Genomic DNA, 72,089 nt, shown 5'->3' with positions numbered 1-72,089 from the left:
GATATGTTATGTGTATAGTAGGGATTAGTTTCCCTAACAATGGTCCGTAGGACCCAAGGGTAGGTCAGTACCCGGACTGATTTTGTTATCCTTTTTCTCAATTGACTATGAACTTCGTTTTGTGACCAATCTAAACGGACAATTAACATGAACTAATTCCAACAACTGATAGCATCACAAAGTCATTTGTTCATCATTTATCTTGATACTATTAGATACGTATCAGTTGAAGATTTGTTGTCTAATGACTTCCAAAATTCTATCCAACTAAATATTTGGCGATGCACTTCTCATTTCCATGTTTAAGATGATGATCTAAAGATTTTGGATCACCATGCATCATGGTTAATCTGAACGGACAATTAGCTTTAACTAATTCCAACATATACTTTGCCACTTCATGGTGTCATTGTTATCATTATTGACAAATAAGATTCACATTTATCATAAAACTTAGGGTCAATTGATTTCCAAAATCCATTCCAACTGGATATTTGATAATGCAACTCTTATTTAAAAAGATGATTCCATAATTTCATTTAATCCAATCAATGAATCTCCATTGAACTATTGTCACTATACTAGTTTCAAAGATTTAATGACTTACTTTTAAAAAGAAAACATGCGAAATGTTCTTTATTTAAATAAGCTAGAACTATCTTTTGAAACATTGTATAAACAGCTTCAATCATAAGACCATATACTTAACATTTAAGAGAATGAGTCATCTTATGATCCTAAGTACATTACCGAAACTTGAATCGATGTCCTTGATCATAATCACTTCTTTATGTTATAGTCTATTACTTCCTTTTGGTCACTGCACATTTTTGCAAATGTCAGTACTCATCCTTTAGTGAAACACTCAAGGATTTTAAGTCACATACCAATGGTGTTATGGATTCATTATTCTAATCATAGGACAAACACTTGGAAGAACGAGTTGACTCTTGATCCTTTAAAATTATCATGGGTCCTCGTCATCAATGATCAATCAACTCTTCTTTAGGTTTTAGTGTGCATCAGATTGGGCATTAATGCTTTTCTTAGTCCTTTTTTGGTAATCAATTTAACCTATCATAATATGTCTCATAATAAGCTCATATATTGTCCTTCGCATTTTGACGTTGTGGTTAGGTATACCAACTTAGAACATCCTCTTTGCCTATGGACAGTTGGCTTTGTATTCTTAACACTTCTTTCATGTTATCTAATCATATGAGCATTTGAAACTTTGAGTTATATGCTTCTCCATGTTAGTCCTAAAAGGTTCTCAACATGCTATGCAACCCTACAATTGATATTTTCAAGTTGTCCATGTTGAGTCAGAATCACCCGGCCATAGTTACTTCCAACATGTAAAATTCCTTGTTTCCTTAATCATATCAATGTACTTAGTTCTTTGAAGCTTGGAATCTCTTTTTTTTCCATATAAATTCCAAAAGTCCTTAACATGCAATGTAGTTCCACAATGGATCTTTCCAAAAGGCTCATATCTAACCAAAATCATCTAATAATATGCACTAGTTGGCTAGTTGGTTATGTTACCACAATCAACTCCTAAAACGATGGAATTCCTTGTTGCTTCAATTTGTAAACTTAACATTTGCTAAGATGGATCTTTCTAAGTTTCTCATATCAAATCATAATCATCTAACTATATGTACAGGTTAGCAAGTTGATTATGTTTCCATAGTCAACTCTTAATCTTGATGGAATTCTATATAGCATTAATGTTATCGATGTACTGAGTATTTTTGATACTCGCTCTTTTCTATAGCTAAGGTACAATCTTTCTTTCTGTTTAAGAGCACTATTCTCAACCTACAAACAAGATTGACCATCCCTTCTAGCTTATCCTTTTAGAGAATTTTACAGCAGTTAACTTTTAGTGGATACTTTTAAAACATCATTCATTTAATGATTAGACCTACTTTGTTTTATTGATCCTTAATGAATAATTACCCAAGTACCAAATTATTTCAAATAAGGCTAGGATCCATATTTCACTCCATGATGTGAAGTGGATTAGCCGAATATCACACCAAGAAGCTAGTTAGGTAGACAAACAATTGTCAATCTCAATATTTATGAGATTCCTAGATCTTTTGAGATTTATTGACACTATGTCAATATCATGTTAATCTCTTCTTATGCTCATCTAGCATTCATGACAGGATTAACCGAGGATCATGAATCCAAATGGTGAATCGACCATACAAAGCTACATGATATTCGGATCAAGTAACACTTGAGAATCGTGATTATCATACACCTTACTTTGATAATATTATTATTTGACATGCCCTTAAACCACCCACACATAATGCCAAGAAGAATATACGACAAGGTGTAGCTTCCATGGAAAGCATAAGATTCACATTATTAATATAAAATGGGATTTTGTTTTTATTACTTTATTAAGTTAATACTTTTAACTTTGCACAATGGTCTTATCAAACCATTTCGGTAACTCCACTTCAAACGCAAGAAAGCGGTGAGGGTGGCGAGCAATGAATGCCACTTAAAAGCCAACATCATTAGGAATCAAAGAGACTTACCTTAAACCTCCATTATCTTAATAAAGTGGATGAGCTAGTCAAGGTAAGACTAATAATTCATATTAAGAAACATGCGAGAACACAATGTTTATTTTAGTGTTATACATATAAATAACATTTTACTATATACACATATTTGTGGATTGCATGTCTTTTAATTCTGTTGACAAAAAAGTCAACAATTAAATTGTATGAGTTCTAATATTTGTCTTTTAATTAATCTTATAATTAAATCAAATGTAACTTTATCTTTTAGTATAAATACTATTGTGTATGTGATTAAAATTGAAAAAAGGATGATCAACCAAAAATAAAAAAACAACTTTAGAAGAATTTGGAACTTCTTATTCCACAATGTGGGAAAAGAACAGTCATGTCATGGCACACTAAAAACATGCAGTTTAATTAAATTAATATTTAGGTTCCCAACAACAGTCCACGACATGGTCAAGAGATGACCACGACGTGGCGGCAAAGACAGTCACAATCCATGTAGATACCAGGACGTGGTGGAGCACTAGACATGTCGTGGTGAAGAGGAAAAATGACTAAAACGTCATTTTTCAAGCATAAACATATTTAGAATGATTTAAAACATAAACCCTGACATACTTAAACAACAAAGTCTAAGTGCAATAGACTTGAGTAGCCTGGATCTAATACCATTGTTGGGTTTCAACCCTCAATAGAACAAACAAAAGGGCAGCAGAAACAACAAACAGTTTGATCTAACACTGGAAACATATGGATCTGAACTTAAACGATCTATGTAACTTATAGAACTCAATAGATAGAAAAAATATACCTTTGACTTCTTCGTAGGTTTCTTCTTTTGATGAGTCAGTTGATTGGGCTAGAGAACCCAAAGTAGAGTTCATCTTCTGTAATCGCACCCAAGATGCAACACTCTAGCAATTCTGAAAGTACCACAAAGAACCAACATGAAACTGATCCAAAACGATGGATCTGATCATCACCACATCGTGACATATGAGGTGCCAAGCCATGGTATCGAGCCTTCAGGTTTTTCTAGGTTTTCTTAAGGGTTCCGACTTTTGGAGTAAAGAGGCTAGGTTTTTATTCATCCAAAATCGAGATTTGACCCCTTTATTTATAGGGAGATAATTTGAAACCCTAGAGATAATTACCAAATATAATAATAATTATCTATGATATTCAAATCATTCTAGAATATTCCATATTCCTTTATTTACTATTAATTAATTAAACTATTAATTAAGTAACAAAATAAGTCCCTCAAATAAATATATTTTCAGTTCTGCTTTATTTTGTTCTTACGTGTGACCCAAAAGGACACTGCTATTTATAGTAATATTATCGGGATTGTTATGACTATGGGCACTATTCTCCATTACTATCTACCAGAGGTTCATACTCAAAACCCAAACACAAGAGTCAAGCTTCAAGTGGATACTCCTGCTAACCCTGCATTAGATACTAGGATTTTTAGACATATATATATATATATATATATATATATATATATATATATGTGTGTGTGTGTGTGTGTGTGTGTGTCTTGGGCCACTTAAACAAGGTTTTGCTGCTGGTAAAAAGTACTTTTGACTGGATGGTACATTCATGAAGGGTCCCTACCCTGGTATGATTCAAACTTCACATTTATAACTGATAGGTAGAAGGTAATAGTATACTCATTTTTAACTAATTAACCTTCAAGATTATTTGTACTATATTGTTTGTGTTTGTGTTTTAAGGTTTTTTTACTATAGTTGCAAAATTGTTCCCATGTGCAGAAAATAGATTTTGCCTTTGTTGTATCCATGCCAATATGAAGCTGGAGTGGAAGGGCAATGAGTTTGAATATTGTCTATGGAAATGTGCAACAACATCCACTATACAACAATTCAACCTTGCAATTGAGGAACTAAAGCAATTGAACAAGGATGCATATGAATGGTTTAAAGCCATTCCACCCCAGCATTGGTCCAAGTCTCACTTCACATGTAAGTCATACATAATAGCATTCTTCAATGTTGTTGATTGTATGCATCTTAAAATATTACTGGTAAATGTTGCATAACATTGTTATTCTATAGGAAGGGCGCATTGTTAAACAACCTTTGTGAGACATTGATGTCACAACTAGAAATTTAGGGTTTAAGATGTGAAGCTTGTTCACACCAAATCCCTCCATGTAACCTTGTTGCATCTTACTAATAAGATGTAAACTACAATGTTATTCGAATTCATATGTGCATACATTGTGAATCAAACCTCACACAAGCCCAAAAACTCGATGCAATAGCTAAGACCAATCAATTTTGGGCCTTAGCCCAAGAATTCTCGGCCCAACACCCTATTGGACCAAAAACTCCTTTTTGGGACCTATTGGGCCGAAAACCTTTATTTGGGCCCTATTGGGCCAAAAACTTCCATTGGGCCAATAACCCTTCATTGGGCCTTATTGGGCCGAAAGCATTTTCTTTAGGCCTTATTGGGCCGAGAACTCCTATTGGGCCGAAAACTCTTTTCGAGCTAAGCCAAAAATCAAAACCCATTTCTTTTGGGCCGAGAACCCTAGTGTTCGGTTAAGGTATAACAAAAAAAAAGAAAAAAAAAATTGGATTAAGGGTGCGACACCTCATTTTTACTCAACATGCATCAATGTGTTTAACCACCATGTATCCATGCTACTTTCACATAAACTATCAAAAAGTCAAACAAACTCTCCCCCTCTCTCTTTATGATCGGCTGATCCTCTCCCTCCCACACTCCCACAAATCTCTCACTCACCACTCTCTCAAGTCACTCTCATTCTCTCAAAATTTTCGTGTGTGTGTGTCATTAGTAAGGGTTTCTTCAAGCAAGACTTCTATGCATATCTAGGTCAAAGAACTCCATATTTACACATATTTTCGTGTGTATAATTCTTAGAACTTCCATTTTTTCGAGAACCTCTCCAAGGCCAACCTTGGCTCGAAAACTCCTTCCTTCTTCCTCCTACCACACGGAATCAACCACGGTGAGCTTCATACCCCACTTTTTTCGAGTTTTTCATACTTTGGGGGGAGGGGATTTAAGTCAAGTTTTCGTTTAATCGTTGGATAATTGCATGGACCAATGTGTTATGTGTTTAACCTTTGGGTAATTGCATGAACATGTAGTTTATCTTATACATCTCATAGAAATCATGAGAAATGTGTTGGTTAGCATATATGTTGCATGAAATCTTGTGGATATGGGTTGTACATTCAAAAATGACAAGAATATGAGTGTTGTACTCAAGCATATTAACTTCTGGACGTATATCTTTTAACACTTACAACTACACAAATATTTGGATAAAGTAAAGCTCAAGGTATTTCATGTGTATTGTAGAAATTGTGACATGTTAGGGTCACAATAAAATAAAGTATTTTGTATTACAAAACTCTTAAACTAAATTTTGGTGTGTTAAATAAACTACAAAACTTGATTATTTTACTAAAATTAATTTCTACTAGTAAAATAGTCGTAATATGTTGTCATCATTTTAATGGGTTAAAAACTTAGAGGATTATGCTATTTAAACAACATATATTACAAGTAGACAAGTCCATTAATGATTATTTATAAAAATTGTTGTAAATAATTTAATCAAAGCGGTATACAAAACAAAATTATTACGACAAAAAGATTTGCTTGTCATAATATATCCATCATAAAGCTTTTAAAAGTACAAGTTATTAGTTGTATGTCATAAAGCTTTAAAACGCGTGTCATAAAACTTCAGTCAAAAATTTACACTAGTAGTGTTATTTTCATTATTCAATAATGGGAGTCAAATTTTGCGTAAATCTGTTAAGCCTCTTGTGAGACTTTCCTCCGCCGTACCTACCTAGCATACATCGTAAGTCCTGTAGATTATAACCAGAGTCTCTTGGAGGGAGAGCGAGGTAATTATGTATAAATCTATACGGGGTTGACACCCCCACACCCGAGTTGTCCACTACAGCTAGACGAGGCCAGTCTAGGGTGACAAATATCTTACCAAAACTGACGCCTGAAGAACTTCATGACAGGAATATCAGTCATATCAAGCATGGTTACAGCGACTCACTTAGGATTAACAATACGATTTTGGTTTACGGGAAGCTTACACTTCATCGGTTTTACTGCAAATCATTTTTCAAGTATTCAATCTCTTACACTTCTTGTCTTAGGGTTTAAGACTAAAGTTTTTCTTACATCAGAAAATATTGGATTTTCTGGGAACGTTCTCTTTACTTTTACAAACCAAAGATAACAAAGGACATGCATGCATATATTCACAGTTTTGGAACGAGACTTACAAATCATTTTCATAGAAAATATCGGATTTTCAGAAAGTACTACGACAACTATTCTAAACAAGTGCAAAAACATTTTTATACAAAAATGCTGATGAACTCACCAACTTTTTAATTGACGCTTTTCAAAATGACTTGTATTCTTAGGGAACCAATACCAGGTAATCAACTCTGCTATGAGATCAAGTGGTGCGACTTCATGAAATTTTACTTCTTGTCACTTTTGTGTAACTAATGAACAAGTACAAAGTGTAAACTATGTAAGTGTGTATTTTCAATGTATGTCTCTTGCAATGTTATGTTTAATTCATATTTAATTGTTATGATATTGTACAATGACGTCATCCACCCCCGGACGTTTCTATCGTCCTGGTTCGCGGTGTGACATTGAATAGTAAATTTGTCAATGGTCGTGACAAACCAATTATAACATGCTTGTAATTTGTTAGAGAGTACATAATGAAGAAGCTTGTTATCAACCAAAATACAATTAATAAATGTTGTGGCCCACTACTACAACTACCAAGACTCTAGAAAAGATCAAAACTAAATCTGCAGAGTACAGGGTTGTGTTTTATGGAAATGGGAGGTGAAGGTGTGGACAAATGTATGGTTGACATAGTACAACATACATGCTCATGTAATAGGTGGGAGGTCACTACCATGCCATGCAAGCACACCATTGCAGCTACATGGGATGTGAGGAGAAATAATCAGAATGTTAGGATACCTGAAACATAGGTTTACCCTATATTGTGGTTGAAGACATGGAGAGAGATGTATGCCTTTAAATTGAGCTAATAAATGGAAGGATGATATGGGAAAAAAGTCCTTGTCCAACAAAGTTACTACCACCAAAACATCATGTGCCTATCAATAGGCCAAAAAAGAAAAAGAAGAATATCTGCTATAGAAGAAGATGGTGCTAGAATGAGTAGGACCAAGTCAATTAGATGCTCAAAGTGTGGAAATGTTAGGCATAATGGTAGGAGATGCAAGGGGAAAGCAGTGGGAGGATCACATGTCGGGTCGGTAGTGGAGTGGGACATAATGCAAGTTTTGTGAACAAGGGGAAAAGTACAATGGTTTAGTGTTTGTGTACTACTTTCATGTCTTTTGGTTGGCTAATGTTTTTGATGTACTTGAAACAATGCTCTTAAATTTAGGTCAATAATTTCACTTTGAACTAGTTTTTGTGATACTTCATTTACTATTTTGGTGAGTTGTGTGATTCATAAATGTGAGTGTGAATTACCCATCTATATGATCGACTTTTTGAAATTCGTTTCAATCAATTAGTTTATGTTGTAATATATCATACGTTAAAAGGGATTTCCGAATTGTGTTCTGCTAGGGGTAATTAAATTTGTCCTTGTTAGTGTTTATTTTATGGATGATTTCAGGTGTTAAGGCCATGGCTCACTTGTTAAGCATCAATTTTGGTGGTGGTTGTTATTTATGAAGTCAAAAGTTTTAGAATTTCTTATTTTTATAGTGGAGGTTCGTTATTGGTGTGTGTAACATCTCGTTATTTTCTTCTTGTAAAGTCAACCCTAGTCAATCAAAGTCAAACTTGGGTCAACTAAAGTCAACTTAATCTTATTCTATCTTAAATTGATTAGATCAACGTTTTATAAATGTTATATGTTTAAGAAGTGAAAGCTTGAAGTCTGAAGACCATTCTTTATTTTCCCTACGGACACCACCCTCGCAGCCGTGAACAAGACCGAGAACCTCGGACCGTGAACGGCTTCAGGCCGTGATCAGGCTTCGGACCGCAATCTCGCAAACCGCCAAAGGACCACAAACGAGGTTCACGGTCGTGAACCCCTTCGGACCGTGAACCCTCGCATATATATAGAGTTCAGTCGACTTTTACTTCATTTCTACACTTTAAAACACAATTCCAACCTTTTTCTCTCAAGTATCATCAGCCAAGAACAACCTCTCTCCTCAAGAACATGCTAAATTCATCCTTTCTCATCATATTCAAGTGATATTCACTAGTTCTTCATAAGATCTAACAGGTATCATTTCTTGATCTTATTATCACTTCAAGAACATCCTTCAATCTTCTTATACTAGGCTGAAAATTCATCCTTCAATCTTCTTATACTAGGCTGAAAATCCGTTAATTTCACTAGTTTTCGCAAAAAACACAAAGAACACCCATCTGAAAACCTTTGAATCTTCTTAGGAACTTGCTTAGGATCATCAAGTGTTCATATTTCATCAAGAACTCAGGGCCGTGAACACCTCATTGGACCGTAAACCCTTCATATGGGCCGTGAACACTTCAAGTGTTCTTGGACCGTGAACTCATCAAGGGTCGTGAACCCCTCTTGAGTGGCCGTGAACATCTTTCAGACCCTTATTTTCGATTCTAACACTTTATTGTAAGTGTTTCCTAGTTCCCAAGGATATTTCCTTTACATATTAGCTATTATAGGCCCTAATTTCATATATATATATATATATATATATATATATATATATATATATATATGTGTGTGTGTGTGTGTGTGTGTGTGTTTGTGAATATATGCTAAATAGGACCCATTTGTGTTCGGGACTTCACTTGGCATACCAAGCATCCTATATCAATCTTTCATCTAATTCACTCACACAAAGGTGAGTTCATACCCCCGTATTTTCATAATTTTTACAGTTTTGAGGGGGGGGGGGGGGGAATACAAGTCTAACACAAGAATTTGTATTACAAACAAATGGTTTCAAAATATCTCATCTAAATTGTCACACCCCCGAACCAGATGGCGGAAACTTTCGGGGGCTCGTGTGACTAAAAATTAAATAATCATCTAAATGAATATACATGAATCATAACACGATCATCACCAACATTATATAATACAACTAGCATTGTTCACATCAAGTGCATTGTTAAAATACATAGGTTCAAATTGTTAAAAGTACGATAAGTGCTATTACATAAACGAAACCATACACACTTGCGAATCTTCCGGCTTAACGATTACCTGAGAATACAAGTTATTTTGAAAACAGTCAACATATTTAATGTTGGTGAGTTCATAAGTATGTTTGAGTAAAAGTCTTTGTATCTTTCATAAAAACCCAGAAAATCTGATATTTTCTGTAAAATGTCTAAAAATGATGTGAAAATCAAGTATAATTGCATGTGTGAATTTTCATAGTTATAACTTATATGAGTGTAGTTTAGATTCATTGTATTTTGAATAAATGATAAATGTATATGAATAATTTCCCCAGAAAATCCAATATTTTCTGTTTTATAACAACATCTAGATTCTTGTATCGTTAAGTAAGTCGTTTTGCATTGACACAATTAAAGAGTTTATCTTCAAAAGGTTAATCTTTTGGTATCGAATCCCAATATGAGTTGTCATAACCATGCATGATAATGACTAGGTAGCCCATCTTGGTATTTTTCCAAATGATGGTCTTGCTAAGGATTTTGTCGCCCTAGATTGGCCTAGTCTAGCTGTAGTGAACAACTAAGGCGTGGGGGGTCACCCCGTATAGATCTATACACAAACTCCCGCTTTCCTACCAGGAAACTCTGATCATAACTACAAGCTACGATTGTATACTCAGAGGTGCCAACCGACATGTCTCACTAGATTCTCAACCTCCTTTTTGTACTATGTTTAATGTTTACGTTTATGTAGTATGTTTTGTATTAGAAAGGTACATATATAAGTATATGACGTTTAATGATTTCGCAAAGGTATAGTTACGACCTACTAACATGTGAAATTTCCTTTCCAAGCCCTATTAGCATGCAATTAGACCACAAAGGCCTAATAACATGTAAAAGGGTAATTTAGGCCCAATAGGCATGTAAATGGGCCAAGAAAGCCCAATAAACATTTAACCCATAACTTAGGCCCAAATTAACATGTAAGTGGGTCACAAGACCCAATAAACACACCATGGAAAACATTGGGCTCAATATACACTTAATTGGGCCCTTAGGGTCCAATGGCCAAGTAACGTGTATATTAGGCCCAATAAATAGTTATTGTTGTATTTCGTTCGTTTTGTTTTATTTCATTGTTTGTTTTAACTTGAAGTTCAATAGATTGATGATAAAAATCCACTTTTTGTAAAAACGACGTTTTTGGCCAATAATTCTCAAATTTTAAATTAGGCTCAAAGTATTGTAAAAATGGCACTTTAGTCCATAATTTATAAAAGTTTGCAATTATGTCCCAAATGTCTATAAATTTACGGTTTTAACCCAAAATGTTATATTTTTATACTTAGAACCCTGTTTTGCAGAAAATACATTTTTCAGCCCCTTGTTTGTAAAAGTTTACACTTTCGGCCCAATTTTGGAAAACTTTACATTTTTGGTCCAATTTGAAAATAATTGTTATTTTCACCTCTAAATTTGGTTTATTTACATTTATGACTCAAACTATGGCCAAATAACATTTTTAACCCCAAAACTTTATTTTTTTCGCAAATTGGGCCTAAAACCGAGAGGCCCAAAAGTTTTGTCCCATTAAGCTAAAATTTGCATTTTGGCCCATTTAAAAGCATGTTTAGCGTAAAAATACCTTTTTATACATGTAGGACCTGTTTGGCCCTTTCAAAAACAAAATTTTCACTTTTTACCCTTGTCTTTTGTTTTCTTGACAATTTTGACCTTTAACAAGGTTTTTGTTGAATTCTTTTGCATCTTAAACATGTAATCACTTTTGGCTTGATAATGTAATGTTTATAATGTCATAGTTCATAGATCTTTGTTAAATAACACTTAAAGTTTTAAGATTTTCTAAGATCTAACACATTATTACCAAACAAACTAAGAATTCACACAACATGCATATAACACATAGATCTACACATTTTACTTGCATTCACCCCCAAAAATCATATGCAAACCAAAAACAAAGGGGTATGAACTCACATTTTTGCTTGATGTTTGGTTTTTGAAGAAGAAGTGAAAAGAGATGAAGTGATTTTCGGCCCTAGCAACTCCCTTGAGTAGATCTCGAACTTATGGAGCTTCTAAGGTGTGATCATGGAATAAAAACCATGTAAGGAGGAGTTTTTCATATTAAGATAAAAGAAGATACTTGTGGTCAACAATAACTTACCAAAGATTTGAATGTATTGAAGAAGAATCCTTAGAACCCTAGCAAATTTGTGAGATCTTGGAGGAAGGATAAGGATGATTTTTTAGAGGTTTGGAGAGAATTTTCAAGTGTGTGTGTGTATGTGTGTTTTGGCTCTCGGCCGAGAGTAGAAGAGGAGAGGGGAGAGAAGTAGTGAGGTGACTAGCTTGGATGTATGGGGGTCCTTGCATGGATATATGATGAACAAAATGGAGGTGGCACCTCCAAAGTCAACCCCCCCCCCTAATTCTCTTCTTTTCCTTTTATTTTATTTTTTTATACATGGGCCAAGATTTTGGGCCAAGAAGAAAGGGTGGAGTAGCTTGGGCCTATTAACTTTAGTTAGGATATTTGGATCTTAAACATAAATTTTTTCGGCCCATTGGGCTCTTGGAAGCATCACGACCCAAATAGAATAAAAAGAAGAGGCTTATGGCTCAATAAGGTTAATTGGATTAGTTATGACCTAATAAGGCCCATTAGGGTTAGAATGAATCATTCTAGACCCAAATGGTCCAAAATGTTTTAGATTTATGAATTAGGTCTAATTAGGATCCAATTAGGGCTTCTAAGTCCAATAAAGTTGAAATTGGGTGCTTATTGGTCCATTAGGCCCAATAAGAAATTTCTAATCTGATATGAACTCAAACCGGGATTCTTAGGGTTTTTAGACTCTTTGTTGAACATAACTGATGAATCTAAATGAGCAATGAGTGAGATTTACTTAGAGTGCATGTTTTACAATAGAGAACGGTTACACATGAATAGAATTTCCTAGCTAAAATGCTAGTTGTGACATAAATGGATTTCAATTATCATCACATCAAATGGTTTCAAATTGTGTTAAAATGACATCAAGTCATCAAAAGTATTTCAAAATGTTAAACTCTGTAAATAATTTTATAAACTTATATTTTTCCTCAAAAATCATATATATATATATATATATATATATATATATATATATATATATATATATATATATATATATGAGATTTAAAGGGCTTAGGACTGATAACTCGCTTTATAAATATAAAGGTTATTTCATTTAGTTTCATTACCCTTTGTAACATGTCGAGCAAGGGGTTGCATTCATGAACATTTAGTATCAATTCAGAAAGTACATATAAATTATACTAGGTATAATTTATGATTCATAGAACATTAATTCACGATTCAAGTATACTAGAGTACACCATTTTACAAGAACAAGGGTTTGATTCAAAACTAATCAAGGGTATACATCTTTCAAATACATGTTAAAAATACTAATTCAGGAGCATACTATCAATCATTTATTTCAGAATGATTGGGTTTTCACTTCTATTATACACGTAACGCCTATATGCTTTTTATGAGTCAATACGATTCAGGTTGATTATTTATTTAAACAACATAGTTAAAGTCCTTACATTATAACCAGAATCTTCAGTCGGGGATCAAAACAAGTGTATATAGATCTATATTGGGATTGACAACCCCGCACTTGGGCTGCTAGCTACAGTACGGCATACATGCCTATGAGTGACAATTGTTATCAACAGTTTTGACGCCTTCAAAGCGTTGTTTCAGGCCATCTAGTCATAGTATGATTATAATAACTCATTAAAAAGATATTAACAATTCGTTAGTGTATAATTAACTAAACATGAGTACATTTTTAAAGTACTACTTTACATAGATACAAGTTACAGTATTACATTACAGTTTATAATAACAGTTGGTGAAGCCAGGCACTCTCACTTTTACAGGTTTTACAAAGGAATACTAATATAGAACACTGGTTTACAAACAGAATTGTTTTATGTGATTAAAACTACTTCATACAGCAGAAAATATAGGATTTTATGGAACAGTATACATATTCAAAGAACGGAAAACATACTTTCAAACATAAATACTTATGCAGTCACTCAACTTTATGTTGATACTCTTGTTTCAAATTACTTGTATTCTCAGGAATCAGTAGACAGGTACTCCCCGAGCTTTTGAGAAGATGGAGTTGTTTTGATTAATGTCTTCTGTATTTTGCTATAACCATTTTGGTGTCAATATGCATTGATCGAATACATGTAAAACTTATGCTTTTTAATACAATGGTTGTTTGTACTTTGATTACTATGATGCATGTGTTGTGATACTACAATTGAAGCCCTCCACCCCAGACGTTTCCGCCGTCTGGTTTGGGGGTGTGACAATGTGCTCTTCAACAGCTCTGGTTCTTAGTAGAAGGGTGGGAAGTTAATACTTTTGGTTGGGTTAGCAAGGATATTGTATATAGGGATGTAAATGGGGCGGGTTTGGGGCAGGGTTAACTATCCTTGTCCCCATCCCCGAGTGTCTAACCTCATCCCCATCCCCATCCCCATCCCCGACGGATACGGGGAATCAAATCCCCTCCCCTTTGTATTTTAGGCTTTTCCCCAGCCCATCCTCAATCTATCAACATAATAAACTCAACTTACACAAAAAAAAACCAAGTTTAATAAGTGATCAAAATCATATGCCATAAACAGATTTTGTTTACATCAATCATAAAGTTTAGCAAGCATCAAAACAAAAAGTGTCGATTTGGTATACAGATCGACGAACAAAGTTACGTTTGATTACTCTTAGAATTGGGAACATAATTTGGTATATAGACTCTATCTCTAATGGTCTAATATAGATCAATTCATTTTAGTGGACTTAATTAAAATCAATAAATGATCGATATATATATATATATATATATATATATATATATATATATATATATATATATATATATATATATATATATATATATATATATATAGTCATCAAAGTGGGGGCGGGGCGGGTTGAGGATTGTTATACCCGGCCTCGGCCCCATCCCTGATTTTAGCATAATGGGGATCCCCGACCCCGTAACCGGTACCCGTTTTGGCGGGGAATACCCATCCCCGATTAGGCGGGTCAACCGGGTTCCCCACCGGGTTGGGTGGAATTTCCATCCCTAATTGTATACTCCTGAGCGTTTAAAGTTTAAAGTGAACTCCTTTTAATTTGAGTTGTTGTTGTACATTGTTGTTTTGCTATAATATTGCTAGTTTGCTTTGTTTTTTTTTTTTCTTTTTTTGCTATAATATTGCTAGTTTGTGAGTTGATACCTTTGGTTGGATTAACAAGCATACCCCTGTACGTTTAAAGTGAACTCTTTTCAATTTGAGTTGTTGTTGTTGTTTTGCTATAATATTGCTAGTTTGCTTTGTTTTCATCTTTTATAGTTTTGAAAAAAAAAACCTAACAATTATGCGATCAGATAAAAGCAAAATATGGACTATACGTTTAGAACCTTTTTTTTAATATCCATATTGTAATATATTTATTTGTTTTAATTTTAAGGTCAAGTAATTTTTTTATTTTTTTATATTATAATTATAATGTTAATTTATGTTTTTTTCTCTGAAAATATGATACATGTTAGTAAAATGATAAATTATGTGAATGAGCTTAATAAAACATTTAAGACAGACAAAAGATAAATTAGTTGATTTAAAAAAAAAATGAAAATATTAATTATTGGAGAAACTATTTAATAAAAGTTGTTTGTCAAATAAAAGTTAGTTGTAAAACAAAAAAGTTTTAAAAAGTTAACCATCGAAGATATTCTTACTAGAGAAGTATCTAATTCCGTATTTCAAACGTTCACATTTTCATTTCTTTTTTTGAATGAAGTATTTATGTCGAGCTTCGACTTGTTATGAACTATGGTACATGGCTAGTTTTATTTATAATAAAATCCTTTGTATTTTATAGTTTAAAAAGAATATGGTTCATTAACATCAAATGATTCAAAATTGAGAAAGCAAAATTGATGGCAAATAAAAAATAGACTTTAAGGACCCATCAAGCAAATGCCACTTTCGTTCCTAAGTCACCATCATTTTGAACATCTCTTTTAAAATGGAACAATAAATTATGAGATAAAAAAATGCTTTCGTATCGGGTCGATTCCCCTTCCTAGAGCAATAATGTTCTATCAAGATATATCTTATGCAAGTAAATTGTACTTCATTGGGGTCCCACACATATACTCTAAAGACTTGTTCATTGGTAGATGACAAAACAAGTTGTACTGCGTTTAATATGACAAAAATTATATTATTTTGTCCCACTCAAAAAGGCACATGAATTCGCTCTGGATTTTCTCTGTATGTGTAAAAGACTTAACTAACCTCTTCTCTAGAAATCTTGTAGGGGGTCTAAAGAATGGCCTTCCATGACAATGGCCCAAGCATAGGATTCCTTTTAAGTGATCCATGGAATCCAATTCCTTGAGGATTACACCACAACTTTTTGCCAAAGTGATTGTGACAAAAACCAATCTACCCCTCTACAAGAGGTTCTCCAACACTAATTTATCAATTTCAATTAGCGGTTTCAACATCAAAATGGGATCGGGATTATCACAAGAAGCAGATACTCAACAGATTCCAAGATCACCCACACCGGCACCACAGACTCATGAAAACCATCAAACCGCAAAAACCACAAGCACACGATTGAACCGTTTACCTCATGACTGTGAAGCCATTTTGAAGGATGCAGATATTGTTATCGATAAGTCTTCGATTGATCAGCTTTATGCTGGTGTGTTTTTGAACCAAAAGAGAATGGTATGTCATGTTTGTATCTCAATCTTTATAGTTTTCCTTTACTTAGAAGTTTTACCCATGTGATATGTTACTTTCTAGAGTACAATTGTGTTATATCACTTTTTCTGAATATAGTTTAGAAGTTTGTTATTGGTTTTATTCAGTCCCTAAGTCACTCACTGTTTGTTAAGCCTTTTCGCCCATGACTTCAAGACCAATGGTTTCATATTAGGGTTACCAAACAGTGATTTAGGGACGAAAAAAGTCAAAAGATAATACTTCTGTACTTATAGAAGAAAAGTGATAGAACACAGGGGCAAAAACTGTAATTTACTCAACTTTTAAGCATTTGGTACAATAATGCAGCAATGGAAATTTGTGTCCTATGTTTTGGTAAATGACGAGAATGCCCTCGTCTTATGCAATTTTTTTTTTGGTTGAAGCAGAAGTATTGGGTTGATAAGGCATCAAATGGCAACTGCTTCTTGGTGTTTGCAAGGGACCTCTCCATCGATTGGCAAGACGACAATCGTTATTGGCATTGGTCCTCCATTAAAGAAACAAGGTGATTACTCATTACAATCGAAAGCAAAAAATTATTATTGTTGCTTTTATATTTATAGATTATAATATTGAAAGTAAAAGAAAAAACACAGGCGATTAAAAATTCCAGCTTTTCCTTTGTTTATGCAGTGATCAAGAGTGTATAGATGTTGCAGAATTGCTAAACGTTTGTTGGTTAGATGTCGCCGGAAAATTTGAGACGGCGAAATTAACACCGGGAATGAAATACGAGGTCGTATTCATGTTGATGCTGAAAGATCCTGCTTACGGGTGGGAAGTTCCGATCAACGTCAGACTCGTCCTGCCGGACGGAAGCAAACAAGAACACAAGGAAAACATGGTGGAAAAGCCGAGATCGCGGTGGTTTGAGATTCCGGTAGGCGAGTTTACGGCGGAAGCAAAGAACGGAGGATTTATCGAGTTCTCGTTTTACGAACATGAAGCTGGGCCTTGGAAGAGGGGTTTACTAGTCAAAGGTGCGGCCATTAGACCCAAAAAATGAGATCGGATCGGACTATATTTGTTACCATTTATTGAGTTGGGCTTTATTGGTGATCGATCGGACTATATCTGTTATCTAATAATGGTCTCTTTTAGGACTATGGGTGTTATACTTATAATTATAATTTCCACTTCTATATAAAATTATAGGATTCCCAATATTTCAATACGCCAATGTGGGTTCACATAGGTTCACAAATAAGATGTTTAGTAGGATTCCTAATTCTCAATTCAATCTAAACTGCTCAAGTCCTCGATAAGGGCAAACTTCCAAGTGTCCAACAAAAGTAGTGTGTTTTGAAAGGTGTAAATTACATTAAAATTATAAAAAGATAAAAACTTTCAAAAGTTACTTCTAATACCTTTTGGATTAAGTGTTTTTCATGTTAGAAATTCAACAAAACAAGTTAAGCACTTCAGACAAACAATAAACGAAGTTTAGTGAAATTTGCGGAATAAAACTTCAAAAAACTGAAATAAAAAACTAAACATAGTATTTAACATGGTTCGGTCAAACATTCGTCTACGGGCAAACGGGAAAGAATGTTTTATTAAACTATCGAGAACAGTTACAATCACTAAATGTTGCATCTCACTGAACTCTCAAACAAAAGAATCCCTTGCTTACAAACTGCTCCAAAAAATGTACTATCAACCTCACAATGATTGTTCTCTTGAATTTTATGTGCAAAGAATAATGAAGGGAGATATATGTCTATTTATAGGCAAGCATAAAAAACCTTAATTTGAATGGTCAGTTTATCCATAATAAGCCCAAAATTATTGTCAACCAATCACAAGATGTCATGCAGATGATTCTAGAATCTTTAGTCTTGTGGGATATACATGACCACATGTCATGTACTTAGAAGCGCACCTAGCAATACCTGACACATCCATAAGGGTGCACTTGGCTTCTTAGGCTGGAAGGAGTGGTTCTCGCCAAAAGCTCGCTTGCAGCTTGCCACTCTTGTTATGACCACTCCCTTCATATGCGCTGCATCGCCAAATGTTACTCGCCAGACTCCTAGCGACAAGAAAGAGAAAGAGAAATGGAAGAGAAAGGTTGTGATTGGCTTATTTCTCATTTCTTTTTTTTTTAACTAAAATAAAACAACCTTTTAAATGTTATCACTCCTTATCTCTTACAACTTGGATACAAAATTTTAAATGCTATCACTCTCTATCTCTTACAACTTAGATGCTATACCACTCCCTTTAGCCTTAGGAGTGCATCAAGTACCAAGGTGGCACATATTGCTTCCAGATGGCGCACCAAACTTCCAAGTTCCAAGTGGCACACTTGAATACCAATGGCACATTTGAACAAGACTTCACACCCTAACACTTTGTTTAAAATAAAAGCCAAAAGCTCATAATATTGAATGAACCTTTTTCTTTAATTCGGTTTTTCACTTAGAAACTTAAAGCTCATAAAAATTTGTTTCCGAACACGGAACACCCTTAATGTTGATGGATTAAATTTAGTAATTAATTATATATTTTAGGCTTGTGGGCTTTATGATTAACAAGTTACTATTATCCATATACCCAAACTCCTATTTGTCTTATAATGATTCGATCATATTTGCTATTTAATGATCTATATTATCCATTTGGACTTTATAGCTCATAAGTATATTAACGGCAATATATTTAAACTTCTGTTTGAGTTTTGAGATTATATTGATTGGCAACAAGGCACGAAAATTTATGATATATCATGATAATCAACTCCTTGTAAGATGATAAGATGCATTCATCATTCATGCCAATTTTCATGGAGAAACTTATAGTGATGTATGCTTATTGATAGATATAAAGTAGTATACATAGGAGGACAAGAAAAAGTACAAAATATATTTTGCTTATAACTCTACAATGCAGTCAAAAGTAAATAAATAAAAAAGAAAATTAAAACAAACAAATAACAATAAGCCGTATTAGTCTTATGTTAATCATAATTCTGTGTTATAATCATCTGGCTTATACCATAAAGAGAAATCAATCCCCTTGCCTTTAAGTTCCTCTGTAGCAGCACCAATTTTCTCTAAAAGCTACAATTCAAACGCAACAAAGTTAGCACTTCGATTACAACATAAGTTTAAAAAAATAAATAAATAAATAAATAAAAGTACGTTTTTATTTTTTGCATTTAACTAATTCATACATGTAAATTGAAAAACATACCTTAGCATGCAATACACCATTTGAAACCAAAAGCGATCTGTCAAACACAGTAAATTTTCCACCATCCATACAAGAAACTGTCCCACCAGCTTCTTCAACTATCTGCTCGATTTAAAAAAAAAAAAAACATTTAAAAAAAAATAAAATAGAGTTTTTAAGCTAATTTTGAGGATAAATAATTAAATACTAGCATTTACCAAAACACCAGCAGCCATATCCCATGGCTTGAGACGAAACTCCCAATATGCTTCTACAATGCCCAAAGCCACGTGGCACATATCCACAGCAGCTGCACCTAATCTTCTCACACCCTAAAAAAAACTCAATCCTTATCATAAAAATCACAAAATGAAAAATAATAATAATAATAATAATAATAAAATTAAATATTTTACCCGACTGATGTCAGTAAATTCTTTGAATAAGTTCATATTAGCAGCCCATGGATCATCATGTTCGTATCCAAACCCGGTCACCAGTAGAGATCGTTCGACCTTATCAGTCTGACTAACATGAATTTTTTGCCCATTACAAAATGCACCTCCACCTAAAATTACATAAAAATTTAAAATACTCACTTTTTAATTTATGCTTAATTAATTATTATTATAAATACATTCACCGAAATAATTTAATTACTTCATACCAGAAACCGCAGAAAATGTGCGTGTGTTCCAACACATGGCACCTCCAACAAACTCTACCTACCAACAAAAATGTAAAGAAGCTCAATAACAATTATAAAAAATATTTTGTAAATTTAAGCCATTAAATTAAAAAAGTTAAATAGGTTTAATAGTTAATGATATATATACCACAGCAGCTGCTGCAGGCTTTCCTTTGAAAAGCACTCCTACAGAGACTGCAAAGCTTGGATACCCATGAGCAAAATTTGTTGTCCCATCTATATATTTGAAAGAAATGAGTATATATATTTCAAGTCAATGTAAAAAAAAAAAAAAAAAAAAAAAAAAAAAAAAAAGTTGAATTACATACCCAAAGGGTCTATGCACCAAAGATAATCAGAAGATGAATCTCCAATGACACCTCCTTCTTCCCCTAGAATAAGATGATCTGGGAAATTCTTCCTTACGACATTAAGAATGGCTGCCTCGCTCATTTTATCTGTGCTGTATGTAAGCAATAACTAAATCTCCATTATACACCATGGAAGAATTCAAAGAAGTTAATGTGTGTGTAGAAGAAGGAAGTTTGTAGACATACTCGGTAACTAAATCAGTGAGTCCTTTATAGCTGATGTTTCTAGGCTTATTTACAGCTTCCATCACAACCTGGGAATACAAACAAATATATAAGCAAGAATTCATGAGAAAGGGGATCTAATTTATTGTAGAGCAATAGAAGGTACTCAATTTCAAGTGCCCTAGTATCGTGAGAGAGATTCAGAGATAGGATTGTTTAAACCTCGGCACCGGTTTTGGCAGCGATTTCGACGCTTTCGAGGAGCTGGGAAGATGGAATAGGACCGGTTGATGATGCACCGATCTTGGAGTATGTCAGATTCTGATAAGAGATTTCTGATAGCGCTGCTTTTGTGGTAGTACTGCGGCATGATAATCTCGACTTCAAACATAAACACACAGGATTGCTAGTAGTAAGGCTAAATTGACCAGGACGATGATGTTGAGAATTTGAAGTGAAATTATAGGGTTTAACAGGATCGATAAACGAGTGAACTGAATTGGGGATTTGATTGAATCTCGAAGAGAAGATTCTTGATGATGAAACCGGAAAAGTTCCCATTCTTCGATAGTTTTTTCGCGCAGAGAATTCTGGGTCTGTGCTTTTGATTCCACCAGTTCAATCTCTTTCGATCCTCACTTAGTTGAGGGTTTACATCATGTTCTTAGCAGCACTCATTTGATGAATCCGATAATGGTCTCACTTCCCGACAAATCGTTTGTTCACAGCATCTCCATCGCAAAATTCGTAGCAAGAATATCAAACTGGAATTTTGCGGTTGTGCACAAAATTGTAAACTTAAAATGCACATTTTGTTTGTTTTTTTTCTATTAAATTAAAATAAAATTAGATGTGGAAATAGATGAGGAAAGGAACCCACCTCGGAACCGAATTTGGTGGAAAGTAGGAACCGAACCGGACCGCCGGTTATACCGGTTCCGGTTCCTACCGGTTCTTGCCGAGCCTTCGATGTTGGAACCGGTCCTTGAGAAATAGCAACGTACAGTTTCAGTTTTTGCCGATTCTACCGGTTTCGGTTCAAAAAATCAACATTAATATCATCCCGATCCCGGCCTGACCGGTTCCATCGGGTTCCAGTTCCGACCGATTCCCCAGTCCATATGTTCATCCCTATGTGGAAATATAGAGCAAATCACATATTAGTCAAACAATATGTTTCAAATTTGTTCATCCGGTCCTTTAACCTACTTCCATGCTTTATGAATAAATAAAGGTTGTCAAGTTTAATTGGTCACTTTGGATAAAATAAAAGGATAATCTGGTTACCTCTTTGTCATATGGACACTTGTTGACTTTGAAAAGTGTAAAAGGACTGTTAGAAGGGAATCAGCCACAGTGAGGGAGAAAGACCATGTTTCGCCTCTGCTTCAGGTTTTTGGCATAATACTTCAGCTTTAAACCATCCTTCATGTTGGAGTTAGAAGCTTCATGTTTTCTTTCTGTGTAAGGACTTTTTTTTTCAGATTTAATAGCATCCCCAGTGTTCCCATTATGCCCTTTTCCGACTTCTTTTCTTACCTCTCTTCTTCTTCGTACGAACACTATGTTTCGCCTCTGCTTTAGGTTCAGAAACGCTATTTTGTTCTTCACATCCTTCATCATCCATCAAATTAGCTCGTTCTTTTTTCCTGATTCCCTTTCTTTTCAACTAATAATCCCGGTGTGTTCCCATTGTGCCTTTTCTAACCTCTTTTCCTACTTCTCTTCTTCTTCTCCTTCTTATTCTTCTTCTTCTTCTTCATTTGAACACCATCCTTCACCTCTGCTTCAAGTTCAAGAACCTTATTTTGTTCTTCACCCCCTTCATCAGCCATCAAATCAATTCGTTCCTCTTTTATTTCCTGATTCCCTTTCTTTTTAGCCACCAATCTTGTTCTAACGACCCAGATTTCTATATATATAATCTAAGGGATATATCAAACTTTTATCTATACAATGTGGAATTCTACTCTAATTAAAACCTTTACATCCCAGGACAAATCATGGGTTTACAATAAAATTATACATACAAAGTCGAACAACAAAGGAATACAATAAACAACGACCTATTATTTATTTCTTCCTTGTGCTACTGTCTTCTATTCTAGTACCAAAGATGCTAGAAGTTGAACCTGCAAAAAAAAAAAAAAAATCTATGCAATATCAGACAAAACATGTTTGGTGAATTATTCTTATATCTTTTCTTATCTTTCATATATCTCTTTTATCTTTCTTCTCTAATCTTTCTTTTTTACTTTGGTTCTCATACTCTTCTCTTAGCCTCTTCTCAGGATCTTCTCATACTCTACTCATACTTAATCTTTGTCTTTAACTCTATCTCTTCTCTACCCTAACTTGTAGCACCCGTTTCAGGTATGAGCCAATACGTTATATTTTAAGTCTTCATTTTGGGTGGCCACGACGTGGCGATATTTTTAGGATCGTATGATTTAATTATTGGATTAGGTGTCTAAACCCATAACTATAATTGGTATAAACTTGAATTAATGGTAGCATAATCATTTTTGGTTGCTCTCAAACCTAGCAATTGGACATAATAATTTTTGGAGATAGAGGTTGATTTATTATTTGATTAATAAATTGAAATAAATAATTTCATAATATATTAATTAGAAATAGTAATATATGATTAATAATTAATCATAAATTAATTGGAATTAATTTTGGGATCAAATGAATTAATTAAAAGTGAAGGGTCTAAAGTGCAATTGTTTAATAGTTGAACAAAAGGCTCCAGAACCTTCCACACATGGGGTGGACATTTTTTGGAGGGATATTCTAGGGTTTCTAAAATATCTCATGTGGATAATAGAGAAAAAGATAATTACCAAATTTGAATTAATATTATTTAATTCAAATTAGGGCTATCTAGGGTTTCCTTGTACCACTATATAAGGACCCTTAGAGCCTCTACATTTCATTCACCAGATCATTCAAGAGATAACCAAAATTTTCAAGCTACCCCTCTCCTCTCTCCATAATCTTCATCTTGCTATATTGGGTGTGATTCCACTAGAGACACGACATTTATGAAAATTAAAGCCTAAAAGGCTTAAAATTTTGAAATTAGGGTTATGGTTTTGAAGCCCTAACCTTCCTCCCCAAGTTTTGAAATTAGGGTTAGGGTTTCCTTCCTTAAAATTTTGAAAATTAGGTAAGTTGTTATGGTTTTTCAAATTTTGGTAATTATCATTTTACTTGCCTAAAAAGAGATAATTAAAATTGGATAAATCCTATACCTATTTTACGAAAATTTAAAAGGTAAGGATTAGGATTAAATTATTTGATTAATTTAATTAGTCAATCCTTTTTTGATTTAATATATTTAATTAATTGTTAATTAATAGATAAATATGTAACACCCGGATCAGGTGCATATTATCTTTAATATTGTAAAATTAAAAGTTTCCATATTTGCCCTTCTGACTACGTGAGGAATGCATTCTCATGTCACGAAGAGTGATTTAGACCCACACATCATTTTAGGGCTTACGACATGAGCAGTCTAATGCTCACGACGTGATGGCGGCTGGTGACCAAAAAGCCTAAGTTTTCGGTATTTAAAGGAATGAGAGGGCTAAGGTTTCTCACCCTCAACATCCTACACTCTCTAGACCTCCATAAACCATAGTCTCACTCCTCCCTAAGAGACTTTTGTCATTGGGTGCATTTCTAGCTTAAAGAAGAAGAAAAGAAGAAGAAGGAAGTGCTCTAGTGGTGGTGTGTGGGCAAAGTTTCATCTTCATCACTATCTTTTTCCTGCTTTTGGACCCTTGTAGGTATCAAAGGCTCCAACTTTATTATTTATCATGGGTAGATTTTGAGTGTTGTCCATCTTATTGATGTTATTGCATTCTTGAGTGGAGTAAATACATAAAGTTGGCGACTTTATGAATTCTAAGAGTCCTTATCGCATAATATGGTTCAGATCTGAAAGATGGAATAGGTTTGACGCATGCATGCAAGATTAAAGCTCATTTTTTTCCCTTTTTAACCTATAAAATGGATGATCATGTTTGGTGCATTCATGACCATAAAGGAAACATTTTTATGGACCTTAGGGGTCCCCTTTGACTTCTGGATGAAGTGGATTCGAAGACTTAATGGAATAATGACTTAAGATGGTGACCCTTAGCCTCAGAAAACGCTCACAACATGAGATGTAAGATCCCACTTCGTTAGAATCAGAGCATTCTCGTTTTTCTGTTAGAACCCTTGGAGCTCATGACGTGAGAATGGGTGTTCACGTAGTGATGCCAATTCAGGTGGTTTCTTTGACTGAGTCGAGTGGGAATTGGACCAGGTGCACTACCACAACGTGACCAATTCCTCGCCATGATGTGAGGATAATTGACTTTGACTTTGAACAAGTTTAACCTTAAGGGGTATTTTGGGATTTTTATTGAAATTGGTCATTTGGTTGGAATAGGTGTCGATTAAAGCTGAGATTCGGAGTCGAGACCTCATCATCTTTTGTCCATCTTGTGAGGTGAGTTTTCCTCACTGTACTTGCAGGTCGAATGCACTAAGGCCAACTCAGTGAGCTTTTGGATAAATGATTCATCCGACCCAGTTTCTCACCTTGGGGAGCTCCAGTTCTCTTTGTCAAGAAGAAAGACGGTACCTTCCGGATGTGTATCGACTACAAAGAACTTAACAAGCTCACTGTCAAAAACCGATATCCACTTCCACGAATCGACGACCTATTTGACCAGCTCCAAGGAGCTAGTCACTTCTCAAAGATAGATCTGCGATCTGGATACCACCAACTCAAGGTCCGGGAGGAGGATATTCCAAAAACCGCCTTCCGAACTCGTTACAGACATTACGAAATTGTTGTAATGCCTTTGGTCTAACGAATGCTCCTGCCGCATTCATGGACCTAATGAATCGAATTTGCCGACCTTTTCTTGATAACTTCGTAATCGTTTTCATCGATGATATCCTCGTATATTCCCGAAACGAAGAAGAACACGGCCAACATCTTTGACAAATCCTAGAAACCCTATGAACCGAAAAGTTATACGCAAAACTCTCCAAGTGCGAGTTTTGGATCCGAAGTGTGAACTTTTTGGGCCATGTTGTTAGTCAGGAAGGAATTCATGTGGATCCTTCTAAAATCCAAGCCATCGAAGGATGGGCAATTCCAACAACACCCACAGAAATTCGCCAATTTCTGGGTCTCGCAGGCTATTACAGGAGATTCATCCAGAACTTCTCTAAGACGTCCAAACCGCTTACCATGCTTACACAAAAGGGCGTACCCTTTCGTATGGACGGACAAGCAGGAAGCCGCGTTTCGATCTCTGAAGCAAGCACTCTGCAGTGCGCCGGTGCTAGCGCTACCCGAAGGAACGGAAGACTTTATAGTCTACTGCGATGCGTCAAATCAGGGTTTAGGTTGTGTACGCATGCAACGTGGAAAGGTGATAGCTTACGCGTCTCGGCAACTAAAGACTCACGAAGTGAATTACACGACCCACGATCTGGAGCTGGGAGCAGTGGTCTTCGCCCTGAAGATTTGGAGACACTACCTGTACGATACCATGTGCACTATCTTCACCGACCACAAGAGTCTCCAGCACATCTTGAATCAAAAGGGGCTAAACATGAGGCAACGAAGATGGGTCGAACTGCTAAACGACTACGAGTGCGAAATCAAGTACCACCCAGGCAAGGATAACGTGGTAGCCGATGCCTTGAGTCGAAAAGAATACACAAATCGTCGTGTGAAAACTCTCTCAATAACCATCCAATCCCACCTGACCTCACAAATCAGGACAACCCAGTCAGAGGCCATGAAGGCGGAAAACAAAACAAGTGAAGTGTTGCGTGGAATGGAGAAGAACTTGGAGGTGAAGGAAGACGGAACATATTACTTCATGAACCGCATATGGGTCCCTAAACTTGGGGGATTCATAGAGGTAGTCATGAACAAAGCCCACAAGACGCGATACTCCATCCATCCGGGTTCAGACAAAATGTACTTGGATGTTAAGCAACATTATTGGTGGCCTAATATGAAGGCAGAGATTGCCACTTACGTGAGCAAGTGCCTCACTTGTGCTAAAGTAAAGGTGGAATATCATAAGCCCTCTGGATTACTACAACAGCCAGTAATTCCCAAGTGGAAATGGGAAAGGATTACCGTGGATTTTGTGACCAAACTACCCAAGTCGACGGACGGTTTGGACACGATCTGGGTAATAGTTGATAGACTAACGAAATCCGCCCATTTCCTACCAATAAAAGAATCATACAAGATGGAGCGCCTGACAAGAATCTACATCAAAGAAATTGTGAGACTCTACGGTGTACCGATACCTATCATCTCAAATAGAGATAGTAGATTTACTTCACGCTTTTGGCAATCGCTTCAGAAAGTTATGGGAACACAACTTGACATGAGCACTGCCTACCACCCACAAACGGATGGTCAAAGTGAGCGAACCATTCAAACACTAGAAGATATGCTCCGAGTGTGTGTGATAGACTTTGGAAAATCACGGGATACGCACTTGACTTTGATCAAGTTCTCATACAACAACATTTATCACTCGAGTATCAAAGTTGCTCCTTTCGAAGCACTATACGGGCGTAAATGTAGATCACCGTTGTGCTGGGCTGAGGTAAGAGACACCCAACTAGCGGGAGGGCAGACTCTAAACAACGCCTTAATGGGACCGAAAATCATACGCGAGACGACTGAGAAGATAATTCAAATCAGAGCACGACTGTAATCATCCCGAGACAGATAAAAGAGTTACGCCGATAAACGAAGAAAGCCCTTGGAATTTCAAGTCGGATATAGGGTGCTACTAAAAGTCTCTCTTTGTAAAGGGGTGATTCATTTTGGGAAGCGGGGCAAACTGAACCCTCGATACATTGGACCCTTCGAGATTCTTGCCCGAATCGGTCCAGTGGCTTATAGACTGCAGCTACCCGCCGAGCTCAGCAGTGTACACCCTGTGTTCCACGTCTCCAACTTGAAAAAGTGCTTATCTGACGAGACTCTCGTCATTCCTTTAGAGGAGATTGAAATCAATGAGAACCTTCTGTTCATCGAGGAGCCAGTTGAAATCATGGACCGAGAGGTGAAGCGTACCAAGTAGAGCCGCATTCCAATTGTGAAAGTTCGATGGAACGCGAGGTGCGGACCAGAATTCATGTGGGAACGCGAAGATCAAATGAAGCAGAAGTACCCTCATCTATTCTCGCATTCTCAAATCTAGCTTTCAAAAGAATTTCGGGACTAAATTCCCTTTAACGGGGGGATGATGTCACAACTAGGAATTTTGAGGCCTTGTAACTACAACACTTATAACAACTATGAATCAATAACATGAAAGCATGCATGATGCTTATTCTATATCAACAAAACTTCATCAAATACTTCATTCTAGCACTACAAATGGTCAACAAAGAATTGGAAATCTTTGAAATCCCGATTTAAGTCCATTTTGGACTAGGATATCCTTATTGGGCCTAATGGACTAATAAACTTCCAATTTATCCATCTTGAATCTAGAACTCTCTAATGGGCCCTAATTGGACCCATATACACAAAACATAATATTTTGGGCCTTAATGGGTCACAACCAAATTAATTTAGCCCTAATAGGTCATAATAATTATACTTTGATTTATTTAGGCCAAGCATCATCTAACTTAACCATAATATGGGCTTAAGGGCAAAAAGCCCAAATCTTTTCTCTTCCCCTCTCCATTCTCGGCCCAACCCACAAAAGAAAGGAAGAGTTGACTTTTCCTATGCCACCTCACACATATCCATAGGTTCTCCATGCATTCTTCAATATTTCCATGCAACTATCCCATCCAAGATCTCTCTCTTCCTCTCTCTTTCTTCTCTCGGCTGAACACACCACAAACACACACACACAAAGTCACTCAATCTGTAACAACGTAAATTTCAAAACAAAATTTTCATTTTTTATCAACCAAGTTCATATAAAAATATTCTCAAATATTTCCAACAGTAGTTTTTGAAACATAATATATCCCAAGATCATAAAAATCAAACTCTCTCTCTCTCTCTCTAGTGTGTACGAGTCACGCCGGCACCTTTCCACGGTCCTCGCTAGTACCTGAAACACATAACACAACAACTGTAAGCATAAATGCTTAGTGAGTTCTCCAAAATACCGCATACAACACATACGCCACTCGAGGCTATAATACGACCCTCCGGTCGATGTGTCTCAGCAGGACCCTCCAGTCCCGTAGCTCTTTGGACCCTCTGGTCCGGTCATAACTCGTTGGACCCTCCGGCCCGGTATGTATCGTTGGACCCTCCGGTCCGGTTTATAACATCATACAACATACATATAACATATAACACATAATCTCATATATAACACGTAGGACCCTCTGGTCAACATATAATACCACTCTAGGTACGTATAGTGAGAAGACTCACCTTAGGTGTCTCGGTAAGTCTCTAACTCGGTAGAAATATGATCTAGCCTCTGCCTAATCACATAAAGTAAATACTCTCATAAATATAACTATACTCAAACCTTTCTTAACACCCTCAGAAGGGTAAAAGACCATTTTACCCCTCTCTTGGCTTAAAGGCCTCACTGTTGACCAAACCCTAAAAGTCAACAAAAGTCAACGGTCAAACTTTGACCCGACTCGTCGAGTGCACTTGGGCGACTCGGCGAGTCTACACGTGTCCACTAACTCATTAGTCCCGCTTAGCACGTCGAGTTCCTCCCCTTGCTCGATGAGTCACACCTGGCATGAATCGTGGGGCCACCCCGACTCAACTCGTCGAGTCTCAAGAACAACTCGACGAGTTCCGCCTTGAACTCCAGTCCTTTAATCCCTCTCTGACTCACTGAGTTATTTCCCCAACTCGGCAAGTCTACACACTGAGCGATTTACGGGAAACTCTAACCCTACTCGCCGAGTCTGACCTTTGGACTCGGCGAGTTCATGCCATGCACAAACTCCATAGACCTCCTGAGGTCAGATCATTTCCTTTAATCCATAGATCTGACCTTCCCAAGCGTGATAATCACGTAAAGTTCAGACCTTGACACTTAAATAGCATCTAGATGGTCTTACTTAGTGATTTAGTCCCAAAATAACATCCTAAGTTCATGACTCCCAAAATAACTCCAAAAAGCCCCAAGGGAAGGTCTCTGGACCTCTTTGAGTCCAGATCCAAAGCATGAACTCGAGAAGGGACCAATTGCTCCACAAATCCATCCTCTAAAGGGGGTTAGAAAACCCTAACTCTAGGAATCAACACCACAACTGAAGAAGGTCCAAAAAATACCTCAAGATGAAGTCTATGAGCTCTAAAATCACCAGAATCACACCTCCTTTAGCCTCCTCTTGCCTTGGTTTCCTCCTTCTTGCAATTACACCAACAAAATGATCACAAATGGTCTCTCCTTCCTCACAAACACTCTAGATCTCTTAGGGTTTCTCTCTGGGGTTTGGTAGCCGCAAATGACGGCCCTAAGGGCCTTTAAAAAGGTCCCAAACCCAGGAAATTAGGGTTTCATTAAACAGTGTGGACTCGTCGAGTCCACTCATAAACTCGCCGAGTCCAGCTGTGAACTTAGATAAGAATCCGCGACCATACTCGGCGAGTTTAAACACCAACTCGCCGAGTCCCCTCACAACTTCCAAAAATAAAGGAATAAAATATTATACCTGGGAATCCGGATGTTACACAAACTCTCTCAAGGAAACTCTCTCTACTCTTCACCAAGTTTTCGAGAATTAGGAAGCTTTCAATGAGATTTTTCCCACAAACACATCATCTAAGATAAGTTGATGTTAAATCCATGATCTAGCTACTTCATTTCATCAAAAATCTCTTCTAAATCTATTCCAACTTGTGATCTTGCACCTTAGAAGCCACTAAACTCGAGATCTACCAAGAGGACTTGCTAGGATCGAAATTTTCTTCTTTTCTCTCTTCAAAACCAAAACTACAACTCAAGGTGAGCTTCATACCCCTCTATTTTCGGTTTTCAAATGTTTTATGGGGGAGAATACAAGAAAATGTGTAGATCTATGTGTATGTGTATGCTATGTGTGATTTTATGCATGTATGTGTGTGATTTTATGTGTTTTTGTGATATATATATGTAATCAAAAGGGGTGTTAACTCGAGATCTATGACATGAGAAAGGAAAAAAACATAATCTAAGTTATTTTACACTAAACAAGTCATGAAAAATACCTTATAAGGTTATGAGGAACATATTCTAACATAAAATCCATTTTAGGGCTTAAATTGTCAAAAATACAAAACTTGGGTTAAAAACTGTCAAGTCGCGGTTTCTTGAGGGTCAAAAGGGTCAAAACAGTTTCTATAATTCTGAATATTAGAATTTTCAAAGGACTTGAAATGCAAAAATTTAGCTTAATGGGCTAAATTTGGGCTTTTCGGCCCAATAAGCCTATAATTGCAAAAAAAAAAACGAAATTTAAAGGGGCTGAAATGAAACATTATGCAAAACAGGGGATAAGAAGTGCAATAAAATTATTTCAAAGGTCAAAAATGCTTTTCAATTCCAAAAAGGATAAAAATGTAAACTTTTTATATTTTGGGCCAAAACTGTAAAAGTTGCGAAATATGGGGTTCTAACCGAGAAACTCTATTCTGGAAGGGCTAAAGCTGTTAACAAAATAAAGTTTGGATTAAAACTGTTTTTTCAACAAGTTTATGATACAAAAGTGTCAAGAAAATGTTTTAAGGACTAAAAAGTGAAATTCTTTTATATAAAGGACTAAAAGTGTTATTTTTATAAAATAAAGGTAGTGAAAAGGTCAAATCCTACTTTTAAACAAATTAATTCATTAATACAAAATACAAGATCCACGACTACCGAAAAAAACGGAAAACGAATACACATTCAACACCAAATATCGTTATAAACGAATTGATTCGGTCTCGAATCAATACACAACAACAATCGTTAAATCAAAACACCTCAATAGATACATGATGGCTAAAATGAGTAAATCTTCAAACTTTGGGCTTGTGAGTTTCAAATCATGCCTGGTGGGCCTTGCAAGCCCACCAACATGATCTTTGGGCCCAAAGGGATAACGGTTATATGTTATTGGGCCTTCAATGACCCAATATTTTATAAAAGGACTTTCAATAACTTTTATGTGCTAGTGGGCTAAAGTGTCCCTTTAGAAAAGCTAGTAAGGTCACAATAATCAAGTGCGAGTTGGACCATCGTGTCTTTCGTATCCACGACAGCCTAAGGTACTTACGATAGTAGTGGGACATAATGCTCCCCTTCTCTTCGTTCGCTAAGGCTTACGAGAAATCAAAGTAGACGAAATTAGGACGATATACAATGTGGATTAATCAATATTCATTTGTTAAGACAATACAAAAGTCAGTAATCACGAATACATTTCAACATCGGAAAATATCGGGTTTTCCGGGGAATTCAATACTACTCGCTCGAAATTTTATAACTATAATACAAAATACCCTTCATATATATGTTTTTGAAATCATTCATGCATTAACTTATGAATCTTCACACTTTGATAAACAAAAGTCTTTTTAGAAAAAATCGGATTTTCTGGGTTTTACAAACCACACAAATCATTTTATCACAACATTGCTTATGAACTCACCAACATTTCATATGTTGACGTTTTTCCAAAATAACTTGTATTCTCAGGTAACAGGTAAGCGGAAGAGTAATATGAAGTAATGTTAGGATGCTATGTTGTTAAAAGCACTCGAACAATTTATGTTATGAATGTGTAATGTTAAAACAATGTACTTGATGTGAACAATCCCAGTTGTAATATATTGATGCATGGTGACGTTTATGTTATGATTCATGTGTATTTATTGTGATGATATTCAATTAAAGTCACGCGAGCCCTCAGACGTTTCCGCCGTCTGGTTCGGGGGTGTGACACTACCTAAGACATGTGCTATCAACTAGTACAACATTTCAAAACTCTTTTCCGCATTCCAGACAAGATCTATGTGTTCCAAACTAGCGTTTTTGTAATTATAGTTGAAAATTTAACAAGTATAAGTAAAGGATTGAATAACTTACTCATAAAACATCCAACTCAAAAGAGTCGGATGTCATTTTTATAGCCTAATTTGTCCGAAATATAAAGATATTTTAGTATATATTCTAAAATGATTTATGTACCGGTCATTAAGTCTGAAATCCGATACCGAGTAAGCTGAGTCGCTCCAATCCTAAATACCCTGTTCCGAAAAATGTTGTTATTTAAAAGAATATAGTTAGGTGCTGCTTGTTTTTTTTGGAAAAAACCTCTTCCGACCTCTTATTGCTGCTCGGCGCAACACACGCACAACACTTTTCATCTAGCAACTGTTTGTTTTTTAGGAGTTTTTGGAGTAAAAAACCTCCGCGCGTGTTCTGTTTAGCGCAACACTTGTATTGCCTCTTCCAACATCTTTTTTTTTTCATGTTGCTGAAATCTTATTTCATTTTTTTTCTTCGTTTTTTTGGTTTATTCTTGGTTTTTTTTTTCCTGTTTTTTTATATTGAATAATGATAATTTTTTAATAAAATATTATTACTTTTTGCTAAAATATCTTTATTTTTTTGTTGAATTATAATTATTTTTTGCTGAAATGTCATAGTCTTACCAAAATATCATACATTATTAAATTTTTGATATTAAAAAACTATTTTCAGTTTATTTTAATTTTTTGATATCTACAATAGTATGCAAATGTTAAAAAACAAACACGCTTCTTATTACAGTCTGCAACCGTTTGGTTCACCTTTAAGGATTGCAGAAATGGTCTGCAAACTTCATAAATATTTGCTGCTTAGTTTAAACAAAATACCTCTACATTTGGTTAAATTACACATTTGTAAATTTTATCCCCACTTAAAACCCCAAAAGTTGTTGGGTTCTAATTTTTGCCTTTACTCAATAATTTATTACACTTGTTTCTTTCTTCTTTATCACAGCTTCTACTTTCAATTTTCTCCTAACTCGTAAGCGTAAAAGTTGGGAGGAATCAGACGGAAATTTACCAACTGGTTTTCACGGTTTCAGATAAACTTGTGTATCAAATCAACCAATTCCCCTTTTTCTGTTGCCCTAATTCCACAATTGTCCTCTGCAGGTACTGCTGTTGTTCTTCATCTGTAATCTATCTCATGATTCATCTCCCTTAAACAATCCCACATAATAGAATTAGTGATCGTTTATGCAGGTGTGATATACTGTAATCATGCCGGACACACATGCCCTAGTTAACGATTTCTTAAACAAGCTTAAAAAACGGTGAGTGCGAGTTATGTGGGTTTTCATTCGTTTCTGATTCACTGTTTTTTCTTTTGTATCAAATGTGATTTACATATATGCATGTTTATATGGCGAGGCAGTAAAATCGAGGGTTCAAAGACCACTGCGAAGATGACAGCAGAGCTTCTTCGTTCCGTGATATCACAGCAAAGAATTCCTAACACGAATCAAGCTGGGGCTCTTATTCAGGCCATTAATGCTATCGGAGAACAGCTTGTTTCTGCAAATCCTGTGGGTTAGTTCTTTTTTCCATCTTATGGCCATTGAAAGAGACTGATGATTGTTAATGTTGTGTTGGTATATATATGTTATTGAAGCCATATCATCTTTAAAATTCTGTATGAATTGCAGAACTTGCTGTTGGTAATATTGTAAGGCGTGTACTACATATCATTAGGGAGGAAGATCTTTCACTCACAACAGCTTCCATTGGTGGATTGAGCTTACAAGCTTTGAGTGATGATGAAGACAATGTTGATAGAGATGATCGACCTGTTCTATCAGCTGCTGCTGTTGCTGCAGCAGCTAGAAGCACTCTCAGAGCTCCTTCCTTGCAAACCCTTCTTGAAGATGTCCCTCACTCTGCAGCTATTCATCAATCTTCCTCTTCTGCTGGTGATTCTGAAGAAAAAACCAAATGTTAGCTCTTAAAATTCTCCAAAATACATAAACCCTCATTCCATTCACTTTTCCCAGTAATACTTTCTTTTTATTTTCTGCAGCAACTGATAAAAATTCAAGGAGTCGAAAGCTCAAGCATAATGTGATTGAGACTGTGAATGATCTTATTCAAGATATTGCCACCTGTCATGAACTGATAGCAGAGCAAGCAGTGGAGCATATTCACCATAAGTATTCCTTTTCTTTCACTATTATTTCTATTAACTTTTCAATGTTTAATTTTTATAAATCATATGCAGTGAGGTTATATTAACCTTAGGCAGTTCAGGAACTGTAATCGAATTTCTTTGTGCTGCTAAGGAGAAAAAAAGAAACTTTCGTGTTTTTGTAGCAGAAGGTGCTCCAAGGTTTGTGTGTGACACTATTTTTCCTTTTAAAACCTTAATAACCTCAAAAACCTTAAAAACAACATTTTTTTATTAATGTTTTATAATGTCATAAAGATATCAAGGGCATACTCTTGCAAAGGAACTGGTTGCTAGGGGACTACAAACAACTGTAATCACTGATTCTGCTGTTTTTGCCATGATTTCACGTGTGAACATGGTATGTCATAACTCATAAGTTAATTGCAATTTTTGATGTTTGTGTGTGTGTGTATTGGTGTGTGTTTGAGTGTGTGTTTGGAATGATGATTAGGTTATTGTTGGGGCCCATGCTGTGATGGCAAATGGTGGAGTGATAGCTCCTGTTGGGTTAAATATGGTTGCATTAGCAGCTCAAAGACATGCTGTTCCTTTTGTTGTTCTTGCAGGCATTCACAAGGTAAAACATTTCATAAAAATTTTCCAATTCTTTTTTTAAATTCACCACATAATTTGTGTGATATTCTTGTAATTGCATTTACAATTGGGATTTGAAAAGGTTTTTTGAGTCTTTTGATACCTTGTACATGTAGAGAGCCCTTTATTCATATCCAAAACTTGTGAAAGATGACTGCAATCTAATACCATACTTGTTAAAAAAGAATAAATTTACAAAATGGCCCCTATGCTTTATGATTTTTACCGTGTTTAGTCTAAAGTTGAAACCTTTTTCAGTTTTAGTTCTTATTTCAAGGCTTCCTATCAGCTTTTGGTCCCTAGAATCTTGAAATAAGGACCAAAATCGATATGGTAACCTTGAAATAAGGATCAGAACTGAAAGTTTCAATTTTGGACTAAACAAAGTAGAAGTCGGAAAGCACAGGGACCATTTTTGAAAAGTTACTCTTTAAAATTTGTTATCCAAAAACAAACACTAACTGTGAAATAATTTTTTTCGACTATTTGAAATACATGTATGGTATATATATTGCAAATGACATGAAATTTGTTTACATTTATTTGACTAAAGTTTATTTTTTTTTATAAAGATAAATATTTTTTCTCTACTTATCAAGTCAATTTCATTTTCTTTTCTTGATTCAATATCTGAAGGCACACTTGTTTATTTTTATATTTTTTATATCACCTTATGCTTAACATCTTTTTCTTACATTCCTTATAATAAAATTACAGAACTAATCCATTGTTTTTAATTTTGGAAAATGACAGTTGTGCCCCTTGTATCCTCACAACCCGGAGGTGTTACTGAATGAGCTCAAGTCCCCATCTGAGTTGCTAGATTTTGGGGAGTTCTCAGATTGCATCGATTATGGCACCGGCACTGGTTCCCCTCTTCTTCATGTTGTAAATCCTGCTTTTGATTATGTACCGCCAAACCTCGTCAGTCTATTTATCACCGACACGTAAGTTCAAGGGTATTTCCGTCATTTCCAAAAAAAAAAAAAGTGAAATTAGCTCCCTCAGACCCTAACAAACGTAGGACATAACATAACAGACTGTACTGCGTTTGACTAGACGGGACCACACAAGCTCTGTAAGGCTCTTTTTGATTATAAAGACAAGGAGGGCATTTATGTCTTTTGCGCAAGTTCCGGTCCCACCTTTTTGGGCGAGACAAAAATTTGCTCTTTTTCCCGTGGGTTTTAGTCCAATGCATGCCAAATGGTCCTGTCCTGTTAAACAGGCCGTGGGGCCCGTTTAGAACACAACAGGTTGTACTGTGTTTGGTATGTGTTGGACGGGGACCTAAGCTTATGTCAATGTCTGTGTAAAAGACATAAATACCCTTATCATAAAAAATAGCCCTACAACACTTGTCTAGTTCAACAAATGCAGCCTTAAAAAAACAAAACAAATGTTAAAAACATATTTATGTGGTGTATTTGGGTAATTGATTTATATTTATATTTAATCTTCTCAATAAAATTGTATTTTTTTTTTCAGGGGAGGGCATAATCCATCGTACATGTACCGATTAATTGCAGATTACTACTCTGCTGATGATTTGGTCTTGCAACAGAGGCCTATCTCTTCTTGACTTTATATAAATAAATAATCCTTATGAGTAAGACCCTGTTCCTTTTTTTTCATCATTAGATAAATGATGTTTAAAAAATATTTGAAAAAAAATGTCACTTAAAAGGGAAAAATGTCATTTGTAATGCTGTGGTTGTGAACATTAGGTTTTTGAAGTGCATGAGAATTGGAAGTGCGACAGTTTTGAAGGGGCTAAGCCATTAAAGGAGGACTTATTTGTAATGTTGATTACTAGAAAAAGATGGAATGAAAATAAGGATTACATTTGTGTTAGTATGAGGTTATAAATGGCATATGCCATTCTCTTAAATCATGTTTTTTTTTTCTTCCCACTAATGTTTTGTGTATATAGTGTGTTTATGGGGTAGATAATGTCTGAGAAAATGATAACAAATCAGGGAGACTATTGGTAATCTCTATCAGGACCATATAACACGCGAGTTAGATCTATAAATGATGACAAAGGCACAACCGTATAACATGCGAGTTAGATCTTTGATTATTGGTAATCTCTATCAGGACCGATGATTCAAATGCCCAGGACGAGGTGGATAAAATAGGCCATTAGGTCTTAACGTGTAACGAATTAAATTACATAAACTAATATTTTTTATTAAAATGACGATAAGTTTTATAGCAATAAACAAAGCAAAATCATAGTATTTTAATAAGTAATTACATATCCTAACAGCTAACGATAATCTGTGAAACCTTCCTAGCATTCTTGATTGCAAATTGGTTGATCAACTCTTTATAGTTTATACTTCTAAGATTTCGTTCTCGATGAATATCATTGCCAAACCACTAAGTCTTTCTTGTGTCACTGTAAAGTATTCATCGCCAAACCACTAAGTCTTTCTTGTGTCAGTGTAAAGCGTAAATAAGATTTCACAAACTTTAATTTCGAAAAATTCATTTCTGAAGATGCACAGTTACTGGAATAGTCAACAATATTCTATATGCAATGCTTGCATTTAGGAAATAATCAAGTTCTTTCAAAAACTTCAAAACATCTATAGGGTTGCTAAATTCATTGGTTTCAAATGTCTCAAATAATTTCAACTCTGTATAAAGTTTCTCGGCATCAATATCCGATCTTTCTTCAAACTTGAGTGCTTTTTCAAGACAATGACAATACGACTTAATATCTTTATCTTCAAATCCCCTCAAATTATGTGGAAATAAAAAACCAAATACTTTGTTATACTCTTTGAATTGTTCAAATCTTGTCTCAAGAGATCAAATAGTTTGATCAACAATGAATTAGAAATAATTGACTCTAAAATTCTCTTTAGGTGTAAATGAAACTTTTTCGCTAATTGAACTCTCATCAAACTTTTTTTTTTCCTTTCAATCAAACGCTTTTGTGGAAATATTGGATAAATACTCATTTCAATAGCAATCTCCTTAGCTTCAACAATCTCTTTTGAAAAACCAGTTTCTCTATAATCCTTGAAGTATCCAATCAATTTGTTTATTTATATAATATCATTATCAAGATGCATATCCTTTGATTGTAACTTCTTACTCACAATATTCAAATGGTTTAGTACTTCATACCAAATAACAGTTGATACCAAAAATTCAAAGTCACCAAATTCTTTTTCTGCTAGTGAAGTTGATTCACTTGCAATTGCAGCATCATTATCTTTTTCTTAAACTTGAAGTAAAGCTTTCTGTACATCCACAAGTTGAAGTTTAATAGCCTTTACACTCTCAACCCGGCTTTCCCAACGAGTTTGACACAATGACTTAAGACTCTAAGCTTTAACATTATCTTTCAAAATTTCCCACCTCTTAGTAGAATTTGCAAAGATAGTATAAAGGTGTTGGATGAATCCAAAAGAGTTCTTTCCTTTAACACACTTGTTAGCCATATCATATAATGTTAGATTAAGAGAATGACAACCACAAGGAGTGTAAAATGCTCTAGGATTTATATCTAAAAATCTCTTTTGCACTCCTTGGTGTTTTCCTTTCATGTTTGCTCCATTATCATAGCCTTGACCACACATATCATCAATTTCAAGACCAAGAGACTTTAACTCCTCAAGTGTAATATCAAATAGTCATTTTCCAGAGGTATCATCAACATTCAAAAAACCTAAAAAGGACTCCTCGACAGTAACATAATTATATGATAACGTTATATACCTCACTATTATAGTCATTTGTTCCTGGTGACTTAAATCGGGAGTACAATCAAGTATGATTGAGTAGTACTTTGCTTCCTTTATCTTCTTGATAAGTTCTTTTTTAATTTTTTGAGCTAGAAAAGATATCAGTTTGTTTTGGATTAAGTGACCAAGATAATGCACATGAAACCCATCACTTGTGATCCGCCGCACATGCTCTTTGATAACCAGGTCAAACTCTTCCAACATTTCAATGACACCCAAAAAATTTCCGTTACCTATTAAATACAATTAACAAATAAGAATTGAAATCAATCATAATAATTAACAAAAAGGTATTTGGTGGAATTAGAACAAAAAAATTACAATTTATAGTTACCTTTTTTATACAACTTTTCATTGGATCCACGAAATTCTAAATTATGTTTAGCAAGAAACTGCACTACTGCAATGATTCTCAAAAGGACTTGTTTCTAGTAATCTCTTTCTTTCTTGAATTGGTAGTATTGAACTTTATCAATTGTTTCATTAAAGTTCAATCTTTTACGCATATAAAACCACTTATTCCTATTTTTAAGACGATCCAATGAAATTTCGTGTTCTTTAACCCTAATGGTAACATGGTGCCAACCTGCATAACCTTCACTATCCAATTTACCTTTTGAAATCCCTTTTCTAAACACTTTCCAACAAAAACCAAATACCGTGTCTAGCTCTTTCGAATATACTAGCCATTCTCTATCACACTTCTCCTAATTTGGTAAAGTTTTTGTATATAAAGCTGCAGAAAACCGTCTACCAAATGTATCGTAGGGACCATACATAAAACTATTTATAAATTTATCGCATAGGTGAATATGATAATCAAAGTTTTGAAAGCATGATACCTATTTAGATGATTCTTTTTATTTTTATTTATAATTATATATTTTTTTATTCTAGTTTCTTTATATTTCAAGAAAATGTTCATTGTTGTATATTTGGATCCAAAAGAAATAAAATATGATTCTATTTAAATTTATTTGTTACAGTTAGTTTGAAGATACATACTCTTAGTTTTCAATATTCAATATTTTTGTTTGATTAGATTTCCTCGGCATGTAGGCAACTAATATAATTCGAAGAGTATAATTATTCATTAATATTTCACTCAAATTTATGTGATTAAAATTTCTTGACAACATGATGAGGTATTCAATTTCAGTATAAGCAAAAACAATTTTTTTTACTTATTGGATCATATATATCAACAAGCTCTTTAACGGGCTCTTGCTCTTCTGCCTCTTCTACTTTTATATGCTCTTGCTCTTCAACATGATCTTCAATAGGTTGTCTATGGATAAACTTATCTAGAGCACCGGCGTCAACCTTTCTCTTTTCTTCATCTAGTTTTTCTTTTTCTTTTTTTTTTCTTTTTTTTAAACGTTTTTGACTATCAGATGGTTGTTTAGACTTCATCTCTACAATTTTTAAAACAATAAACATAATTTGATTCTTTAAACACCATTGTAACATCCCGAAATATCAAGAGTAGAGTTGAAGGGCTAAAAGAGTAAATTGGGAAAGAGTGACTCGGCGAGTCCATGGATGGACTCAGCGAGTAGAATCGCGATTTAGTCGTGTGTTAAGTAGCCGACTCGGTGAGTCAATGAGATGGACTCGGCGAGTAGGCGCTGAGTGGAGAAGTCCATAATTCTCGGGGTTGAGCCCTATATAAAGAACATTATGTTTCCTTCCCAGCCTGTTTATCACCCCCCTTGAGTCCCAGAAACCCTAATTTCGTGGAGGAACCCCATTGTTGAGCAAATTGGAGCTTGGAGAGGTGGTTGTTGAAGAGATCTTAGAGAAGAAGAGGCTTGGAGCAAGGGGCTTTGCTTGGAATTGAGTTTCATTGCAGTTGGGGCGTTCTTCTGAGGTAATATCTCGTTTTTGAGCTGCTATTTCCTAGATGCATCATTTTGGGGGTATTAGAGATCATATCTTTGGATGTATTGGAGTTTAGAGGTTAGATCTGAGGTTGCTACCTCAGATCTGGAATGGAGAAGGGTTGGAATGCATGAAAGTCTCTGTTTGTGAGTGGTTAATGGAGCTATTTTGTCCCAAACCCAAACCCTAGAGTGAAAATGCATAGATCTCTTTGGATTCACGTAAAGTTTGCCACTTTACGTGATGGATGAGTTGTAGGAGGCTAGATCTATGTTTTGGATCAATTGCATGGCTTGGAATGCTTCTGTATGAGTTCAGACTGGTGGTACTCGGCGAGTCACATGGGTGGACTCGACGAGTTGCTTGATGATGAGCTGGAACTCGACGAGTTGGAAGAACAACTCGGCGAGTTGGATGAAGATGGCCTGGAACTCGGCGAGTTGTATGAACAACTCGGCGAGTAGGTTGAAGATAGCCTTAGACTCGGCGAGTCTGCTGTTGGACTCGGCGAGTCTTGTCGAAGAGTCCCAATATTTTCTGGTTGAGTCAAGAATCGGCGAGTCAAGGGATGACTCGGTGAGTTGTGTGCGAGTGGACTCAGAGTTGTGGGACTCGGCGAGTCTCGGGGTGACTCGGTGAGTTGAGTCGCGGATTGGGGAAGTTCTGAGCACGGGGACTCGACGAGTCGACGGGTTGACTCGGCGAGCAGGGTCAACCAGGAGGGTTGAATTTGACTTTGACCAAGAGTTGACCGTTGACTTTTAGGGCTTGGTCAGCGATGTAGCCTTTGGGCCAAGAGAGGGGTAAAATAGTCTTTTACCCTTAAGAGGGTGCCATGAGAGGGTTGATTCTAGTCTCGAGAGTTATATTCATGAGAGTATATGCCTTACGTGTTAGGCGGCGGCGAGTTCGAGATTCAAGTGTGGGGATATCTGCTTTCTGCTTGCCACGTGAGTCTTCTCACTATACTTTACCTTGAGTAGGTAACCAGAGTTATGTGACAGAGTATTTGTATGCTATGTATGATATGTGTTGTACTGCATTATTTCTATGTGATTTATGCTGTGCATGTTTCCAGAGTTGGAACCGGAGGGTTCCTAGAGTTAGAACTGGAAGGTTCACAGAGTTAGAACCAGAGGGTTCACAGAGCAGGGTCCACGGACCCACAAAGTTATAGCCTCGAGTGGCTAATATGTGTTATGTGTGGTATTTTGGGGAACTCACTAAGCTTCGTGCTTACAGTGTTTTGTTTTGTGTTGTGTTGCAGGTTTCTTTCAGGATCACGGGACGACACCGGCTTGATTGTACACACCAGAGAAAGAGTCATGTTTTGAGGATCCTGGTTTTCTATACAAGTGAAAATGGAGTCATGTTTTGTAATTCGATTATGAATGAGAATTTAAACAAGTGTTTCTAAGAATTAAACGATTATTTTAAAATGAAAAATTTGTTTGAAATTTTTGGTGTTACAACCATGGTTTTTGAATTCTAAATTTATGATAAACAATTATACAATAAACATAATCTCATAATTTAATTTTTGTTTCTAATAATCTATTTCAAAATCATTCATTGATTTCATTCAACATTGTGAATCATGTAATCAGATTTCAATATGATAATATGACATAATGACAATATGACATAGTGATAAACAATTAAACATTCATGAATAACATTCAAGAATCTAAAAAATTAAACAGTTAAAGATAAACAGTTAAATAGTTACACAATTAAGCATACCATGAATATGAAAAATTGATAATCTATTTATTCTATAGTTCATTCAAACATTTAACTAATTCAACTTTGCAATTAAATTGACAATTATAATTTACAAACTCATAATCCTTAATTCCTTATTCTTCATTCCTTAATTTCTCATAATCTGTTACATTAGCAGGACCAAGAATCAAGAATGAAGAATCAATTATAAAGTAATAACAGGAATACAGGATAAATCATAAATGGATAATCAGATAACTGTCTAAGACTCTAATCGTGATCGACCCTCACCTAGAATCTGCTGTATCGATATTCGATAGAGGATGGACGAGTCGATGATTCGATAAAAGATGAATTGATGATTGCTGCATGTTGTCGCTGAGACATGATACCCTGATGCCCTGCCCTTTCCCTGCCTTGATCGACTGTCGACTAATGTATTTGTTGATTGCTGCAATCAACTTTTTTTTAAATGAAAACAAACACGATGAATCGATGATGTATTGATCGAATGATCATTCACTATTGTATTCGGTTTGACGTTGTCACGTTGATTTCCGATGATGTTGGATTGCTTGGGGCTGAACCGATACACCATATACTATATAAGTTTTTTTGGGCCCTGTTCCATTGCCTATATTGCACCTGCCCTAAACCGGGCCTGATCTCTACATATCTCCTGACTCTTTGTTCTAAAAAGAAAATATGAAAGTAAGAATAACATAACAAATCAAATCTAAAAGTTACAAATATAACATCACAAGCAACAAGTTCCCTAAGTATAACATGAAAATCAAATCTAAAAATCGATACCAAACAAACCTATAAATGATTTGTACAACTAGAAACAAGTTTTTGGCAATTAAGATAAGCGAGACAAATGGAAAAGGAGAGCAAGGTGCTGTTTGTTTTTTCGAAGCGAAAATGCCTGAAGTCTGCGGACCACCTCTGCGACCCTCTGTATCAGAAGAGGTAGACCAACAACTGCAACATGTAATAAAAATTTTGTTTGGTTTTGATGTCTGTAGACTATTACAATAAGTTAAAGTAAGGTGTGAAGAGGTTTGAAACAGATGGTCTAGTGCTGCATCACGCAACACACACACAATAATTTTTAAGTTAGAAGTCTTCTGAAAAACAAACAACTGCGAATGGAAAAGTGTTGCGCGTGTGTTGCGCGACGCAACATTAAGTGGTCAGAAGTGGTTTTTTAGAAAAAACAAACAACATCCAAGATACATGAGATGATAGCTTCTAAAGATATAAATTAAGCCAAATACATGATATGTAGTTATAATATAGAAGATATAATGGATAACATATTGATCCATGTTCTGGCACTTCTCAATCCTTGTGGCCAGGGAAGTTCGTCTGCGGTTATGTTTGTAATGGGGGAGCCTGGAACCCTTGTTAGGGAAGTTTCCTTTCCCCAAAAAACATGGAACTACTAAAAATAAGGAAATCCACATAAACTCTCTATAAGGGTTGACGATGTCGATGGTGGGCTCTGGCAGGAGGACCGCAGTACCGCCTATGCGACGATTCCGAGAGGTGGAGGGACTGTTGGAGTTGGTTTTTGGCAGGTTGTAGAACTTTTGAGTTGTTGCTGCTTTTGTTGGCTTTTTAACTGTTCCCACCCTTTGACCATTAACACAATTAAAGAGTCATAATTTTTTTACTCATATAAACCTCTTCAAATCCACGGTCCAATTCCATTCCATTATCGTAATTCCATTTCAATTTCTCTCAATCACATTCCACACCTTTACAATTCCTCTCAATGGATTCTCGTGGCAAATACTAATAAGTCGATTATTGTGAAAGACGTGAATTTAAACAAGATGGTTCTAGTCAAGATATTCCATTTTCTTTTCTGAAATCCCAAAACCTAAACTATCAACAAACCCAAACTATCAACAATACCAAAACTATCAACACCAATATTACTCGGCACAACAAGCCTAAACCCCATTCCCCGTCTTTCACATGAAATTTCAGGTTAAATCAATATGTGCAATATTATCAAACGGTTCCGGAAACCCAATTCAGATGTTCTATTCCCACGATATCCCAGTTTTGTGATACTAAAAACTTAGAATCCGATGACTCTAGTGATCACCCCGCTCCTGAAGGAAATAAACAAGGAAGCGAGGAGCACCATGGTTTCCGAAAATAAGCGCCAAAAGTCAAGAAATGGTTAGAAAAGGAAGAAGTGATTTTCGCTAGGGCGTATTTTGATGTTTCTGAAGATAAGCAACATAAAAATCAACAAAGATCGGATGCAGTTTGGGTTTGGCTTCTAAAACATTTTAGCGCTCTACTGGGAGGTTCAGATCGAACACGACACCAAGTGAACTCAAAATGGAAAGACCTTCAAAAGAAATGTAACAACTTCAAATGCATCTACAATCGTAACCTGTTGGAACCCAATTCACTGGTCAGTTTGGTGGTTTGATTCGAGTGAACACTCCCTTTTGACTGCTTAAAACTTAAAAAATTCACATCTTTTCCATTGGACCTTCATTTTCGATGTGTTTTCTCCTACACGTTCATAGCAAAACTATCTATAATTGCCAATAAAATTAGCTCTCAAAATTTCAACTTTACTTTTTACTAAACCTAGCACTAGACTTTCTTCCGAATGCTTCAACATTTTATGTATTTCTTAAGGTGTTTACTATAAATTTCAACATACATATCTTACAACTTATTTAACACTAATGTAGCATTAAAATGAAAACTTAGACAAATTTTCACTTATTAAACCTCGAATTACCTTATTTTGTTTTTTAAATCAATTACAATGGTCATGCCCATTGATGTGTTGTTATGTTGTTATTGTTAACGTCGTCATCGTTGGAGTACGCTGATAACGATTAATAATTATAGACGGGTGATGTGGATACTAGTTGGCTAGATGCCAAATGGTGTTAGCCTGTTTGGTGGTCTTTTAATCGCTGGATAGGGCGTAACAAATTTACCCTATGTTAATACTCCTCCCCTATATTGATTTACCATTTGTAGATGAACCTTCAAAGCTGTGTAGTCGATGTTGTTATATATATATATATATATATATATATATATATATATATATATATATATATATATATATATATATATATATATATATATATATGGAAAAGTTCAATAGAGAACCATAATTATGGGTTCCTCAAGGAACAAATTTTTTTTTTTCAATTTCTAGAGCTTATTCTTTATCAAAAAAATAATCTAAAAATATCTAAATTCATATATTAACATTGTGAATGTGAAAAATATTTTTCGGATTCACCGTGTGAATCCGGATTCACGTTGTGAATTTTCGAAGATTCAAATTGTGAATTTGACGTAAAGAAAAATTCGAATTTTATATCATTGGAAAAAAGATAAAAAGTTATGAATTTCTGTATTTTTAGTTTTTTTTTGATAAAAAATAAGTTCTAAAAGTTGAAAAAAAGATTGGTTCATTGGTTAATTATGGTTCTCTATTGAACCTCACCATATATATATATATATATATATATATATATATATATATATATATATATATATATATATATATATATATATAGGGTGAGGTTCAATAGAGAACCATAATTAACCAAGGAACCAATCTTTTTTTCAACTTTTAGAACTTATTTTTTATAAAAAAAAAAAAAACTAAATATACAGAAATTCATAACTTTTTATCCTTTTTCCAATGATATAAAATTTGAATTTTTTTTACGTCAAATTCACAATGTGAATATTCGAAAATTCACAACGTGAATCCGGATTCACACGGTGAATCCGAAAAATATTTTTCATATTCATAATGTTAATATATGAATTTAGATATTTTTAGATTATTTTTTCGATAAAGAATAAACTTTAGAAATTGAAAAAAAAATTTGGTTCTTTGAAAAACCCATAATTATTGTTCTCTATTGAACTTTTATATATATATATATATATATATATATATATATATATATATATATATATGAAGCATGGATGAATCCCTAAACGCGTATGGTCATTATTGTTTAGGGTGCTGTGAGAGGACTAGGGTGGGGATTATACATTTATTTCCAATGCTATTACCTTATCATGTAAATATATATTATACTTGTTGTTGGTGTTGCCGCTGTTGGATTATTTGTTTCAGAGATGTTGTGGTTTTGTTTTATAACATATATCGTATATTTGAGTAAAAACATATGGTTCTCACTAGGCTTTTTAGTCTTAAGTATTTTTGTTGTGTTTGTTAAGTAGTAGAGTTGAGACATTTGCACTTAGAGATGCAAAATTTGTCTTGATGTTTTGGAGAGTTTTTTATTTATTTATTTATTTATTTATTTTTTTTTTATGATTTAATCCTTATTACTACTTATAATTTTATTATTATCCATGATGCTTGATTGAGACATCCATGATAGTTTTGAAATTGGAACATTTGCGGTTTATTTAATGTTTTAATTATTGGGATTTTTACACTGCCAAGTTTTTAAGGAAAATGTGTTTTTTTAAAAGCATAATTTTTTTTAATTGGTCTAAAATTTTGGGGATGTCATAATGTGTTTAGTGTACTATGTGCTATCTTTATTCCCATTATTTCTCATCGTTTTGACATGTGAGATGTATTGGAATTTGAAATGACTTAGGGTAATGAGATTTTAGAAGCATATTTCATTGCATCCTATTTACAATGTCATGTATGTTTTGACGATGTTGCTAACAATGTTTAATCTTTGAAATGCTTCTTTCCCCGAATAATGACTACTTACACATTTTTTGATGATTTGAAATGTTTTTAGGGTTTACATTGTGTATAGATTGTGAAAGTTCCTGACACATAACAATGTCATGTAATGCTCACTAAAATTCCCAAGTCTAAAATACTTATTTTGATATGCGTTGTAACATTCTTCAAGAAAATTTAAACATTTCCAAACCAAAAAAAATCATAATTGTTTACATTGTAGTTTTCAAAACATGTTCAGCATCAGAGTTATTCCCAAAATCTCAAAAACATAACATGAGGAGGTGCATGATCAAACCTTTGCATTCCCATGATCATCTAAGGTACCTGAAACATAACCCAAAACTGTAAGCCCAATGCTTAGTGAGTTTCCCCAAAATACCACCACAACACATAATCATAGATATCAGAGCTACAACATGCATACAGAACCTTCAGCATGTTCGGACCGCCGCACTGAGCCTTCAACCTGTCTGGACCGTTCTCCAGGCCTTCGGCCTGACTGCTCCGCCTCATAGGCCTTAGTCTATCTGGGATGACCTGGGTCTGTTGGCCTTCTCCACACAGTAGGACCGCGTTAACCCAACCATCCAACACATATCCACATATAATATAACCAAACATAGCTAGCATATACAAGTCTAATAGATCACTATAGCATAACACATCCTATCTACCAGGATACCAATCTAACAAATCACCACAACATAACAAGCATATAATAACTAGGATAACAATCCAAAAGGGCCGACCTTGGTGCCTTCGACCCGAGAGTACAGTGAGGACAACTCACCTCACACTGACAAACCGCATAGAAAACCTCCGACTGTTGATCCACTAAAATCCTGAACTATCACAACAAATAAATATTCAATCAATAATTAGATTACCATCCCTAACTAATAACCAAAACTTAGGGTAAATGGCCACTTTACCCTATCCACAATTAGGCCAAGACCCAGGCCCAATTCTTGATCCAAAAAGTCCAAAGCTATACAAGGCTCATCATTGGCCCAATTTTCCAAATTTGGCCCAAAATCCTTATTGGGCCTTATCATAAAGTCCAACTCCTCAATTGGCCCAAAACACTCATACTCAGGTAGACCAAAGAAGGGACAAAGCATTCAAGCCCAAAATATGGCCCAAAACTCGAAGCCCAAAGTCCGAAATCCAACAGAACGCGTACACGGGACGTACTCCTTCGGTGCATAGGGCGTACTCTGAACCTCGAATTGACCCATATTGGGGTGGCTGACCGAGTACGCGGGGCGTACTCCTCCTTATGCTGGGCGTACCCTCGCAGATCCGAAGTTCCTATTTTGTGCAAAATAGCTTAAGCACTTAAGCCCAAACTTCAGATCCATGGTCCAAATGCACCCTAGAGTCATAAAGTCTCCAAATTTATGACTTTACACGTCCAAAAGTTCTTAATACAAGGTCTTAATCTTTTAAGACCCTTCTACTATTTTCATGGGACACTTCTAGCCATTGGGACCTCATTTTTATGATTAAGGACCCCTCTAAGGGTTTGAAAGGACGAATCAAAACATCCAAAACATGCCATGCTCAAGATGGAGCATTTGGGACCAAAAAGAAGCATAAAAAGAACCCAACAAGAGATTTATCAAATAAACCATAAAGGTATGAAATTTATACCTTTAGATGATGGAGAAGGAAGCCAAACTCTCAGATCTAAACCTTGCTTCAAGCTTGTAAGCTTCTTGATCCCCTTCTTTTGCCTCTAAATCACCAAGAATACACTTTAGGGCTCTCACGCTCACACAAGGGGGCTAAGGTTTTGCAAGAACAACTTAAGGATTTGGAGGCTGAAAGGATAAGGGCAAATGGTCCGCAAAGATGTTTAAATACTCCTCAAACCCTAAAATTTAGGGTTTCACCTGGACACAAGTACGCCCAACGTACATATGTGTACGCACATTGTACTAGGGCGTGCCCTAATACGCTTAGCGTACTCACATGTACGCTCATCGTACACCTCCTGCCCCAAAATTTACCATTTTGCCACAAGGGCTTCTTAGGGCTAATTCCAACCAAATCCAAGGACCCAAAATGAAATACTTAAAACCAAAGGAAGGATATGAAAATAACTAAAATCTGGGATGTTACAACTCTCCCTTACTTGAACTAGACTTCGTCCTCGAAGTCTGATGCATCAAACAAATTAGGGTAATGCTCCCGCATCTCAGCCTCCGACTCCTAGGTCCACTCGGAGCCACTCTGATGTTGCCATCATACCTTTACCAAAGGTACTTCCTTGCTACGCAAAACTTTTACTTTCCTCTCTAGAATAGCTACTGGTCTCTCAACATAGTTCAGGAGCACATCAACCTGAATATCATCCAAGGAGACCATTGCATCCTCATCCAATACGCACTTTCGCAGCTACGCAACATGAAAAATGTTGTGAATCTGACTGAGATCCTCATGAATATCCAAACTGTAGGCAAGCTTGCCAACCCTAGCAATAATCCGGAATGGCCTAATATATCGGGGACCCAATTTACCCTCTTGCTGAAGCGAATCACACCTTTCCAAGGTGAGACCTTCATTAACACCATGTCACCGACCTGCAACTCAAACTCGGATCGGTGCTGGTCGACATAGCTCTTTTGCCGACTATGAGCAGTCTGCAATCTTTGCATGATCTGCTAAATCATCTCCGTAGTCTGAAGGACCACCTCGGCCCGCTCCATAACCCTGTGACCAACCTCGCCCCAACAGACTTGGGTACGATACCTCCGCCTATACAAGAGCTCAAAAGGTGGAGCACTAATGCTGGAGTGAAAACAGTGTTATAGGAGAACTTCACAAGAGGTAGGTAGGAGTCCCAGCTCCTACCAAAATCAATGATACATGCTCACAACATATCCTCAAGATTCTGTATCGTCCGCTCACTCTGGCCATCGGTCTGTGGATGATATGTTGTGCTGAAGTGCAACCTCATGCCCAGTTCCTCATGGAACTTTTGCCAAAAATGAGAGGTGAACCGAACATCACGGTCCGAAACAATGGAGACCGGAACCCCATGGGGAGCAAAAATCTCATGAATATACACACCGGCCAACTTCTCGGCCGAGGAACTCTCCCGAATCACCAGGAAATAGGCACTCTTGGTTAATCGATCCACAATGAACCAAATAGCATCAAATCCATTTTCCTTCTTCGACAACTTGGTGATGAAGTCCATCGAAATCTGATCCTATTTCCATATGGTAACCTCCAGAAGCTGCAGCTTACCATGCAGCCTCTGATGCTTAGCCTTGACCATCCTGCAGGTCAAGCACCTCTCAACATACCAGGCGATCTCCCTCTTCATGCACGACCACCAATAGCTCAATCTCAGATCCCGATACATCTTGGTGGCCCCCGGATGGATAGAAAAATTGAATTTATTAGCCTCCTCCAACACAATCTGTCTGACCCCATCAAACATATGAACCCATACTCGACCACAACCGGTCAACAAACCACGACTATCCGGAATAAATCTGGTGATCTTGCCCCCGATCATCTCAATCTTCCAATTCTCTTCCCGGACACCCTCAACCTGAGCCTACCTAATCAATCCCACAAGCGGAGAATCCACAAACATCCTCATGCATGACACCCCAACAGAAGGTCCAACAGTCTTGCGACTCAAGGCATCCGCCACCACATTCGCTTTACCTTGATGGTAAAGGGTCTCACAATCATAATCCTTGACTACATCCAGCCACCTGCGCTGCCTCATGTTTAGGTTCAATTGATCCATAATGTGGCTCAAGCTCTTGTGATCCACGTTGATAGTACAGCAGAACCCATACAGATAATGCCTCCAAATCTTGAGGACAAAAACCATAATCCCCAACTCAAGATCATGCGTGGGATATCTCGTCTTGTGCGGCTTTAGCTGTTGTGAAACATATGCTATCACTCGTCCTCTCTGCATGAGGACCACCCCTAAACTAGTGATGGAAGCATCACAGAAAACCACAAAATGCTGATTGTTGCTCATGGCCCCACTGGAAATCTACCCCTTCCTGGTCAGACGAGTGAGGGGTACCACAATCTTGGAGAAATCCTGAATAAATAATCATTAGTACCCTGCCAATCCCAAGAAACTCCTAATATCAGAGGGAGATTCTGGAACCTCCCACTTCATCACCGCCTTGATCTTGGCCGGATCGACCAATATCCCCTCCTGGTTAACGAGGTGTCTAAGGAACTGAACCTCTCATAACCAAAACTTGTACTTCAAGAACTTAGCATAAAGTCATTCTTACCTCGGAACCCCCAGAAGCTCGCGAAGATGCTCCTCATGCTGCTCTTTGGTCTTGGAATATACCAAGATATCATCAATAAACATGATAACTGGACGATTGAGCATTGACCTGTATACCCGATTCATCAAATCCATAAATACCGTAGGCGCGTTGGTGAGCCCGAATGGCATCACCACAAACTCGTAATGCCCATAACGAGTCTGGAACGTGGTCTTCTCCATTTCCTCTTCTCTCACCCTGACCTAATGATACTCGGACCTCAGATCTGTCTTGGAGAACCATGATGTACCCTGCAACTGATGAAAGAGGTCATCAATCTGCGGAAGGGGATAACGGTTCTTCACCGTTAACTTGCTCAACTCCTGATAATCGATGCATATACGGTGTTAACATTCTTCTTGAAAAATAAAATCGGTGCTCTCCACGGAGAACTACTTAGTCTGATGAACTGCTTGCCTAGTAGTTCCTGCAACTGAGATAACAACTCCTATATCTCGGGTGGTTCCAAACGGTATGGCGCTTTGGAAATCGGGTTTTGGTGCAAAAAAGTGAAAAAACGTTGTTTTTCGTCAAGAACAGCGATTTCTGGAGAGTTTACAGTCTTTGAAGGAGAGTTTACGGTCTTTGAAGTGTTTACAGTCCGGAGTTTACGGCTGGAAACAAGTTGCCGGAGTTTACGGCCGGAAACTGGTCGCCGGAGTTTGCGGTCGGCGGTTTACGGCGACGGTGTGCGACCTCGGTTCGGCAGAACGGCTCGGTGGATCACGGCTTGGAAGACGGCTCGGCTCAGTAGCAGGCTTGCATCAGCGCTTCAATAAAAAAAAGGGACGCGAAGCTTGGGGGAGGCAGGGATCTGTAGAGTCTAGATATTGTAAAATTCGAAGTGTTTGTTTTTAGTTTCGCATGTCAGTTATTTTACTAAGTCTTCATTTGTGCGAAGTGTATTGTTAAGGACTTAGTATATTTTTTGTACACTCATGTTTCCTATAAATAGGGACCGAGGTTAGAAGTAGAGCAACGAATGATTCAAGGAGTGATTCTATAGTCATTCTCATTTTTCTTTGCTTAGTCTGTAATCAGTTTCTTCATCAATATAAGATCTGATTAATATTTACTCCTTGTGTTCTTACTTTTCATTCATATAATCATGATTGCTTTCTAAATCTCGATAACAATTCTCTTCAATTGGTATCAGAGCAAGATTCAAACTGCATTGATCTGATTTTCGTTTTAGAATCATTTGCTTTTTGAGTAGTGATTTTACTCAAAAAATTTTCCGCGCATTTTGGTTCTGAAAATCTCTCTTGATCTTCAGATTTGAATCGATTCTACATTTGAATTGTTTATTCGAGTGATCGATTAGCCATCAGTGATCAATTCATTTGATCAATTCACAAATTCATCAAGTTTTTCAAGTTTTTCCAAAAAATTCTTGTGTTCATCAATGGTGAACTTCAACATGAATACCATGACTTCTTTCTCTCACTTGCTTGGTTCTTCAACCAAAATTCCAATGTTAATCCCTGAGTACTATGATCAGTGGGCTGATAGGATGGAGGATTACTTAAATGGAACTGATGAAGAGCTCTGGAAATGTATCAGTGGAAAAGTTCTACCTCCTGATAATGTTCAATCAATTGGATCATCTGCTTCTTCAAATGAAGTTGCTGAATAACTGAATCGCATGAAGAAGAATGAGAAAAGATGTATGAGGGAGCTAAAAGGTGCATTTCCTCCTGTGGTTTACAATTATATTTGTAGTTGTAAGACAACCAAGGAAATTTGGATTACTCTGAAAGAGAAGTATCAAGGAAGTGAGAAGACAAAGATCAATTCTGTTAAGCAATGTCTTGTTGAACTTAAGGAATTCAGACAAAAGGATGCTGAAACAATTGAAAACTACTATGATCGTCTGAATGAGCTTGTTTATCGATGCAACAGGTATGGAATCTCAAGATCTCTCATGGAATTCAATCTGACATTCATCATGGGTTTTCGCAAAGAATGGCGTAATGTAAGTATGGTGATAAAGAACCAACAAAGTTTTGATACAACCACCTTGAATGATCTCTTCAACCAGCTGAAAACACATGAAAGCGAAGTTACAGAAATGCTTGAAGAATCAAAACAGAGTCTAGGAGGACCATTGGCTTTAGTTTCGAAGGTTACTGAAATTGATGCTGGTGAGAAAGAAGAATCAGACAATGAAGGTTTCTTGATGAATTCTGATGATGAAGCAGTTGCATTTTATTTGAATAACAGAGTTAATTTTTTTTTCAAAAAGCCTTTTAATCCAAAAGGGAAGCAAACTGATGTGAAGAGTGGATTCATAAAAGCTGAAGGTGAGGAAAAGAAGAAATTTGAGAAGGTTGAAGAAAAGCAGAAAGATGCGAAAGAAGAGAAGAAACTAAAAGGTGATTCTGGAATTAATTGTCATTATTGAAATGGTGCGAATCACTTCGCAGCTGATTGCATGTTGAGAAAGAAAGAGGAGAAGAAGAGCAAAATCAAAGATGAAGCCTACTACTCAGAGAAGCTTGAGGAGGTGCGTGCGAAGGCAAAAGGATTGTCTTTGGTTGCAAAAAAGAGAGTCCGATGAAGAAGAAAGTGGAACATATCAGATCTGGTCTTTAGGATCTAATGATGAAGAGATGAAGCACCCAACTCATGGTGCAATGTTCGCAAGTTATGAAGATAATTACGAAGAGAATGTTTCTAGACAATGCTTTGTATCCAAGTCCACTGATAAATCTCCAATGACCACTAAGGTAAGTGCTATTCTTGAATCCTTTAATATTCCTTTATCTGCTTATGATGCTGAAATAACTTCATTTGATGATACTGTTGCTTATTTTGATGCTGTTATTGTGTCTGCTAGTACTGAAGCACAAAATCAAAATTTGCAACTAGTTGAGACAAGAAGACAATTAGAAATAAAACGAAGCAGAGTAGATAAACTTGAATTACAAATGAAAAATGTAAATTGTGATAGGGACAAGCTTGATAAAGAAGTTAGGTTGTTACTAGCACAAAGAAACATTTATTGTAACTCTGCTAAACGTTTATATGCGAAGTTAACTTGTTTACATCATTCATCTAAGATAAGCAAAGAACAACATAGGAAACTACTACCTTTTCTTGAATTTGAATGCGAAAAAGTTGATGTTGTTTCTTATGATTGTGAGGATACTATTGCTCAGTTTGACAAAATACCTGATGATAGGTTCGCATATGGTATTGTCAAAATTGATGAATTTTTGAATGCGAATGAATTGGTTAATATTGTTAATGAAAGCTTGACAATGAATGAACAAGTGAAAATATTGAAGAAAACTGAAACTTCAACTCTTGATTCTCAACACAATTATGCTGATGTCGATGACAAATCAACTAATGTGAGTGAAATCAGTGAGATCAAAGAGGAAGAAGAGGTTGGTTGTTCTCAATTGTCTATCATTAATATCAAATCTAAGGTCAAAGGTAAAGAAATTATAGTTAATTCGATAGTAAAGGATGAAAATGATAAACCCTCTACTTCGCAAAATTGTGACTTTGACAATGTGGAAGTTGAAAGCTGTAAGTCAGATGACACTGATGAAGACGAAGAAGAAGTGAAAGATTCACATGAATCACCTCAACATGTGGTTGTTAATTAGGTGTTTGGTGATACAAAAGAATTTAACAAAGTTCTTAATGACAAAGGTGCACATTATTTTGAAACCAACACTGTGGTCTATCCGAATTTTACATGCACTGATAACATGATTTTTCCAAATCAAGTCTTTGTCACAACTGGAAATGTTGAGAAAATCAAGCCTGAATTCAACCAAATGGTTGAAAATGACAACAAAAGGTCAACTATTGAAGGTTTCTTTGCAAATCAAAATACATTAGAAAACAATTTAACCCAAAACTCTTATGTTTTTCAACACCAAAAATCATCACAAAAATGGGTGGTTAAAAATGAAAAAGAAAACAAAGTTTTTGAAAAAGATGAAAAACCAAAGATGGAAGTGAAATTGAATTCTAATGAATTTAAGTTGATGGTTGGAAAGTATTCAAAAGAAAACAATGTTTCAAAAAGAAAAGCAAGAAAAGCAATCTTTTGGCAAGTTGTGTCTAATGATAAACCAAAAGTTGCGAAAGTACAAATTACAAAAACAAAATCATCAAAATTTCAGAGAACAAATAATCAAAAGGACACAAGTTTTCACATACCGATATATTCTGTTGACAAAATTTCAATGAAAAATAAAGATGAATCTGTTCGAAAATTTGACAACATCAGAAAATTTGAGACTTCGCAAAATTTTGTGAATACTCATAAGTTTCAAAATGTTAGAAAGTTAACGAATAATTCACCAACTTTGAATGTCAAAACTAAAAAAAAACCAAAATTTTCACCCAAACAACCAAAATTTCCAAATCCTTCGATCACAAAACCAACTAAAGTTTCATATACAAAAGGAAAATCTGATGTATATACAATCAACAATTGGCTTGAAGGGCGAGGAAAACAATACCAAAATGGAAAGTTTACAAAGCAACAGATCAAGACTGCATTCGCCAAGTTTGTGAATGAGTCTTCTACTGGTAGTTCATCATCTCATGATTCGCAAGTTCCAGTACAAAAGTGGAAACCAATTGTGAAAGTTGCGAAGGTTGTGAAGGATGAGGTAAAAGTCAATGGAAATCCAAAACTATCGAACAACTATATTTCAATATCTAGATTTGATGATGTTGATTTAATTGATAATGTCACAAACAAAGTGAAAACGTGGTTTTTAAATTCAAAGAATTTGTTAAGTGCTACTAATGAAGGACCCAACAAATCTTGGGTTCCTAAATTCTTTCATTGAATACAGGTGATATGTGATGAGCAATATGATGCGAAATAGTATATTGATAGTGGTTTCTCTCGTCATATGACTGGAAGAAAGGAAAACTTGCGAGATTATAGAAGCTTGGAAAATGCAGGAGTAATCAAATTTGGAAACAATCACAAGTGTCAAGTGAAAGGTTCTAGAAAAGTCACAAATGGACAATTCACAGTTAACCAGGTTTCTTATGTTGAAGGTCTTCAACAAAACTTGATTAGTGTTTTGCAACTTGTTGTGGGTACTGGAAATCAGGTTGTGTTCAATGAAGAAGGAAGTATCATTTCAAAAGTAGAGACAAATGAACTACTTCTCAAATCTAAAAGATATGGAGACATGTTCACTCTCGACATCAAACAAATTGTGGGCAAACCTGCAGTGTATCTATTGTCGAAGGCCTCTAATGATGTTAGCTGGCTTTGGCATAGAAGGTTGTCTCCTTTGAACTTTCGCAATATTAACAAGCTTGTCACTGAAGATTTAGTTTGAGGTTTACCAATACTAAAATTTGACAATGATACTTTGTGTGCAGCTTGCGAACAAGGAAAACAACATAGAAAAGGTCATCCAATTGTGATAGATTCAAAAATCGTGGAACCATTGAAACTTCTTCACATTGACTTATGTGGACCGTCGACTGTTGCTACAATTAATAAAAAGTGGTACATTTTAGTTATTGTTGATGATTTTTCTCGATTTACATGGGTATTCTTTCGCAGGTTAAAATCTGAAGTTGCTTAAAAGATGATTGATTTTATCAAAATGATTGAGATGAGTCTTAAAAAGAATGTTCATAAAATTAAAAGTGACAATGGTTCTGAGTTTAAAAATCAAATGCTGGATTCATTTCTCACAGCCAAAGGCATTTCGCATAATTTCTCATCCCCATACACTCCACAACAAAATGGTGTTGTTGAGAGAAGAAATAGGTCTCTATGCGAAGCAGCAAGGACCATGCTAACATATGCAAACTTACCTCAATATCTTTGGGCTGAAGTTGTGTCAACTGCATGTTTTACTCAGAATCGTTCTTTCATTCATCAAAGATTCAATGTTACTCCATATGAAATACTCAACAATCGAAAACCTAATGTAAAATTTTTCTATGTTTTTGGTTGCAGGTGTTTTATAATGAATCTAAAAGATAATTTGACCAAATTCCAAGCTAAAGTTGATGAAGGCATATTCTTAGGATATTTGCAAAATTTAGTTGCTTATAGGGTGTTAAACAAGCGAACCAGAAAAGTTGAAGAAACTTTCAACCTAACCTTCGATGATTACTATCTTAAACAAACGGATAGTAAATTTGAAAATAAATCAATTCTTGTTGATTCAAATACTCAATTTGAAAATTTAGATATCAATGATTTTGATTATGACTTAATTTTTGGAATACCTGACAGGGCAATTGATGCGGAAGTTCATGCTCCTGATAATCAACCATCAGAATCCTCAAAACATACTGATTATTCAACACTTACTATGAATTCAATATCTTGCGAAAGTGTGCCTGATGTTCGTATGGAGGGAGAGAAAACTTTCGAGGGGGAGAATGAAACTATGAATCATCAAGTTGAGGGGGAGCATTCGCAATTTCAACAGGAACATCATTTTGAGGGGGAGCATCAAGATGAACATCATGTTGAGGGGGAGCATGATGAAACAAAGACAATTAATCTTGATGAAAATGATGAATTTCATGAATTAAATGATAATTTTTCTGTTGCAGGATCTGAAAATGAAGATATGTACGAAGATGCACCATTGGAATTCAATCCTGATTTTGCTCCACTTGAGAAATGGACAAGGAATCATCCCAAAGAACAGGTGATTTAGAATCCACAAGATGGTGTGTTAACAAGAGCTCAAGATCGTGCGACAAATGAGGTACTGAATGCGAATAATGATTTTGTTATGTTTAATGTTTTTATTTCGAAAATAGAGCCAAAAACAGTAAAGAATGCTATGGAACACTCAGATTGGGTTGTTGCTATGCAATATGAACTGGCTGAGTTTGAACGAAACAGGGTTTGGGGATTAATTCCTAAACCTCCAGATATTTCGATTGTCGGATTAAAATGGATTTTCAAAAATAAAACCGACAAAGAAGGCAATATTATTCGAAATAAAGCTAGACTAGTTGTTAAAGGCTATTCGCAACAAGAAGGAATAGACTATGAAGAAACATTTGCTCATGTCGCAAGACTCGAAGCAGTTCACATATTTTTAGCTTATGCAGCTCAAAAAGACTTCGATGTTTTTCAAATAGATGTTAAGTGTGCATTCTTAAATGGAGACCTAGAAAAAACAGTTTATGTTGAACAACCACCAGGATTTATAAATGAGGAACATCCTGATCATGTCTACATAGTAGACAAAGCAGTTTATGGGTTAAAACAAGCACCAAGAGCCTGGTACACAACACTTACAAATTTTTTGAAACAATCTAAATTTAAACAAGGATCAGTTGACCCCACGTTATTTCGCAAGAAAGTTGGGAAACATCTTATGCTTGTTCAAATTTATGTTGATGATATTATTTTTGGCTCAACCGACCCAACATTGGCTACTGAATTTGAAAATCTCATGAAGAGTCAATTTGAAATGAGCATGATGGGAAAAATTAATAATTTTCTTGGTTTAAATATAAGACAGAACAGGGATGGAATTTTAATCAACCAAGAAAAATATACAAAGAGTCTACTCGAAAAGTTTGGAATGACAAACAGCACGAAGCTTAGAGTACCAATGGCAGTGGGAACAAGACTGACTCCTTCGTTAGATGCTCCTGCTGTTGATTTAACTCTTTATCGAAGCATGATAGGGTCTTTATTGTATTTTAACTGCAAGTAGACCTGATATTATGTTTTATGTATGTAATTGTGCTAGGTATCAAGCTAATCCCAGAGAACCTCACTTAACTGCAGTGAAAAATATTTTTCGCTATCTTAAGGGGACAATTTCGTTAGGACTTTGGTATCCTTCAAAATCGGGATTCTTCATTCAAGCTTTTTCAGATTCTGATTTAGGAGGATGTACTTTGGATAGAAAAAGTACAAGTGGTGGATGTCAACTATTGGATGGAAAATTGGTGAGTTGGCAGTCAAAGAAGCAAACTTGTGTTGCTATATCAACTGCTGAAGCTGAATATATTTCAGCTGCTGCTTGTACTTCACAAATTATTTGGATTCAGAGTCAACTTCGAGATTATACCATAAATATGAAAAAGATTCCTTTGTATTGTGATTCTCAAAGTGCAATTCGCATTTGTCATAATCCAGTACAACAGTCAAAGACAAAACATATTGCTCTTCGATATCACTTTATCAAAGATCATGTGGAAGATGAGAATATTGAAGTACATTTTGTTAAAACCACTGAACAACTTGCTGATATTTTTACTAAACCTCTTGATGAAAAATCATTTGTAAGAATTTTAGCAGGTTTAGGGATGATCGATGCGAATTCAGTGCCAAAAACAATCACTCAAGAATGAAAGGTCTATTCAGCAGCTCTGAATAAGAATCATTCAGAAGTTACTGTGCGTTAAGCGGCTTCACATTGATTTGCATTCGCATATTTGGTAACTGAGGTTCAATTTTGTTCTTTTCTGTTTTGCGAAAAACGCGAAAAACCAAAAATATTTTCATTTGTTTGTCTATTTTTTTTTGAAAAATTCAAAAACAACAAAAAAAAATTTCTTTTATTTTGTCTTTTATTTTCGAAAAATATAAAACTCAAAAATATTTTCTTAAGATTGTTAAAATTAGATTTAGTTTTTGTTCTTTTATGTTTGAAAAATACAAAATCACAAAAATATTTTTCTTTTTAACTTTGTTCTTTAAATTTTGTGTGCTTTCAGTTTTAGTCAAGAGCAAAATGTGCAGAGGTCATGCTTATGTTTCTATGGGAAGGTGTCATTTCTTTCAACTATGTACTAGTTAGGATGTCCCTAGAAGCATGCTGCAGCATGTTGGCCCAAGCCTCATATGACTCTATGTGTGAGAAACGAAAGCCTTAATGAAATTATCTTATGAAAATTTCTTCCCAATCAGGCTTATATTCGCATTAGTCAACAGAGCTACCTTACTCTTCTCAAATGAGTAAAGAGTTTTCTGTTTGGTCCACAAATAACAGAGGTACATTCGATCTTATAACCAATCTTTTTCATCACAAAATTTCTTAACACGATGCACACACAAAGACACATGTCCAAGAGGTCATTTGATCAAACCAATCGTGATTTAGACATGTCATCATTATGTGTTAATGATCTTATTTCATGAGTCCGTGAAATAAGTAAAACCCATAAACTTCGCAAGATAAGGAATTGACGGGGAACTATGTTCCAGATTTTTATGAAACACTTGTTTCTGTACCTGATATTTCATATACTCCAAATTATATTCATTCTTATGAGTGATCCTGATCAAATTTTCGAAGCCCACGAAGTTTGTTTCCCAACAGGGTCCAACACTTAATTTTTTTTGAATATAATTTCTGTGTGAGTATATATCTGAAATCCTTGTCACTTTTCAAAAGTAATCCAAAACAATCTTGTCCCTGAACACAATGTTCAAACAAGTAATTTCGGTTACAATTACTCACCTTATGTTTAGGTTGATATGTAACGAAATTCGCAAACTACCATATTAAGCCTATAAATGAAGCCCTTCGATAGTTCTCTATAAGTATTTGATTGTATGTCACAGGAAAATGTGAAAGCAGTTGATTACCTCTCTTGGTAATTAATGAAGTAACCTTTGCCCAGGGTTTTACTGCTTTGTGTCAATAAATTTTGACATCACAGAATCCAATTTTTTTTCTTGATTCTTATATTATTTCTTTGAATCACATGCACTCACGAAATCCTTGAGGTTCTAAGTAATACCAACTTAGGCTGAAGATTTCGCAAGACTGGTAAATGACTTCGTTTAGAATCCCATAAATGAAAGAGCCCAACCTCAATACCGAAGAGTCTTCTTTCACACAACTATACTCATGAACGGTTTCCAGTAACCGTTGGCCCTAGTTTCAAGGCACTTTATGAGGCATGATCATTACAATGGCTATTGATTGCAAGTTTCCAGGAACACGTAGCCTACTCTATTTTTGGAAACGGTTCATCTTTGGGATTAACATATAAAAGGGATAATCTTTTATGAGAATCGTTACACGATTCAAAATTCTCAGACGAACAAAAAGCCCTAATTTTTCTTTCAAGAAATTTCTCAAATTAACAATGGCTGCTACTCAATCAAACACAGAAGAAGTTATTTCAGAGTCCCTCATGAAGATTCAAAGCACAAATTTCCAAGTTGATCCCAATGTCTCATCTTAGCCAGACGAATTGAAGATGTTGATCGTCACACTGAAAAGAACAACATTTTCAACTGCTATGTTCAGTTCATTCCCAGTTCCTATGACTTGGTTGTCAATGGCGACATCAACTGCATCATACAACTATGCAACAGATGTGATAACCTTCAACCCGGTGAATAACAAGAGGTTTCGTCTTACCAAGAACATGTTCATCGACTTCTTGAACATTCCTCATAACCCACCGTTTTTTAAGCCAACTAACTCACAGATTATCTTCATGTTCAATGAGATGGGACATCAACCCACTCTTGAAAAGATAACTGATTTCAGGAAATCAAGCTAACCCTGCATTTGGAATTTCTTGTTTGGATTTTTTCTACGATGCTTGACTGGAAGGAGTGTTGGTCTAGATAGAGGAAGAATGGAGGTTTATGCAATGGTTATGGGACTTTACTACGATCTCAGTGTAGATTATGGAACTCAACTTTGGAAGGAATTCAACAAAAGCTTAGAAAACACCAGTGTTGATAAGGGGATTTCTTGTGCAAGGTACTGGAGTTTGATATTGGAAAAGGTATATGTGAAAGAAGGAATTCAAGTTCCTGAAGGAGAAGATGTCGCAGAGTTCTCTTTGTACCAATTTCCCAAAGCTGTTGAAGATGATGTGAATATCTTCACAAGTGTTGCAAGAATTCCTGATGCAATGCTTAGCAAAGTGTCCTCTACTCACAAGGTGTTAGTTCGATACATGAAGACTTTTGATCCTAATGTGCGAACTGGAGTGCTACTTGAAGTCAGTGGTGAGTCATCCAATAAGAAGAAGAAGACTAAAAAGGAGAAAAAACCCGAATCTCCAAAAATATCAAAGGCTGAAGAGGTGGAGAAAGTTGAGTCTTCTACCAAACTTGAGAAGGAGATCATATCGACTAAGTCAGGGGTATTGAAGAACCTTTGCAAGTTGTCACATAAGAAGATTTCCTCTCCTACTATTCGCAAAACTGAAGTGAGTAGTAAGGGGGCTATGTTTAGAGAAATTCCGGCTCCTATTTCTCCCATGTCAAAGAAAAGAAGAGCTCAGGATGTTGCGAAGCATATCACAAAGAAGCTGTACAAGAAAAGGAAGATGATTATTTGCAATGAGTCATCAGACGATGAAGTGGTTCCTGAGACTCTACCTGTTTCAATGGTAAACATCTCTCTTCCCATTACTTCGCAAATTTCCACTACAACAAACATTCCACTCGAAGTAGTCACAACCAAATCAGTTCATGAGGAGGTAATTAATTCTGATATGGTTGTTAACGTATCTAATACGGGGACACCTATCACGAATGTTCAACCTACAATGCCAATCATTTTATCTACTTCATTACCACCATTCACTCTCCTGAATACAAATATAACCACATCATCAATCTTTGATCATCCTTTACAAAATCCCTTCACTACATTGTCTCTTACACAATCCCCTGAAACAACAAAACCTATATTTTTGCAAACTCCATCTGATAAAGAAGAAGATTGCAAAAGAGCTTCAAGAGCTTAATTCGCAAAACTTGGACGTGCAAAAACATGTTGATGTTGTTGCTGATGCACTTGCCAAGATTTCTACTAATTATCAATCATCTGCTCCAATTATCGAAGCCAAGCACAAAGAAGATAAGGAGCAGTTCGCAAAATTAATTCAATTGGTGACTGAATTAAAAAGTTGTGTTTCCAAGCCTTCTCAACAATCAAATCTTACTCCGGAATTTTTAACGCTTAAAGTCAACACTTTGGAGCAAGCTATTCAGAAGGCATTGGCCCCGATTACAAATTTTACTTCCGTTTTACCGAAGAATGCCCCTCCTGTTTTCACAGAGGTGCAAGGGGGAGAAAGAAAAGGAAGTAAAGAGGATGATGGAAAAACTGTTGGAAAGATACATTCAACTCAGCTTAAAACAACTTTGCCTGTACTCACGAAACCAATTCCTTCAAGAATAATAACAACAAAGCCATTTACAAAGTCAATTCTTAAGGGAATTACAATTGGTTCAACAGAAGGAGGGTGTTCGAGTGCGAAACCTCAAACAGTGAATACTGGAAAAGGTAAAGAGGTGGTTTTTGAAAAGTCAAAAGAAGAAAAGAAAGACAAAGACAGATTCAGAGCATTCTAAGGCAAAGAGCAAGTGATCCACCAACTTTGAACAAGGGTGATCCTGCGAAGTTGTATTCATTCGAAACCATCGAATCCAAAGTCTTGGGAAATCACTTGTACGATTTTGAGAAAAAGCCTAGAAGAAGTTATGATATTGCAAATTCATACAGATGCCAACTTGACTTCCCGATAAACGAAATGATGTTTATCACTGCGCAGTACAAGATCAGTGAAAAGTTTGAAAATGCTGATGAATACACTTACATGAAAATCAGATTTCATGCTGTACTTGCGAAGGATCAAGATGAAGTTTGGTCTTTGATGAAGATAAAGAAAGTGCTAACTATCAAGAAGGATGAGATGTTCTAGAACATGTTACAAAATTTTCGATACTTCGTTGTCCGGGCAGATAACAAGCCTTTCGATTTTACCATTGCTGACTTTCCCTTAATGAATCTAAATGATCTCATTCAAGTGGCTCTTATCCTGAAAGATATGGAAGAAAACAAGCTCAAAGGATATGATACTGATGTGTTCAAATTTGGTTTCGCACATATCAAGATATTCATAGATAACTACTATGATTGCTTGGCTTTAACTGATGAAGAACTCGCATCAGGTCTTGGTAGAAAAGTCACAGTTCCTTGGGAATCAACATTGCCTCAAACAGAATTGAATAAGTATGCAGACGGGGAAATATGCCTTAAACCTTTTGGCATGGTTTTCGCAGGCAAAGATACCAAGGGGAAGCCTAAAAGATTTTTGTTTCAAGTCTCAGAGATCGAAAGATACACCACTTCTCAATATACGAATTTCATTGTTCGTATGAATAATTGCACAAAGAATAATGAAGGAGACAGGAAGGAGCTTAAAAAGATCATTACTTGGTATTCAGAAATCCGAAGAACAATGCACTCAGCTGTTCAGAATCTCACAAACTGAATAGCTTCGATTGTTTACAAAGGGGGAGAATGTAGAGTCTAGATATTGTAAAAGTCGAAGTGTTTGTTTTTAGTTTCGCATGTCAGTTATTTTACTAAGTCTTCATTTGTGTGAAGCGTATTGTTAAGGACTTAGTATATTTTTTGTACACTCATGTTTCCTATAAATAGGGACCGAGGTTAGAAGTAGAGCAACGAATGATTCAAGGAGTGATTCTATAGTCATTCTCATTTTTCTTTGCTTAGTCTGTAATCAGTTTCTTCATCAATATAAGATCTGATTAATATTTACTCCTTGTGTTCTTACTTTTCATTCATATAATCATGATTGCTTTCTAAATCTTGATAACAATTCTCTTCAGGATCGAACCCACGACCTTTCACTTTTCAGTCAGCATGCTTAGCTAACTCGACCAACCAATCACTTGTTTCAATCCCCCGAAATATTAAACTTAACCACTCCCAGTCGCACGAAACTTTCGCAATTTTGTCAAATTCAGCCCAAAAATCAATTTCTTTTATTTTTAAGCTCCATTTTCGACCAAAAATTTTAATTTTTAATTTTTGAATTTTATTTTTGACTTTTTACTTAAAATTTTGACTTTGACTTTAAAGCTTGACCTTTGACTTTGAACTTTGACTTTCTCGTTTGACTTTTAAATTTTCAAATTTAGCTTTTCGGTTTGACTTTTTAAATTTGACTTTTAAGGTTGACTTTTGAGGTTTATAGTCAAAGGGAAATTTTTAAATTTAAGTTTGACTTCTAGTTGTGCTTTTAATAGTTTTTGAAGTTTACGAGGGAATTGAAAACATGAAAGAGAGTCGTCAGGAGATGTTAAGACAAAACTTCAACATGTTCGATTATATCCCTGGAGAAACCCTCGAAACTCAGTTGCAACGATTTACTACAGTTACTACCAAGATGAATATAGTTGGGATCTTCTTGTCTAAGTTTGAGATAAACAAAAAGCTATTGAATTCACTTCCGAAATCGTGGGATATGAACGTGGCCATCATCAAGAAGAAAAAAGATCTCAATCATCTTAGTCTTGCTGATGTAATTCAAGAACTTGATGCTTTGAAGTGTAGAGAAACAATGAGTTCTGAAAACATTCCGGTCACTGAAGTTACATGTACTCCAGCTTGTGAAGCCACGATTAAATTTCTTCGGGAACAAATTGATTTATTTAAAAGAGAAGTTGAGGACCTGAGATATGAAGGATATCAACTCAGGAAAGGACAAAAACCCCTGAAGGCTGAATTAGAAGCAAAAACCAAGGACTTTAGGAAACTTCAGGAAGAGTATAACAACAAGTATGAAAATTATGATTATATTAAGAGACAACTTGCTGCTGTAACTGAAGAACTTGACGCTTTAAAAATTAAGTGTGAAAAAATAGATGTCAGTTTCAAAAAATATACTGCGTCAAGTCAGTCAATCGAGTCCTTATATGAAACCCAATTAAAATTCAAAGAAAATCAAAACAAGGGTCTAGGGTATGATAGTGTACCTCCTCCTTATAATCATAACTACACATTTATCCCTATGACACAGGAGAAATTGACAGGGAGCCACATCTTCGATATGGCAAACGAGCTGGATTTGTGTCAGGAGGAGTTATTAATGTTGAAAATACTAATGTTTCTACTTCATGTGCATGTAAAGTAGTAGAAGATGAGAACAAGGAGAGCACTACTGAACAAACCAATGACTCTTTGAACTCTGAATCTGTTGCTTCGAACTCAACTGCTTCTGATCAACCTGCCGTTGAGAAATACAGGCTACCAATTCCAACGCAACAGAGTTCTTGTTGCAAGTGTGCATGTGGGAACAATAAGAGACAAGGCAAGGATACGCCACCAGGGGCAGGAAGAAACAACTTCACAGTGAAGAAAAAGACATGTTTTCACTGTGGAACACCTGGACACATTGCCAGAAATTGTCCAAATCGCGCATACGTTCCCTACTATGCACAAGGCTGGCAGAACGCGCCAAGAGGGAGATACTTCAAAAGAAACCCCTCAAGATCACGATCAGACAGTGACGATTGGAATGCCAAGAAGGACAAGAATGCAACTCCCAAGGCCAAGAATTCAACTCCCAAGGCCAAGAATCAAACTCCAAAGGACAAGAATCAGAATCGCAAGGGCAAGAAGGGAATGTCGGCCAAGAAGTCCAATCCAAGAGATGCTCCCGTGAATTCAAAATCAAATTCATCTCAACGGCCGACATCAAGATCAAAAGCAAGTACTGAGCCACCCATTAGATCGAAAAAGAAATGGGTTAAACCCAACTACAAATGGGTTCTAAAGGCTCACTCTCCTAAATCAACTAATGACTCTAATATTTCTTCATCTTCTATTTGTGATAAACAGGATATCTCATGGGAGAGAGTACCGTGAAAGGATGACAAAGGTCTAACCGATTTCAAAATGGACTGGGTTCCAAAGACCAACTGATTCCGCTCTGTGTCGGAGTAGCTATGGAGGCATATCATCAGACTTCAGTTTGTTGGTAGTAGCTGTTCCAGGCACATGATAAGGGGACATCTCTCAACTATACAACATTCAGTCATTTGTTTGAGAGTATGTGTCATTTGCGGGAAAGGAAGAAAAGAAGAGATCACTCATGGGGTTGTGCTTAATGACATGAAGAATTTTTGGATCTGTTCTGAGATTACGCATGCTGTTCTCAGACCTTCTGGATGCAAATTCAATCGATGACTTACGGTTTGAGTTTTCTTCTCTATACTCCTGAGTTTTTCTTAAGCTGATTCGCTTTAAAGACAAATTTTTGTTTTATGATAGTTTAAATTTGCGCATTTACTTTCGTTTCTCTCCTATGCACAAATATAGGGGGAGAAATAAAAACAACACAAAAATTAGAAAATTTTATAAAATCCAAAAACATTAGAAAATCAAAAAAAAAATGTTGGTTATGAAATGTGCTTGAGGGAGATGTTTTGGGAAGTGATATTATCAATTGATAACAGGCAATCTAAGTCTGCGTAACGTACCCAAAGTTGAAGGGTCTATGCTATGGTTTGATGCGTCGGTAGGACCAACATAGTTGATCAGGCTATGCCATTCCCAGGACTGACCATACATCCCCTAGCTCACTTGTGATATTTAACAATCGTAATACTTTTGTTCTTGTCATTGTGACACTGATTTTAGTATGAATGCAGACTAGTATACTTAATTAAATATTTTATTATTTAAAGTATAGACTCTGGGTCAGAGTGTTTTAATCCATTTTGGGTTTATAATTTAATATATCTTTTATGGGTTGATATACTTGATTCACTATAAACAATGCTCTGATGCCAATCTGTCACACCCCAAAACCAAGAACGGCGGAAACGTTCTGGGGCGGAGGACGTCATGTAAAGTATCACAACACAGTAAATGTAAATAAGCAAACTACATCATCCATTGCATTAAATATATAATTTTAATACAAGTGTGTTCTGTACAGTTTTAGACACCAAAAATATAATGTAAATCAAAATAATAATATGATGAGTCTTGAATGCGCTCCATCTTCTCAAAAGCTGGCTTCGGTACCTGTCTACTGATGACCTGAGAATACAAGTTATTTTGAAAGAGTTTATCAGCATTAAGCTGGTGAGTTCATAAGTATTTTAGTGTCGATGTTTGTTATCAAAACGTTTGAACCTGTCGTAAGTATAAGTTGTAAAATGTATGTAAGTGTTTGTAAAAGTTTGAATCTCTCAGAAAAGCCTATATTTTCTATTAAAGTAGCCTTCTACCAAGGCTTAACTGTTTTGTACGCTCGTTTGTTGTAAAAGTGTGTGATATCCCAAGTGTAACTATCATTTAGCAAAATATAGTTTGTACATTAAGGTTTAAGTGAGGTTATCACTAAAATTATGTAATGGGTAAATCATTGTAGTACTGTAGTTTTGTATTATAGGAACTACTGCTGTACTAACTACCTTAAACCGGATTTATATTAAGGCATTATGTGATAAATTGCACCATACTATCGACTAGTAACAACGACATAATGAATGGTCGTAATAAAGAAATGACGTTTGGCACCCGCAGACCTGCAGGTCCGGCTGTAGCTAGCAGCAAGGTGTAGGATTGTCAATCCAACATAGATCTATACGCAAACTCACGCTCCCCCTCCAAGAGACTCTGGCCACAACTCGAGTCATGACAGTTAAGTCATGCTCCGATTTAAATCATAGTAATTTAAGTATTCTAGTATATGTAATGTAATGTTTCTCGTTCTAGTATAGTTGTATATGTTCTCCTCCTAGTATAGTTGTATATGTTATCCTCCTAGTATAGTTGTATGTGTTCTCATAGTATAGTTGTATGTGTTCTCATAGTATAGTTGTATGTGTTCTCGTAGTATAGTTGTATGTGTTCTCGTAGTATAGTTGTATGTGTTCTCGTAGTATAGTTGTATATGTATGTTCCTGTGTTACCCTGATGGTAACTAACTAATGGTGTGTCTAGTACGTATGAATATGGAAGTACTTTTATGTCTATATATGTATATTTGATATATAATTAATATTGAAACGACCTTCAGATGGTCACCCGAAATCCCACCAGACCACATCCAAATCGAGAAAAAGGAAATAGGGCGGATGGCCTTCCTAAGCCCTTTAAACATTATTTATACATCTATACATATATGGGCATGCAATTTATAAGAAGTAAAAGCATAAATAAGTTTTTATAAGACATTTGAAACATAAATATTATTTCAAGAAAAGATCGACTTGATGTCAATCTATAAAACAATTTGAAGGCATAAGTTTGATAAAACAGTATAAGTAATTGGAACATTTGTTTGAATCACAGTTTGTAAATAAGTTTGGAAAGTAAAAGAGTTTGTAAAACATTTCAAAGTAAAGCAGTTTGATAAACAGTTTGGACAGTGGTAAAATCATTGGTTTCCTAGTTATTAATCACATGTGATTAAATGCAATCACATGTGATTGAAGCAATAACTATAAGTGTTTGACTTGTATTCCCCCCATAAAGTATTTAAAACATTTAAAATCATTTCAAAGGTTGATTAAAGGGGTATGAACTCACTTGTGGTGAGCTGTTTGAATTGCAGTGTCGGATACCGTGCTAGGTGGCAAACGGAGACTTGTTTACACGCACGAGCCTAATTATCATATAATAAGCATATATATAACTAATTAGCCAAATAATAACTTAATAAAATAAGTTGGGACACTTATGAACATGAAAACACTTTGTATAAATGTTATAGGTCCTAAGGGTTGCATCTAAGTCGATACGGGACAAGGCAAAGGGGTTTGAAGCACCAAATGACCTTGTATAATAGTTCACCACCCAACAAACCCCACCTTTGGAGTTTACGGCCGTGAACCCATGAGTTTACGGCCGTGAACTCCCCACTTGGTGGTTTTGGGTGTTTTAAGGTGCTATCTTAATCCTAGAATTAGCCTAGCCTTGTTGGAATAATCCTTCAAGTAGTTTAAGGCCCTAGAATGCTCCATAGAGGAGTTTACGGCCTAAAGACCATATCCCCTAGAGTTTACGGCCGTAAACTCCTATGGGGTGTTGGTTTTAATTCTTTTTGGTCACTTGCACATGTAGGATAGCTTCTATGTTTTTATCTAAGGCTAAAGGGGACATTAGGCACACATTTGTGCCTTTACTTGGAGTTTACGGCCCAAGTGATGTTCCTTGGCCGTAAAATCCCTTTAAGGGGTGGTTTTGATGTAGTTTATTCCCCATTCAAGTCCTATGTATTCAAGGGTAATTGTCTCAAGGCCTTAGAGGTGTTTAGGGCACTTATAGCCCTTCAAAAAGGGGTTTACGGCCCAAGAGCATGTCTTGGCCGTAAACTCCTATATCTTTATGATTTTGAAGTGTTTTGGTGTCCAAATTAGCTACAAGCATTAGAGGGTAAATGCCTTAAGCCTTTAGGGTGATTTAGGGCTCACTTTTGGCCCTTGGAAATGGTGTTTACGGTCCAAGAACTCTTGGGCCGTAAACTCCAATTGCTTGTTGTTCTTTGATGATTTCTAGCCTCTAATGATTATACATTAAGTCCTTAACTAGTTGCCTAACAAGGAAACGGGACTAGGTAGCCTTAAAGCTCCATTTTGGAGTTTACTCCCCAAGAACGTTCTTGGGCGGTAAACTCCCGGATCTTGCATTTTAGACATGTAATTAATGTTATAAAGCATATAACAAGTATTAAAACACATCTAGGAAAGTAGACTCACAATCTGGGATGAAAACCCGAAGATCCGTCAAAGAGAAAATGGCTTTTCTCTAGTTGGATTTGTGAATAATGAATTAATTAATTCAGAAATCTATTTATAGTCCTGAAATATTTTGGCAGAAAATATTTTTATTCCGGAGATGGGACTATGACATTATGAAACTTGGAATATTCAAGTTTCACAAATCCAGGAGCATCCACTCTCCTGAAATGTAAACCCTAACGTACACAAACTTGTTCGGAAAAGTATGAAAATCACTGAAACTGGACTGGCTTCTATCGAATAGATATTGTTC

At 35.8% G+C, this 72,089-nt stretch overlaps 4 protein-coding genes across 5 annotated transcripts; 2 read left to right on the top strand and 2 right to left on the bottom strand.

The window, feature by feature from the left end:
* Positions 1–16,262: 16,262 nt before the first annotated feature.
* Positions 16,263–17,845, top strand: LOC145052722 (protein PHLOEM PROTEIN 2-LIKE A1-like). Of its 2 annotated transcripts, none has more exons than XM_079000587.1 (3): positions 16,263–16,634; positions 17,060–17,178; positions 17,307–17,845. In XM_079000587.1, the coding sequence occupies exons 1-3, from the start codon at positions 16,278–16,280 to the stop codon at positions 17,677–17,679; spliced, it is 849 nt and encodes a 282-aa protein (XP_078856713.1). In that variant the 5' UTR covers positions 16,263–16,277; the 3' UTR covers positions 17,680–17,845. The 2 variants fall into 2 exon arrangements, with proteins under 2 accessions (XP_078856713.1, XP_078856712.1); XM_079000586.1 differs by having other exon boundaries at positions 17,057–17,178.
* A 1,672-nt stretch (positions 17,846–19,517) lies between these two features.
* On the bottom strand, positions 19,518–21,854 carry IMPL1 (myo-inositol monophosphatase like 1). Its single transcript, XM_079000585.1, has 9 exons — positions 21,294–21,854; positions 21,093–21,160; positions 20,865–20,998; positions 20,684–20,772; positions 20,515–20,572; positions 20,264–20,415; positions 20,066–20,179; positions 19,869–19,970; positions 19,518–19,735 (listed from the first exon to the last, which is right to left on the bottom strand). The coding sequence occupies exons 1-9, from the start codon at positions 21,630–21,632 to the stop codon at positions 19,637–19,639; spliced, it is 1,155 nt and encodes a 384-aa protein (XP_078856711.1). The 5' UTR covers positions 21,633–21,854; the 3' UTR covers positions 19,518–19,636.
* Positions 21,855–34,052: 12,198 nt separating this feature from the next.
* Positions 34,053–37,766, top strand: LOC145052720 (uncharacterized). Its single transcript, XM_079000584.1, has 11 exons — positions 34,053–34,230; positions 34,321–34,391; positions 34,493–34,647; positions 34,764–35,051; positions 35,135–35,264; positions 35,333–35,440; positions 35,537–35,639; positions 35,733–35,858; positions 36,629–36,822; positions 37,364–37,484; positions 37,603–37,766. The coding sequence occupies exons 2-10, from the start codon at positions 34,339–34,341 to the stop codon at positions 37,455–37,457; spliced, it is 1,251 nt and encodes a 416-aa protein (XP_078856710.1). The 5' UTR covers positions 34,053–34,230; positions 34,321–34,338; the 3' UTR covers positions 37,458–37,484; positions 37,603–37,766.
* Positions 37,767–38,368: 602 nt separating this feature from the next.
* LOC145049651 (uncharacterized) lies at positions 38,369–41,049 on the bottom strand. Its single transcript, XM_078998030.1, has 5 exons — positions 40,821–41,049; positions 39,611–39,869; positions 39,084–39,132; positions 38,664–38,907; positions 38,369–38,610 (listed from the first exon to the last, which is right to left on the bottom strand). Exons 1-5 carry the CDS (start codon positions 41,047–41,049, stop codon positions 38,369–38,371), a joined length of 1,023 nt encoding a protein of 340 aa, XP_078854156.1.
* Positions 41,050–72,089: the final 31,040 nt, after the last annotated feature.

The sequence above is a fragment of the Lactuca serriola genome, chromosome 5 (genome assembly GCF_051521515.1).
Source record: "Lactuca serriola cultivar US96UC23 chromosome 5, Lser_US96UC23_V15, whole genome shotgun sequence".
Classification (NCBI taxonomy): domain Eukaryota; kingdom Viridiplantae; phylum Streptophyta; class Magnoliopsida; order Asterales; family Asteraceae; genus Lactuca; species Lactuca serriola.
The sequence above is the reverse complement of the archived record's forward strand: the minus strand, read 5'-3'. Positions and strand labels throughout refer to the sequence as shown.

What these genes read in the sequence shown, in the direction of transcription:
- IMPL1 (XM_079000585.1), bottom strand. Translation starts at nt 21,632, where the DNA reads ATGGGAACTTTTCCGGTTTCATCATCAAGAATCTTCTCTTCGAGATTC. An exon ending in CACATTTTCTGCGGTTTCTG is followed by an intron (nt 20,416 to 20,514) that starts GTATGAAGTAAT and finishes ATGTAATTTTAG; the next exon opens with GTGGAGGTGCATTTTGTAAT. An exon ending in ATATGGCTGCTGGTGTTTTG is followed by an intron (nt 19,971 to 20,065) that starts GTAAATGCTAGT and finishes TAAATCGAGCAG; the next exon opens with ATAGTTGAAGAAGCTGGTGG.
- LOC145052722 (XM_079000586.1), top strand. Translation starts at nt 16,278, where the DNA reads ATGGAATCCAATTCCTTGAGGATTACACCACAACTTTTTGCCAAAGTG. An exon ending in TTTTGAACCAAAAGAGAATG is followed by an intron (nt 16,635 to 17,056) that starts GTATGTCATGTT and finishes TTTTGGTTGAAG; the next exon opens with CAGAAGTATTGGGTTGATAA. An exon ending in TCCTCCATTAAAGAAACAAG is followed by an intron (nt 17,179 to 17,306) that starts GTGATTACTCAT and finishes TTGTTTATGCAG; the next exon opens with TGATCAAGAGTGTATAGATG.
- LOC145052720 (XM_079000584.1), top strand. Translation starts at nt 34,339, where the DNA reads ATGCCGGACACACATGCCCTAGTTAACGATTTCTTAAACAAGCTTAAA. An exon ending in TGTTTCTGCAAATCCTGTGG is followed by an intron (nt 34,648 to 34,763) that starts GTTAGTTCTTTT and finishes TATGAATTGCAG; the next exon opens with AACTTGCTGTTGGTAATATT. An exon ending in TTCTGAAGAAAAAACCAAAT is followed by an intron (nt 35,052 to 35,134) that starts GTTAGCTCTTAA and finishes TATTTTCTGCAG; the next exon opens with CAACTGATAAAAATTCAAGG.
- LOC145049651 (XM_078998030.1), bottom strand. Translation starts at nt 41,049, where the DNA reads ATGAAGTCTAAACAACCATCTGATAGTCAAAAACGTTTAAAAAAAAGA. An exon ending in TGATATATATGATCCAATAA is followed by an intron (nt 39,870 to 40,820) that starts GTAAAAAAAATT and finishes TGTATTTAATAG; the next exon opens with GTAACGGAAATTTTTTGGGT. An exon ending in AGATTTGAACAATTCAAAGA is followed by an intron (nt 38,611 to 38,663) that starts GTATAACAAAGT and finishes GGGGATTTGAAG; the next exon opens with ATAAAGATATTAAGTCGTAT.